Raw genomic sequence first — 69,420 nt, forward strand, 5'->3', positions numbered from 1 at the left:
CAGTCTGATCTCAGGTGCCAGGTAGCACTACTTGGAGGCTTGCTTTTCCCTCATCCCTGGAGGCTGAGCTCACTGGTGCAACTCTGGTTTGGATCCCCATCCTTCTGTTCCTATCTGTACAAGTTCCTAATGGTATTAGTTCCTATCTGTATTGGGATGGGCTTGGCTAGAAGCCTATCCACACCATTTGTCCTGGGCTGCAGGAGGTTAAATCTTCAGACACCATTGTGAACCAAGACAAAAACCCCAGGCTTTTTCCTTTGTCCTGAGTTCACCCATGTCCAATCTTGGCCAGAGGCTATGTCCTCTCTTGCCTAGTGAGAGCTGAAACTGAAGCCTTCTCTGAGTGCCAATCTTGTCCCAAACTCCCGCCAGTGCAAATTCCTTGCAGTCTGAAGGGGGTTAAGTTCTCACTTTGCTGGTGCAGTGTCTGGGTTCCGAGCTCAGAATTCTGCCTCTTATTAATGCTGCCTCCCCTACCTTCCTGTGTCTCAAACCTGCTTCTGAGTGAGGGGTTGAATTCCTCCCCAGCCCTCCTCACTGGCCACCACAGGGTGGGGAGTGTGTGACTCAAGTGTTTGGCTGGCTGTGTGGTCTCCTTCCTGGGTTTCACCTATGAAGTTGTCTCTGTTGCACTGCAGCTACTGTCTTGTCCAATGGGCTGCTCCAAGTGGAGAACTGTGCTGAGCTGAGGGCTGCTCAGTGTGTTGGGCTTGCTAAGGTGCAAGTCTGCACCAAAATTTTTTTTTTTTAATTTGTGAACATATTGTACAGAGGGGGTTACAATTACATGAGCAGGATAATGCATACATTTCTTACCAAGCATTGCAGCCTCCTCCTTTGTTTACCCTTCACCTCCCTTCCCAGCCTCCCCCTCCCCCCGACCCAATCCTTCCCCCCCTCCCCCCCACCGACATTGTAAAGCTCGTTTTTGACATGACAATTTGTACTTCTCATTGTTGCAACAGGTCCACCTGAATCCTTAAACGACTTGCACCAAATGTTGTTTAGACCTAAGTGGGGCTCTTCACTGAGCAGATGGCCATGCCGAGCCCTTATCTGCAGAGCTGATGCCTGGCAGGCTACAATGACCTGGTTAGGCGGACTTGTTGTTGACTTTCCTCCTCTTCCTGATTGGTGTTTCTTGATTGGCAAGAAGCTCTGACTGCTTTGTAACTAATTTTTGCAGGTCATTTTGTGTTCTAACAATATTTCTGATGATTTCTTACCTACCTGCAAGTATACACAATACATCCTATCTGCAAATTTTGCCTCTTCCTTTCACTTCTTTTTTGTGCTCTGTGTGCTCTGCTGTATTGGAATTCCAGTACCACCGTGAGTGGAAGTTCTAACAGGAACACAAGCTCCTTCTGTCCATGACCTTAGAGGAAAGTTATCAACTTTTCAACAGCTCTGGGCTTGTCAGACCTTTTGCTGGGTTGAGATAATTTCCTTCCATCTTAGCTTATTGAAAGTTTTCATTGTGAAAGATGCTGAATTTCATTACTTTTTGTCAAATTAATGATGAGTTTTCAATCACTATTGAATTGTGACTGACATACAAAAAGTTGTGGACAATGTGTGCAAGTTAATGAGGTTGGAAGTAGGTACTCATCTGCTTTCCAAACTTCTGAGAGGGAAAGTCTGCTATTCAGTGCATGGTGGGGAGAGATAGGCTTCTCCAGCCACCAGGTCCCCAGTGCTTGGGGGTGAAACATGGAAGACTGTGGGGTACACACTTTTTCCTCTGTCCTTGGGTCTTTGTGTTTTCATTCTATGAGATTGTCAGTCATTGTATTCAGATCCCCCTGACCTAATATGACTTCATGTTAATCAATTTCTCTACAGACCCTACTTCAAAATGAGGTCATATTCTGAGTTTCCAGAAAGACATGAGTTAGGAGAGGGTCTACTGTTCTACCTAATGATTCTGTTTCATGTTGTTTAAGAGAATTTATATTTTACAGATGGTGGATGCACTATGCTGTAGGATATACAAGGTAAATTCATCTGGTTAATATTACGTGGTTCTAACATACATGTCTACTATTTTTTCTGCTTGTTTTGTCAGTTTCAAGAGACATATAGCAAACATATTACTAGTCTGAATGCATGCCTTTCTTCGGTGTGCTTTTCCTTTACATATTTTAAACCTTTATTAGTTACAAATTTGAAATTTTACATGTTCCAAATGAATTCTCATTGTGAAATCTCTCTTCATAAATAAACCTCTAACTCTAAACTCTCCTGAGTCAAAATACTAACAGTTCAATTAGGTGTTTTTTGTTTTTAGAATTTTGATGGTGTAAATCTTTCAGACATTTTACTTTTATACTTCCTGAATTTTGTATAAAAATTGTTTCTTTTATACGTTGGTTAGGCTTTTACATCTGACATCACAAGGCTGGAAGTCTTGGTGGAAGTTGGTGGTGGTATGTTTTTCTGTTTTGTTTTGAGTCATTGTCTCACTATGCAGCTCAGGCTGGTCTTGTGATTTTGATCCTCTTGCCTCACCTTCCAGGGTTCTGGGATTACAGGTATGCACTACCATGTCTCATTCAACACTTTGCTATTATAGATTACTTTTACTTTATTTACTTGATTACAGTACCAACTTGAAAAGAATCCCAATAGTCAAAGATGGAACAATTTGGTTATAAATAAAAGCCAAAACTGTAATAGACTGAAACACAGAAAAAATATTTAGATCATTTAAAAATATACACAAAAGAAAATTGTATATAATGAGCCTCAAACACCTCTCACCCCCATGTCAATAGTAATCAACTTCATGATAAATACTATGTAATCTATTTTCCCCCTTTACTAAGAATGCAATCCTGTCTCAGTGCCAATTTACAAATAATGAGAGCAAGGTTTGAAGACATGAACATTTTTTTAATTATTAAGTGAATGAGGATGACAGTGAGATTGGGTCTCAAAATTCTGTCATCCTCCCTGGAGATCAAACATCTGGTTATCTGTCCTTTTTTTAATATGGAACACTTCACACATTGGTCCATCATCCTAGCATGGGGACCGTGCTAATCTCCAATTTTAGTGTATGGGACACGGAAGCAAGCACAACACGCCTGGTTTGTAAGAGACTGCTCAGGAGCTCAACTATGAGGTATGCCGTGGAATGCAAGCCCCAGAACCAGATGGCGGCCACAGCTGTGAATGTGAATGCCTCGGCCTCCAGAGTTCTGGGATCACAGGCATGAAATGCCACACTGAAAACAAGAGTATGTTTCATGGTGAATGTTCGCCGTCATCTCTCCATCACTAAACTGCTCTTTTTACCAGCCAGTTCTCATTCTCTGCAAGGATGTTGAGTACCCTTGAAAACATTCGTTGTTTCTTCTATTTTGTGGCCACACCAGTCCTTCTTAGTGGGTTTTGTATGCCTGCCCTTTACCCAGCCTAAGTCATGATTTTCCTGTCCCCACTAATTAACCTTACTTCTAAATTCTCTTTTATTCATATTCACCTATTTCCTTCCCATCCTGTTCTGTTGCAGTTTTTTCATGTTCTGACGTATGAAGAATTTAAAGAACATGTTTAAAGAAGCCAGATGATGATAGGTTTTCGTTGTTGTAGATAACAATACATGGAAATGCAGCTATAAAGTTAAGCTCCCACTTTACTGAGGTCAAAGCCCCGTCTGATGGAGATGGTAACTGGATGGTTCTGGGTCACTCATTTATTTTCTTTGGCCAAAGTTAATGTTAAGTTGGTTGGAAAATATTGAAATATTAAAGACTGCATATAAAAATATAGTTCCTAACTTTTCTGGAAGAAAAGGTAAATCAAGCATCACAGAGCTTAACTTCATGCATAGCATACCCTTAAGCTTAAAAGGTTTCTAATTCATGAACACTGTACAAACATTACAAATGAAGCAAAGATACTAGAAGAGACATGAAAGGGGCACTAGAGCACGAAAGAAAAACAAAGCTACAGGCCAGATATGGACTATGTGTGGAAAGACCCTGGCTGCCTGGGTCCTGGCTTCAGATAGATGACTGTGTGTGGAAAGACCCCGACTGCCTGGGTCCTTGCCTCAGGCTGAGCTTCTAGCAGAGATGATCTCACGGAGCACTTAGACCTAATCTTCTTTAACTGACGTAAGAATTAAAATCTATTAACGGTGGCATCACCCTGTGATATTTCCTATAGCCAAATGGGTTGGAACACAGCTGGCAATACAGAAATATATGAGCCATCGTCCTAGCCCCAGGTCATGAACTTGGACAGAAATAACATAAAGCCAGCTGTCTGTGTGACTTCTGGAATACTGAGAGGTAGAATTTTTGTAGGCTACAGAAATGCATGTAGAGGCAGAGCATATGCTTTGATTATATCCGAGCAATAGTGGGAAGAACCACTGGACTGCTTGCCAGAGGCCGGAGTGTCATGCACACTTGGCCCACGTGGGGTAGGTACACCCGACATTACCCTGAAGCCACTCCTCACCGCAGCCCAGGGAAAGCCCCAGGTGCAGCATGAATGACACTGTCATGCAGTTACATAAAGGCTCTGAGACACCCCTGGCCATGCAGACGTGGTGGGAAACAGCCCAGCACTAAGAGAGGTTGGGTAATGTGGGGGGCCAAGGCAATGGCATCTCCCCTTGGTGGGACCACTGCTTGCTTGTTTGATTCTTCTAAGCAGGAATTGCTTTAAACATTCAGGGCCAAAAGAGAATTTTACATGCTGGAAGAAACAACGAATGAACGAACAGAAGGGGAACTGAGGTCATCTGACCAGACAACCTACTGTACTGGGAACAAGGGTCTGCAGCTTCGGTGACCTGTGGGCAGTGGAACCCTGGGCAGAGGATGCCCTTGGCAGGGACCCCTGTGTGGTCCTCACACCAACTGGGCCAGGGTGGACCAGAAGACCTCTCTGCCCCCACCCTGTAGGCTGACTACCCTAATGAGCAGCCATGGCCTCGGGTCTCCTGACGGCCACTCTGGTGTCCTCAGGGAACACAGGCTTCCTGCCAATGCCCCTGGCGGGGAAGAGGATGAGCCAAGAGATTGGGCAGACAGTCAAGAAATTGAGAACTTGAATTCCCAGAGCTACACAGGTCCACAGCCTCCCTAATTGGCCACTAGACACCGCAAGTCCCAGCCCCAAGAAGTGTAGAGAATCCTCGGCAGCAGTGACCTTCAAGTGCCAGCGCCTGGCCCTGCCGCCTGCCGACAGGGACAGCAGAGGTGGGGTGCGGCACACATCGTCTCCTTCACCAGCATCCAGGACCCACATCTGTCCCAGACTCCTACCAGAAACACAGGTGCCACGTCTCCCTCCGCCCTCCCACCTGGCTCAGGAGTCCTCACAGACCACATCAGTCTCCAGCACACGCTGGAGACTGATCCGCGGGATGATGACCTGGGACAGCAGGCACTGCCTGTGTGACCTTGAGCAAGTCCTGACCACTACCTAGGAAAGGTAAGGTGACCATGTTACTCATCAGCACTGACAAGCGCAGGCCAGGTGCACAGGGGCAGCAGGGTGGGTGTGCGGCAAGCGCTCAGCGGGGCTGGGTGTACATGAAGCACTCAGGGCTTCTATCTCCTATCCTGATCAGGCCACGCCTCAGCCCAGGTCTTAGAAGGGAGTGCCTGTACCTCTACTCAGAACCTATCCTGGCGACCTGGTCAATCACAGCTGAGATTCTGAGCTCAACTCTGTAGTTTAAGCATGGGTGATATCCGTGCCCCTGGCCCACGCTGTCCACAGGAGAGCCGTGGGGAGCCATGCACAGTCACCACCATTCAGCTGCCCTCAGCAAGGAGCCTTCCTTGGCCCAGGGCCAGCACTTCAGTCCACTGGTGCATGAGGACACCCTCTGTCTTCAGCAAAGGGAGAGGTTCACGTTGTCCTCCTATAGGAGTCCAATTCTTGGTCTTGTGAAGGGGAATCCTGGGGTTGTCAAGAGGAATTGAGAGAGAATAAGCATAAAGCCATTCCTTCCAATCCTTGGAGCCGAGTGCAGTCTGCTGCTTGTGCATGGGGATGGAAGGCTCCTCCAGCCACCAAGGCCCAATGCATGAGGCTGAAATGCAGAGGGGTGCAAGAGGCCGCATCTGGGACCACCCAGCCCAAGGAACCCCCCCCTCCCCCGGCAATCTCCCAGCACACAGCCTCCACACCCCTCCTGGTATGCAGCAGTGACGGGGCAGTCCTGCTTGAGGCCCTGCTGTGTGTTGTGTGCCATGACAAAGACGAGGAAGAGAAAAATGTTCCCGTAACAGAGTGGCCAACTGTTTCTTCTTACAGTGGGAAACAGCAAGACCTTTTAAATCCTGAAACCTGGAATGATGAGGGTCGGGGCTGGCAATGAGAACAGAAGGAGGCACGCACACCTTCAGAACGTGCTGCACCCATCCTCCTGATGCTTAGGTAGAGCCAGGGTGGACATTAGCAGGGATCCCTGACATCCACATGGAAGCAGGGAGCTTGGAAAATTGAATGCCACCATAGGCCAGGCTGGAATCTGAATGAGACCAAGGGCGAGGATGGAGTTTCAGAAGCCAGGGGGAGCTCACAGCCCGCAGAGGATGAGGGCAGAAGCGCACCCCCTGCCAGGGAGGGCTGGCCTTGCTGTGTCCACCACAGAAATGACTTAATAACTAGATTCAGAATCTGGGAGTCAGGAAGTCAGCTGATTACTTACTGAATCTGGGGCTAGGACAAGTTTCAAGACGTGCAGAGGGAGACCATGCCATGGCACAGCTCAGGAGCACGCTCAGGTGGACACCAGGGTGTCAGAGCCAGGCATGGGACGCTGAAACACTGTCCCTCAGCCACTCGGAACACAGCCGTCTCCCGCACCCAGGGCCCGGCACGCACGCCCGAGTCAAGTGAATCTGAGGCAATGGCCCTTTGAGGCCAGGGTGAGCGCCCGGGAGAGCTGCGTAGCTGGCAGCTGTCGGTGGCGAGCAGCGTGTCACCAAAGGTTCCTGGCGTGCCTCCAGCCCATGACCGTGGGCCTGCGGCCCTCCCCTCCTGCCTCCCCTCCCCTCTCCAGCCGTCCCTGCCCAGCGCCATGCCAGCCCATGGGAATGGAAACCTCTCTGCAGCGCCCGTGTGGGCCTTCGTGCTGGAGGGCTTCCGGGGCGGGCTGGAGACCCAGGCCCTGCTCTTCGCCATCTTCCTGGCCCTGTACCTGGTGACCGTGCTGGGCAACCTCACCATGATCGTGCTCATCACCCTGGACGCCCGCCTGCACTCCCCCATGTACTTCTTCCTCAAGAACCTGTCCTTCCTCGACCTCTGCTACTCCTCCACCATCACCCCCAACGCCATCGCCAACTTCTTCTCCTCCTCCAAGGCCATCAGCTTCGCCGGCTGCGCCACGCAGCTCTTCTTTTTCTCACTCTTGGCAACTACAGAGGCTTTCCTCTTGGCTGTGATGGCCTATGACCGCTTCATGGCCATCTGCAGCCCCCTGCAGTACCCTGTGGCCATGGGCCCAGCCACCTGTGCCCGCCTGGTGCTGGGTACCTACTGTGCGGGCTGCCTCAACTCCATGGTGCAGACCAGCCTCACCTTCCGCCTGCCCTTCTGCAGGTCCAACCACATCGACCACTTCTTCTGCGATGTGCCGCCCCTGCTCCAGCTCTCCTGCGCCAGCACGGCGCTCAATGAGCTGCTTCTCTTCGGCCTCTGTGGCTTCATCATCGTGAGCACCACCTTAGCCGTCCTGGTCTCCTACGGCTACATCACGGTGACCATCCTCAGGATGCGCTCGGGCTCAAGTAGGCACAAGGTCTTCTCCACCTGCGGCTCCCACTTAACAGCCGTGTCCCTCTTCTACGGGACAGTGTTTGTCATGTACGCCCAGCCAGGGGCAGTGGCATCCATGGAGCAGGGCAAGGTGGTCTCCATCTTCTATACCCTGGTCATCCCGATGCTCAACCCGCTCATCTACAGCCTGCGGAACAGGGACGTGAAGGATGCCCTGCGGAGGCTGGGACAGAGGCACACAGCCTGATGGAGGAGGCTGGGACAGACACACGGCCTGATGAAGGGTAGCTGGTTAGGCGGTGCCCTGGGCTGGAGGAAAGGACTCTGTAGAAGGAATTGAAAAGTGAGAAGCTTCCAGCCTTCCCTGCCTGAAAATGAAATTCATTTCTCTAATCCTTCAGTCCTTATCCAAGGCATTTCACAGACAGGCATTTCCTAGTGTGAGATATAAGGATGCATGCTGCATCTACATCCAGTTCTAAAGCCTGGGAGAGAAAGGCCCCCAGTCATGCAAAAAGCTAGGCACAGCTCCCGCCACTGGTGTCATACCTCTTGGAAAATTCTGTGAATTTAGTTGAAGTATTTGTAATCTTGGTCAACTTGGCAGAAAAAGTTTATATCCCACTATCCCTCCACCCAGGTGTACAACCTTGCTATTCTGGTTTAAAGAGCCTCCCGCTTCCCTCTACCTCTTTCCACACAGCTTCTGAAGAGATGGTTACCAAATACATCTTTCAAGGCATCAGCGTAAATCAATGGTCTAGATTGTGGAGTTTAAAATAATACTTCATCCTTTTTTTCCATTTCTTGCAGTTCATTTCAGTAAATACTTCATACGGCCAGAGACCATGTGCCTTTGTGCTCCCCTGTAGGAATGTCCTCTTCTGGTCTCACCCTGGGCCAATGCCTAGGCTTGTATCATTTTTCATGTCCCCATGTATTTTAGGTCTAGCTTCGGCACATGTAATCCTGCATCCTTTCAGTTTCCACTGTGAGTGAGCAAGTTTCTGCCGGACACTTCTGACTGGGATCGCTCATCCTCTGTAGAATTCCAATAGTGTTCCTACGATGCGATGGCAATGTTAGTTGCCACGAAGGCTGTGAGCTCCTGCTGCTGTGCATCACTGTAAACAAACACCAGTCTGTTTTACACACTTCTGCCACATGGCAGCAAGTGCCCATGGGACTGCTACCCGCACTGTTCTCTCTACTGGCCAGTGAGCTTGGCTCTGCTCACAGACTCGGTGGTCGATTTAGGATATTCTTTTGGGGGAAGCAGGTATGGTTTGCTCAACCAGGTACATGTCTGACTCAAGGTATGCTTCATCCAGGGGCAAAATTCCTCTCTGGCTATGAACGTGTAAAACAAATAATCTGCTTCCTAAGCACAGTGGTTAGACAAGCACATGACAGGTGCTCTAGTTCCAAAAGAGAGGAACTGGAATGAAGGATGACAGAACCAAACAAATGGTGACACTTAGGACTTTCAGTGAGTTGTCTCGAGAATGATCAGTATTGGCTTCTGACTCACTTGATCTGGTATATTTTGCTGAGAATGCTTTTGAGATTCACTCACACTGATAACTTTATCAACAGCCTTCCCACTGCACAGCTCTATCCCCTTCCAGGGGTCAGGCCATCAGCCGTAGACACGGAAGGCCTGCAGAACCATGTACATGACTCTCAGACATGTATGCTTCCCACTGGTTGCCTGCAGCCCAGATGCCTATAGTGGTTATTTTGTATGACACTCAAATGATGTTAAAAATATCCAAATGACCCTTGATAGAGTCCCCACTCCTGTAAGACATTTACCTGTTGATAGACACCTGAATCCTTTTCAGTTCTGCTTTATACTATGGACTGAAATTAATATTACTATGTATGTATAAACCACTATGTAACATGTTTGCATTTTCTCTTCAATAAACTTCTGGGTCATATTTCAATGCATGTTCTCTAAGAACCTAGTGGATGCTTTTACAACATTCAGACTCAAAACCTTCGCCTGCCTAAGGTAGATGCCAGGTCTTACTCTTCTTCCTTGTTACAGTTGTGGGTTACAGCCTCACGTATCTTTTGGGTACATTGTCCATTATGTGTAGACTATTAGGAATCTTCTTTTTTAAGTCTTGTCAGCCCTGTGTATTGACAGTATCTCCTACCAGTCTGTGGTCTACAGAAAATCTCTAGACAGGCCAAAGTTTACAACACTTAACTGAGTGAAGGCTTAAGTGTACAGGGAAAGCCCTCAAAATGGACCAGCAGCCGCAGGCTCAGCATGGGAAACACAGCGAGAGAACATATGGCCAGACAATGGAAGTGAGGCACAGGCGGTCCGGATTCCCCTTGCTGGAATGAGTCTGGTCAGTTGCTGGCCTGTGACCAGCTGAACTCCACCTGCTATGACTGGCGCTGACAGCTGCACATCTACTGTGTCAGGCTTTTGGCTCAGTATCACTCACCCAGGCTGTAGTTAATTGCATAGGGGGAGGTGTGATGGCCACCCCAAATTTGGTTTGACGTCTTTTGGAAAACAGGTTTTAACTGATGGATTCTCATTTTTTTCCTTCACTATTTCTCCCTGACTTTTATGATTTGTTCACATTTCTCTTAATGTTATGTAGTCTTAAACCAATAACCTACTTCAAATAGGAGGAAAGGGTTAAGAATAAATGTACAGTTCCAGATAAATATTTAGTCCCAGTACCACACTTGGGGACACGACACTCTCTTTGTTGAAGTGTTCTGACAAAGTACAGGGTTTATTCCAGCTTTGGTGTGTTCCAGTGTGAGCTTGTCCTCGTGTATGAAAACACTGTATTCACTCCTCATGAGCAAACAGCTTCAAGTGGGATTTGAGGAGAAATGATCTGCAGGATGGAGATTTAGGGAGCTGTCACAAACCTTTTCTGAATGTCACTGGGCCACTTGAGAAGTTCCAGTAGAGCTCCACTTCCTTAAAAGCATCTGTTATCATTTCTCCACTTTAGAAACTAGCTGCTGAATTAATGTGGCATCTACCTGAGGATTTATACTTCTCTGAAGGGAAACACTGAGCATTGTGAAAGCCCTACTGGTAAACTGTATTCACACATGGAAAATACATTTGCCAACTTTGTCATGGGTGCTGCATGATTTCACTGCTGATTCATAGAGGTTGGGATATGGACACAGGCTCCTGTCAGCTGGACCTTTCTCAGGAGTGTGCTCCATCTGTGTGTGCTCCGAGCACTCCTTCCTCTATCAGTGTGCTCTGAGCACTTCTTCCTTTAATAAGCTGGGGCTTCTGCACATTTCCTCACAGCATTGAGTTTGAGTCTGCTCACCAGCATTTTGCTGGGCAGAATCTGTCACCATTTCTTGAGGTGTAGGTTTTACTGTCAAAGGCAGTTATGGCTCCTGGGTACAGGCACAGGGCAGATGGGCAAGGCCTGCTGTTACTCCCCTGCCAGGATGAGCAACGTCTCTCTTGCAGGGCTCGCTCAGAGTGAGCACACTGTGTTCTTCTTGGCATATTCTGCACAACGCGACAGGATGAATGCTGGGCTCAACACTGGCATGCAGGGAATGGTTACCAGCAAGACGCTAAATAAATAAAAACCTAACTGGCATCAACAGGAGACTAAATATATAAAAACCTAACTGCTCCAAATGTTATTTTTGCAGCAGGACTGGTGGTTTGGTTTGCCCACCTCAGCAGGAGTTCCGGCAGGTTCTTCCGACATGTACTTAACTGCACCATGCATATTTAGGGACACAGAGGGGAGCCTTCTAAACAACAGTATAAATTAAGTCTCAGCAAAATAAATATGAAATTAAAGTAAATAATAGCAAATCTAACCCAGGCAAGACCAGAACCCAGACCAGGCGGGCTAGCATGAGCCCCTTCCAAGCACCCACAATTAATTTCCACGTCATATAAATGCATCTCTTATTTGTCATGATGTGGGTAAATCCTTAGCTGAGCAGACATGTGTGGTGGGGGGGTCTAGCTGTGTGTGGCACCATCTCCATGAGAGCCTATTGTACCTGGTCTTCAGGAAAACCCTCTGTGTCCCAGCAAGAACCTGAGGCCTTCTCCAAGCTCAGAGTAAGAGCCAAGGGAAGAGGGTAAGACCCCAACATAGGGTAAGTCCCCATGTCTGGGCATCAGCCTCTACCAACACTCACTACTGCCCAGAACCTCCCTCCCCATCTCAGGAGGCCATCCACCCTGGGCCTGCTTCCTGCCTCCCTCAAGGCACAGTGCTCTGAGACTCCTTCTGCTCTCCCATGCGGCCACCTTGAGGCCTTCCCTCCCCCTGGGCCTGCCCCCCGCCCACGGGGCTCACCCCTCAGAGCTGTCACATGGCACCTCGCAGGCTATTAGCTTTCCCAACAGCGCTGTAAGTGTGACTTATGAAACAGTCACATGCACACACATGGTCAGACACAGTTGTGATCACAGCCTGTGGACTAGGGTGGAGGATTTCACATTCAAGCTAACCTGAGAGTGCACCTGAGAGACAGGTCTGTTCCATGTGCACATGAACAGGTGAAACGTCAGGCCACACACACCTTCCTGCCCAAGGCCAGAGCTCTACTTCACTGTCCAGGGGCTCAGGTCCCATGGAGGCTGCATTCATCCTCCGCTGCCTCTGGTTATGGAAAAGAATGCTGCAACAAGCACCACCCCATGGTGCTGTTACAGGAAGAGGCACAGTGCGGGAGAGGGGGTGGGGCGGCCCGCCCACACGTGCGCCCACAGCTGGGAGCTCGGGGGATGGCAAGGGTGAGGAGCCACACGTGTGCCCACAGCTGGGAGCTCGGGGGATGGGGCTGCCCGCCCACACGTGCGCCCACAGCTGGGAGCTCGGGGGATGGCAAGGGTGAGGAGCCACACGTGCGCCCACAGCTGGGAGCTCGGGGGATGGCAAGGGTGAGGAGCCACACGTGTGCCCACAGCTGGGAGCTCGGGGGATGGGGCTGCCCGCCCACATGTACACCCACAGCTGGGAGCTCGGGGGATGGCAAGGGTGAGGAGCCACAGGTGCGCCCACAGCTGGGAGCTCGGGGGATGGCCACGGGTACGGAGCCACACATGCGCCCACAGCTGGGAGCTCGGGGGATGGCCACGGGTGAGGAGCCACAGGTGCGCCCACAGCTGGGAGCTCCGGGGATGGCAAGGGTGAGGAGCCACAGGTGCGCCCACAGCTGGGAGCTCGGGGGATGGCAAGGGTGAGGAGCCACAGGTGCGCCCACAGCTGGGAGCTCGGGGGATGGCCACGGGTACGGAGCCACACGTGTGCCCACAGCTGGGAGCTCGGGGGATGGCAAGGGTGAGGAGCCACACGTGTGCCCACAGCTGGGAGCTCGGGGGATGGCAAGGGTGAGGAACCACACGTGTGCCCACAGCTGGGAGCTCGGGGGATGGCAAGGGTGAGGAACCACACGTGTGCCCACAGCTGGGAGCTCGGGGGATGGGGCTGCCCGCCCACATGTGCACCCACAGCTGGGAGCTCGGGGGATGGCAAGGGTGAGGAGCCACAGGTGCGCCCACAGCTGGGAGCTCGGGGGATGGCCACGGATACGGAGCCACACGTGCGCCCACAGCTGGGAGCTCGGGGGATGGCCACGGGTGAGGAGCCACACGTGTGCCCACAGCTGGGAGCTCCGGGGATGGCAAGGGTGAGGAACCACACGTGTGCCCATAGCTGGGAGCTCGGGGGATGGCCACGGGTACGGAGCCACACGTGGACCCACAGCTGGGAGCTCGGGGGATGGCAAGGGTGAGGAGCCACAGGTGCGCCCACAGCTGGGAGCTCGGGGGATGGCAAGGGTGAGGAGCCACAGGTGTGCCGATAGCTGGGAGCTCGGGGGATGGCCACAGGTACGGAGCCACACGTGCGCCCACAGCTGGGAGCTCGGGGGATGGCCACGGGTGAGGAGCCACACGTGTGCCCACAGCTGGGAGCTCCGGGGATGGCAAGGGTGAGGAACCACACGTGTGCCCATAGCTGGGAGCTCGAGGGATGGCCACGGGTACGGAGCCACAGGTGCGCCCACAGCTGGGAGCTCCGGGGATGGCAAGGTGAGGAGCCACACGTGTGCCCACAGCTGGGAGCTCGGGGGATGGCAAGGGTGAGGAGCCACAGGTGCGCCCACAGCTGGGAGCTCGGGGGATGGCAAGGGTGAGGAGCCACACGTGCGCCCACAGCTGGGAGCTCGGGGGATGGCAAGGGTGAGGAGCCACACGTGCGCCCACAGCTGGGAGCTCGGGGGATGGCAAGGGTGAGGAGCCACAGGTGCGCCCACAGCTGGGAGCTCGGGGGATGGCAAGGGTGAGGAGCCACAGGTGCGCCCACAGCTGGGAGCTCCGGGGATGGCCACGGGTGAGGAGCCACAGGTGCGCCCACAGCTGGGAGCTCAGGGGATGGCAAGGGTGAGGAGCCACAGGTGTGCCCACAGCTGGGAGCTCGGGGGATGGCCACGGGTGAGGAGCCACAGGTGCGCCCACAGCTGGGAGCTCGGGGGATGGCAAGGGTGAGGAGCCACAGGTGTGCCCACAGCTGGGAGCTCGGGGGATGGCCACGGGTGAGGAGCCACAGGTGCGCCCACAGCTGGGAGCTCGGGGGATGGCCACGGGTGAGGAGCCACAGGTGTGCCCACAGCTGGGAGCTCGGGGGATGGCAAGGGTGAGGAGCCACAGGTGCGCCCACAGCTGGGAGCTCGGGGGATGGCCACGGGTACGGAGCCACACGTGCGCCCACAGCTGGGAGCTCGGGGGATGGCCACGGGTACGGAGCCACATGTGTGCCCACAGCTGGGAGCTCGGGGGATGGCCACGGGTACGGAGCCACACATGCGCCCACAGCTGGGAGCTCGGGGGATGGCAAGGGTGAGGAGCCACAGGTGCGCCCACAGCTGGGAGCTCGGGGGATGGCCACGGGTACGGAGCCACACGTGCGCCCACAGCTGGGAGCTCGGGGGATGGCCACGGGTACAGAGCCACACGTGTGCCCACAGCTGGGAGCTCCGGGGATGGCAAGGGTGAGGAACCACACGTGTGCCCATAGCTGGGAGCTCCGGGGATGGCAAGGGTGAGGAACCACACGTGTGCCCACAGCTGGGAGCTCCGGGGATGGCAAGGGTGAGGAACCACACGTGTGCCCACAGCTGGGAGCTCCGGGGATGGCAAGGGTGAGGAACCACACGTGTGCCCACAGCTGGGAGCTCGGGGGATGGCAAGGGTGAGGAGCCACACGTGTGCCCATAGCTGGGAGCTCAGGGGATGGCAAGGGTGAGGAGCCACAGGTGCGCCCACAGCTGGGAGCTCGGGGGATGGCCACGGGTGAGGAGCCACAGGTGCGCCCACAGCTGGGAGCTCGGGGGATGGCCACGGGTACGGAGCCACACGTGTGCCCACAGCTGGGAGCTCGGGGGATGGCCACGGGTGAGGAGCCACAGGTGCGCCCACAGCTGGGAGCTCGGGGGATGGCCACGGGTACGGAGCCACACGTGTGCCCACAGCTGGGAGCTCGGGGGATGGCAAGGGTGAGGAGCCACAGGTGTGCCCATAGCTGGGAGCTCGGGGGATGGCCACGGGTACGGAGCCACACGTGCGCCCACAGCTGGGAGATCGGGGGATGGCCACGGGTATGGAGCCACACGTGTGCCCACAGCTGGGAGCTCCGGGGATGGCAAGGGTGAGGAACCACACGTGTGCCCATAGCTGGGAGCTCGGGGGATGGCCACGGGTACGGAGCCACACGTGCGCCCACAGCTGGGAGCTCGGGGGATGGCAAGGGTGAGGAGCCACAGGTGCGCCCACAGCTGGGAGCTCGGGGGATGGCCACGGGTACGGAGCCACACGTGTGCCCACAGCTGGGAGCTCTGGGGATGGCAAGGGTGAGGAACCACACGTGCGCCCACAGCTGGGAGCTCGGGGGATGGCAAGGGTGAGGAGCCACATGTGCACCCACAGCTGGGAGCTCAGGGGATGGCAAGGGTGAGGAGCCACACGTGCGCCCATAGCTGGGAGCTCGGGGGATGGCCACGGGTGAGGAGCCACACGTGCACCCACAGCTGGGAGCTCGGGGGATGGCAAGGGTGAGGAGCCACAGGTGCGCCCACAGCTGGGAGCTCGGGGGATGGCAAGGGTGAGGAGCCACAGGTGCGCCCACAGCTGGGAGCTCGGGGGATGGCAAGGTGAGGAGCCACAGGTGTGCCGATAGCTGGGAGCTCGGGGGATGGCAAGGTGAGGAGCCACAGGTGTGCCGATAGCTGGGAGCTCGGGGGATGGCCACAGGTACGGAGCCACACGTGCGCCCACAGCTGGGAGCTCGGGGGATGGCCACAGGTACGGAGCCACACGTGCGCCCACAGCTGGGAGCTCGGGGGATGGCCACAGGTACGGAGCCACACGTGCGCCCACAGCTGGGAGCTCGGGGGATGGCCACGGGTGAGGAGCCACACGTGCGCCCACAGCTGGGAGCTCCGGGGATGGCAAGGGTGAGGAACCACACGTGTGCCCATAGCTGGGAGCTCGAGGGATGGCCACGGGTGAGGAGCCACAGGTGCGCCCACAGCTGGGCGCTCCGGGGATGGCAAGGTGAGGAGCCACACGTGTGCCCACAGCTGGGAGCTCGGGGGATGGCAAGGGTGAGGAGCCACACGTGCGCCCACAGCTGGGAGCTCGAGGGATGGCAAGGTGAGGAGCCACACGTGCGCCCATAGCTGGGAGCTCGGGGGATGGCAAGGGTGAGGAGCCACAGGTGTGCCCACAGCTGGGAGCTCGGGGGATGGCAAGGGTGAGGAGCCACACGTGCGCCCACAGCTGGGAGCTCGGGGTATGGCCACGGGTACGGAGCCACACGTGCGCCCACAGCTGGGAGCTCGGGGGATTGCCACGGGTGAGGAGCCACAGGTGCGCCCACAGCTGGGAGCTCAGGGGATGGCAAGGGTGAGGAGCCACAGGTGCGCCCACAGCTGGGAGCTCCGGGGATGGCAAGGGTGAGGAGCCACAGGTGTGCCCACAGCTGGGAACTCGGGGGATGGCAAGGGTGAGGAACCACACGTGCGCCCATAGCTGGGAGCTCGGGGGATGGCAAGGGTGAGGAGCCACACGTGTGCCCACAGCTGGGAGCTCGGGGGATGGCAAGGGTGAGGAGCCACAGGTGCGCCCACAGCTGGGAGCTCCGGGGATGGCCACGGGTACGGAGCCACATGTGTGCCCACAGCTGGGAGCTCGGGGGATGGCAAGGGTGAGGAGCCACAGGTGTGCCCATAGCTGGGAGCTCGGGGGATGGCAAGGGTGAGGAGCCACAGGTGTGCCCATAGCTGGGAGCTCCGGGGATGGCAAGGGTGAGGAGCCACAGGTGCGCCCACAGCTGGGAGCTCGGGGGATGGCAAGGGTGAGGAGCCACAGGTGCACCCATAGCTGGGAGCTCGGGGGATGGCAAGGGTGAGGAGCCACAGGTGCGCCCACAGCTGGGAGCTCGGGGGATGGCAAGGGTGAGGAGCCACAGGTGCGCCCACAGCTGGGAGCTCGGGGGATGGCAAGGGTGAGGAGCCACAGGTGCGCCCATAGCTGGGAGCTCGGGGGATGGCAAGGGTGAGGAGCCACAGGTGTGCCCACAGCTGGGAACTCGGGAAATGGCAAGGGTGAGGAGCCACAGGTGCGCCCACGGCTTCTGAGCACTGCTCCCAGTCATCCCCACCTAGGACTGACTGCTGTGCCTCACCTTGCCCTGGCCAGCCCTGCTCCTGAATGCAGCTGGTTCCGAGAAGGCACTTGGGCACTGGTGGACACCTGGCACCCGCTCTGCAGTGGCTTTCTGTCCTCTGCAAGACTTAAGTATTGCCACAGTCCCTTGCTCATCACGTATGCTTTTATGCATCACTCCCCAAGTGATCCCAAACTAAGCACTGGGAAGCCTCATCGCTTGCCTTGGCTCAGCACAGAGTCGGAGCCTGGGGAGGGTATGATGGCAGTCAGGGGCTTGAAGCCTTTACTGCAGCCGAAACCTGAGGCCTGACAAGCTTCGACAGTCAGAAGGCAGCTCAGCTCTGGCCGGATGAGGCACAAAGGCACTGTTATTACAGCATGTTTTTCTTGGTAGTTCTCATTTGGGCTCTAGGCAACAATCACAGCAGAAGTTCTAAAATCAATAACGGCCCTTTCAAAAAACTTCTTTAAGACTACGATGGCTCAGCTTCTCTGCTCAGGAACACAGAGGCTTGTGTCCCCTCTCTAGTGGCTTCCTGTAACCCTGGTAAAAGCCCTCATTTCTTCTCACTCAAATGGTGGGTGCAAAGCCTGCACCACCCCAGCAGGGAGAAGACGAGGTAAAAGCAGGCGTTCAAGGACAGGGAAAGGAAGCACTTCCTTCAGAGGTCTGGACTATGTCTTTCCCAACACAGATTGAACCACTAAAGCCATTTGTATTCTCCAATCATTCCCCAAACCAAAAGGCTCCACATGAGACAGAACACCACATGTCACAGGAAATATTCTCCACACAAGCCATCACTCTCCCTGTGGGGAGGAGCAGGTTCTGCGGCTCCCTACCTTCTGTAGGAAAAACCCCTTCCACTCCAGGGATGGCCAGGTGGACCAGCTAGAGGGTGGGGCCTGACACACTCCCCAGGGGATACCAGCCCTGAGGCTGTGAAAGCACGAGTTGGCAGATGGGACACCAAGCTAAAGATACTTCCAGCTGCTGACAAACCGAGACGGCCAAAGGTGGACGTCCTGTGCCCTGGCATCCCAGAACCACGGGAGGTGCGAGGACTGTGTGATGGAGGAGAGAGGCGTCCTGGAGCCTGCTCACACACTGTGCAGGCGCGCACGCGCACACACACACACCTGCAGCCCACTCCCAAAGCTGCCCAGACCACAGACCTACAATTCTAAGGCCAGACAAGCCCTCTGGCCTCATAGCTCTGATGAGGAGGAATCTACCAGGCCCTCACTACGTACCCATCCATGGGCTTGCCCATTTTTACCCCTCTGGGATCACAGCTCTGGTGTGAAGCTCACCAGCCCTCAGCTGGGACCACTGTGCCACTGTCCATGGGCTTGCCCGTTTTCACCCAGACCATGACTTCCTGAGGGAGAACTGAGATCCAGAGCAAGGCCCCACAGCACCCTTGTTTACCAATGAGGAGCCAAGGCTTGGGCAGCTCCTGCTCAAAGGAAGTCACCTGTGAGAAGAAGCACAGCCTTACCCTGTTAACAGCCACCATCAACTACTGACCTGGGCTGAGAAGACATTTTTCAGTCACCATCCCATTCTTGGGCAGCTGTTAGGGAGGCTGGAGGAAAGCATGAGTCCCCCGCTCGGGGCAGCAAGTCTCTGCCCACACTGGGAGGGACAGGAAGGGACAGGACCCTGGGCTGGGTCTTCGGTGTTATGGCAGATGTCTGCTGACCCAGAGCGCACACTGCCAGTGTCCCCAGAGTGCTATGGAAAACAGTGGATAATATGCTGCTATGCCGACAGATGTGATTCTCAGGGTGCTGATGATTGTGCGCACATGTGCAGGCACACTCAGGGAGTGCAACTTCCACCCAGAAGTACAAGAATTAGAGTTACCCTACATGTGATGGCATTGCTTTCTTTTAATTGAGACAAGGACAAGCTGGTCCCGGGGGACATGACTGGCCTGTCCAAGTGGTCAGCTGATCAGCTCTTCCATCATTCTCGAGCGGTCTCTGAATCCACCTGACCCTGTCCTGAGTCCCCACGCCATGTGTCACAGGGCCGTGGCCGAGGCACAGCAGACAGTCTCACTGGACATCATCGTCATCAAAGAGGTCTTCAAAATCTGCATACACAAAATTACACGTTAGAAGGCACACAGGGGAAGTCGCTGCGGAAACTACTTCACAACAAGTTATGTGCTAGTGGAAAACATGCATCAGGGTTCCTGGGTGAAGAAGGAACCTCCCCAGAGCAGACCCTTGGCTTCACCCAACCAGGGCTCACAGGTGTCAGAGCAGTTCATGAAGCCACTGCTGTCTACACTGTTATGTATTTATTCATAAGCCAATTCTGAAGACAAGCACCCAGGGGTGTTGTAGGCACAGGGACACACGGGCACCTAGGCTCGCGCCTTAGATGTGGAAGCAACAGGGAGGTGGCAGAAGGATGGGACCAAAGATCAGCTCCCAAGGGAGCCGGGACCAGCACAGCTGGAAACTCAGCCGAGCCTCACTCCTGTCCTTCTGCTGGGCCAGCGGGCATGGGAGGTGCCATACTGGGCAACCATGCCATGGGAGCTGCCCCTCTGTTTACACCAACACACCTTCCCATTCAGGACTGGAAGAGAAAGAACCCACACAGCCCTGTGGCCCGGGCCTGTGTGCACTGAGGACATGCAGAAGCGTGTCCTCAGGCGGCAACACGGGGAGGGGGCTTCCTGCATGCAGCGTGCACTTCCAGAAGCAGAGCCCCAGCAGCAGCACAAAGCTGGCCATGCAGAGATGCTGCTCATCATCTCACTGTGAGGGGCTGCTGCTCGAGTTCCTCCTGCCTCCTCTCACCGTCCCCTGCCCAACCCCGCTCCCCAGTGAACCTCTTCACACCTGGACCTGGATCTCCTCCAGAGACGCCTCCTGTGAGGCACCCGCCCACCTGCTCTCCCATTACCATCCTGTTCCTGACTGCCACACTGCCTGCACCCTCCACTACGTTGAAAAACAGGAAAGAAGACAGTGAGGGATGGTTAGGGCTAGAACCCACTACCCACTAGGTCACAGCCCCCAAAGCCCACTAGTTTGGCCAAACAAAAGTTCCTGGAAAGCCCTGAAGACACTCATGAGGCCTCTCCTGGGGACGGGCTTCCTGAGCACTGGGGACAGTCTGTGGGCAGACTGAGCTCAGTGGGCAGACGGGCAAGAGCAGGGACAGAGGACTTCTGCATCCTTCACTATCCAGCAGGGCTCACAGGAGAATCGTGCTGACTGGTAGTGTGGCTACGTGCTCACTGGACAGGTCGGCCGGGTCTCGGGGCTCTGTTAGGTGCTCACTGGACAGGTCGGCCGGATCTCGGGGCTCTGTTAGGTGCTCACTGGACAGGTCAGGCTGGGTCTCAGGGCTCCCTGATAGGTGCTCACTGGACAGTTTAGGCTGGGTCTCGGGGCTCCCTGCTAGATGCTCACTGGACAGGTCAGGCTGGGTCTCGGGACTCCCTGCTAGATGCTCACTGGACAAGTCAGGCTGGGTCTCAGAGCTCCCTGCTAGATGCTCACTGGATAGGTCAGGCTGGGTCTCGGGGCTGCTAGATGCTCACTGGACAGGTCAGGCTGGGTCTCGGGACTCCCTGCTACATGCTCACTGGACAGGTCAGGCTGGGTCTCGGGGCTGCTAGATGCTCACTGGACAGGTCAGGCTGAGTCTCAGGACTCCCTGCTAGGTGCTCACTGGACAGGTCAGGCTGGGTCTCGGGGCCCTGCTAGATGCTCAGTGGACAAGTCGGCCGGGTCTCGGGGCTGCTAGATGCTCACTGGACAGGTCAGGCTGGGTCTCAGGACTCACTGCTAGGTGCTCACTGGACAGGTCAGGCTGGGTCTCAGGACTCCCTGCTAGGTGATCACTGGACAGGTCAGGCTGGGTCTCGGGACTCCCTGCTAGGTGCTCACTGGACAGGTCAGGCTGGGTCTCAGGGCTCCCTGCTAGATGCTCACTGGACAGGTCAGGCTGGGTCTTGGGGCTGCTAGATGCTCACTGGACAGGTCAGGCTGGGTCTCAGGACTCCCTGCTAGGTGATCACTGGACAGGTCAGGCTGGGTCTCGGGGCTCTGCTAGATGCTCACTGGACAGGTCAGGCTGGGTCTTGGGGCTGCTAGATGCTCACTGGACAGGTCAGGCTGGGTCTCAGGACTCCCTGCTAGGTGCTCACTGGACAGGTCAGGATGGGTCTCAGGGCTCCCTGCTAGGTGCTCACTGGACAGGTCAGGCTGGGTCTCGGGACTCCCTGCTAGGTGCTCACTGGACAGGTCAGGCTGGGTCTCGGGACCCCTCTCATCACAGTGACCCGACTGTCTCTAGAAACCATGTGCAGGAACATGGAGCACGGCTGATCTCTGTAGTCTATGGGCTGGCAAAGGGCAAGTGTGGCTCTGAAGAAGCCCATCAACATGGTTGAGCCAATGGGGCCCGTTAAGGTAGCTCCCAACATGCCCTGTAAGTGGTGGTCTCAAAAAGGCGCCTTGGGGAAACAGCCAGTGCCCTAAACCAGATTCCCTTAGACAGAACTCAGAAAAAGGGTCACTCAGTGCGAGCAGGGTCACACCCAGTTCTGACAGCAGCTGGGAGCAGCCAGGATGTTTCTGTCAGATCCCCAGAGAAGATGGAGACCTAGTTATTTGGCAGCTAGCTTTTCCACTTGGACAACAGTGTGCCAGACAAATCAGCCTGGGCTCAGGACTTCAGGGTTCTTGGTAAATTAGAAACCAACGTTTTGCAGGTGGAAGTCATTAGTAAAGGAAGCTCTTTCTAGAGAAAACATCCACACAATTATAAAAGGAAGAAAACAGAGAGAAACACTCGCTACCAACACAATTTAAAAAGGAAGAAAACAGAGAGAAACACTCTCTTCTGAGCAGGAAGCCTGTGTTACCTTCCCACTTGTTGAAACCCTACATGAGTTAGTCACTGAAGATACAAGCCTTCAGAAATCCGGAAAGCAGAAGAATATCATTAACCTATCTAGAAACTTCAGACAGAGAGTTTTCTCAATGTAACCTTCAAATACAAAATGGCAGTGCACCCTACAACCTGACTTCAGAGTCGGGGAAGGGCTGAGGCATGATTGGTACTCTGCAAAGGCCGTTGAGGGCACAGGAATCCAGGTCAGTGAGTGAGTGAGTGCGGGCTGTGGGCCGCGGGCTGGCAAAGGACAGGGACAACCAGAAGCGCGTGGGGAGGAGAGCACCAGACGAGCTACTTGCTCAGGAGGCTAACTCAAGTACTCGCGTCAGCCACTGGGGGGCGAGATGGGGGCAACTGCATGCTGTTTTCCTCCTGAAAATATGTGCTCACCACCTGTACTAACCAATGAGTTCACTGCAGGCACGGCTCCGGGCTGGGAGGACAGCCCAGGGCCAGGCCTTCCCTGTCCCCTGATCCAAATTATTCATGTCACAAAGCTGTCCCGTTGCATTAACTTGCAGAGGAAACTCTCAGGCTCAGCCTGGCCTGAGTCCCCGCCCCCTTACCATTGAAGAAGTCTGCGTGCACTGCCTTTTCATTGGCCGCCAAGTCCATCAGGAGCCCGGTGCTGCCCCCAGCCTAGGGAAGGAAAGGCAAGGTTATGCCAGCAGGGCTCTTCCTTCCAAGAGCAGGTGGAAGCTCATCACAGCATCCACCACCTTGATGGAACAGGAAGCCAGTGACAGGAAAAGTGCTCGGTCGGGAATCAAAGAAGTGAGCATGAAGGAGGAACTCAAACAAACTCTTTTTAAGGTCGCTTGAGGTCTGGAGTTGCTTGATTCTCTCGTGCTTTTTAAAAAGAAACCCGTCATTGCCCTAATGTCACGCTCTGCTAGAAGTCTCCAGTCCCCTCCTGGACATCACCACAGAGGCTGAAAGCAACACCGCATGGAGCTGGGTGTCTGGACCTCTCCATGCTCTCTTGGGAGGGGAGGGGGTGCCCTGAGGGACCTGACACTGGCACAACTCTACACCAAAGGTAAAACCAGGCCACATCACAAGCAGGGTGACCTGAGGCACTCACGACTTTGTGCATTCTTTAGTCACCAGAGACAGTGCAGTCGAGGCTCTGGTGGCGGCTGGACGGACAGCGGGCTCTGTGGCTCCAAGGCTGCCCAGCCCCCCTCACTGGGTCTCCAGCTCTGCTGTGCTCCCTTTCCTGGCTGCCCCCTGCTCAGTTCCCACAGAGAGCCACGCAGGTTCTGCTCATATTGTGGATTGTGTCTCCTGGCTTCCACCTTCAAGTCTCCAATCTCCCTTTTCTACAACCTCCCACAATCCAGCCCCTAAGCCCTCAGGGGGAAACCAGGGTTTCCCTCTCAGCACCAGACTCCAGGGGACCCCCTCTCACCCGCTGGGGGGCCTTACAACAGGGCTGTGAAGCCTGGGTTCACTACAAGGGCCTCGGGAGTGAGGTCGGAGCCTACCAGGTTAGATCACTCCATGGCTGGACTCGTCTCTCAATCCTGTGGAACCTGAACAAGCACTCGGGGCTTCCTCAAGGCACCAGCACCGCCTTCAGCGTTTGGCTGCAGGGGAGCTCTCCTGCGACGCGCTGGGCCTCCCAAAGCCCCGAGACACGGGTACAGGACACCCCCAGCTTTGTTACACTTGGTGTGTGCAACCTGCCTCTCCGCCTACCAAGAGGTGCGGCAACTCTGTACCCTAAGCTGTGAAAAGGCCCCCAAAGAGCCAGGCAGACAGACTCTCCCAGCTGGACTCAGGTGTCTTCATGATGGCCCATGAGTCCTTCTGTGCCGGCACACGACCTGTACTACAGACAGCAACTGCCAGACCCTCCTTCTTCCTTCTGGGAACCTTGCTCCGGGATGGGGTGGGGGCAGGGCGCCCGAGCAGAACTGTGGGCTTCGGGGGTGCCAGCTGACTCCCTGCGACTCCCGGAGGGCAGAGGCGGCCGGCCCTAGAGCCGGTGGAAGGGGAGGAGGGGCGCGCGGGGGACGAGGGGCACAGGGGAGGAGGGGGGCACGGGGGAGGAGGGGAGCACGGGGGAGGAGGGGGGCACGGGGGAGGAGGGGGGCGCGAGGGAGGAGGGGGGCCCGGGGGAGGAGGGGGCACGGGGGAGGAGGGGGGCACGGGGGAGGAGGAGGGGCACGGGGGAGGAGGGGGGCGCGGGGGAGGAGGCACGGGGAAGGAGGGGGTGCGGGGGAGGAGGGGACAGAGGGGAGGGGACAGAGGGGAGGGGAGGGAGGGGAGGGAGAAGTCCGGCGGAGGGGAGGGGAGGGAGGAGCCCGGCGGAGGGGAGGGAGGGGACGGAGGGGAGGGAGGAGTCCGGCGGAGGGGAGGAGAGGGAGGAGTCCGGCGGAGGAGAGGGGAGGGGAGGGAGGTGTCCGGCGGAGGGGAGGGAGGAGTCCGGCGGAGGGGAGGGAGGAGTCTGGAGAGGAGGGGAGGGAGGAGTCCGGAGGGGAGGGGAGGGGAGGGGAGGGAGGAGTCCGGAGGGGAGGGGAGGGGAGGGAGGAGTCCGGCGGAGGGGAGGGGAGGGAGGAGTCCGGCGGAGGGGAGGGGAGGGAGGAGTCCGGAGAGGAGGGGAGGGAGGAGTCCGGCGGAGGGGAGGGGAGGGAGGAGTCCGGAGAGGAGGGGAGGGGAGGGAGGACTCCGGCGGAGGGGAGGGAGGAGTCCGGAGAGGAGGGGAGGGAGGAGTCCGGTGGAGGGGAGGGGAGGGGAGGGAGGAGTCCGGCGGAGGGGAGGGGAGGGAGGAGTCCGGAGAGGAGGGGAGGGGAGGGAGGAGTCCGGAGAGGAGGGGAGGGGAGGGAGGAGTCCGGCGGAGGGGAGGGGAGGGAGGAGTCCGGCGGAGGGGAGGGGAGGGAGGAGTCCGGAGAGGAGGGGAGGGGAGGGAGGAGTCCGGAGAGGAGGGGAGGGGAGGGAGGAGTCCGGCGGGGAGGGGAGGGGAGGGAGGAGCCCGGCGGAGGGGAGGGGAGGGAGGAGTCTGGAGGGGAGGGAGGAGTCCGGCGGAGGGGAGGGGAGGGAGGAGTCCGGAGGGGAGGGGAGGGGAGGGAGGAGTCTGGAGGAGAGGGGAGGGGAGGGAGGAGTCTGGAGGGGAGGGAGGAGTCCGGCGGAGGGGAGGGGAGGGAGGAGTCCGGCGGAGGGGAGGGGAGGGAGGAGTCCGGAGGGGAGGGGAGGGGAGGGAGGAGCCCGGCGGAGGGGAGGGAGGGGAGGGAGGAGTCCGGCGGAGGGGAGGGAGGGGAGGGAGGAGTCCGGAGGGGAGGGGAGGGGAGGGAGGAGTCCGGAGGAGGAGAGGGGAGGGAGGAGTCCGGCGGAGGGGAGGGGAGGGAGGAGTCTGGAGGGGAGGGAGGAGTCCGGCGGAGGGGAGGGGAGGGAGGAGTCCGGAGGGGAGGGGAGGGGAGGGAGGAGTCTGGAGGGGAGGGAGGAGTCCGGCGGAGGGGAGGGAGGGGAGGGAGGGGAGGGAGGAGTCCGGCGGAGGGGAGGGAGGGGAGGGAGGAGTCCGGCGGGGAGGGGAGGGGAGGGAGGAGCCCGGCGGAGGGGAGGGAGGGGAGGGAGGAGTCCGGCGGAGGGGAGGGAGGGGAGGGAGGAGTCCGGAGGGGAGGGGAGGGGAGGGAGGAGTCCGGAGGGGAGGGGAGGGGAGGGAGGAGTCCGGAGGAGGGGAGGGGAGGGAGGAGTCTGGAGGGGAGGGGAGGGGAGGGAGGAGTCTGGAGGGGAGGGGAGGGAGGGGAGGGAGGGGAGGGAGGAGTCCGGCGGAGGGGAGGGGAGGGAGGAGTCCGGCGGAGGGGAGGGAGGGGAGGGAGGGGAGGGAGGGGAGGGAGGAGTCCGGCGGAGGGGAGGGAGGGGAGGGAGGAGTCCGGCGGGGAGGGGAGGGGAGGGAGGAGCCCGGCGGAGGGGAGGGAGGGGAGGGAGGAGTCCGGAGGGAAGGGGAGGGGAGGGAGGAGTCCGGAGGGGAGGGGAGGGGAGGGAGGAGTCCGGAGGAGGGGAGGGGAGGGAGGAGTCTGGAGGGGAGGGGAGGGGAGGGAGGAGTCTGGAGGGGAGGGGAGGGGAGGGAGGAGTCTGGAGGGGAGGGGAGGGGAGGGAGGAGTCTGGAGGGGAGGGAGGAGTCCGGCGGAGGGGAGGGAGGGGAGGGAGGGGAGGGAGGAGTCCGGCGGAGGGGACGGAGGGGAGGGGAGGGAGGAGCCCGGCGGAGGGGAGGGAGGAGTCCGGCGGAGGGGAGGGGAGGGGAGGGGAGGGAGGAGTCCGGCGGAGGGGAGGGGAGGGGAGGGGAGGGAGGAGTCCGGCGGAGGGGAGGGGAGGGAGGAGTCCGAGGGGAGGGGAGGGAGGGGGACGGAGGGGAGGGGAGGGAGGAGCCCGGCGGAGGGGAGGGGAGGGGAGGGGAGGGAGGGGAGGGGAGGGGAGGGAGGAGTCCGGCGGAGGGGAGGGAGGGGAGGGGAGGGGAGGGAGGAGTCCGGCGGAGGGGAGGGGAGGGAGGAGTCCGAGGGGAGGGGAGGGAGGGGGACGGAGGGGAGGGGAGGGAGGAGTCCGGAGGAGGGGAGGGGAGGGAGGAGTCTGGAGGGGAGGGGAGGGGAGGGAGGAGTCCGGAGGAGGGGAGGGGAGGGAGGAGTCTGGAGGGGAGGGGAGGGGAGGGAGGAGTCTGGAGGGGAGGGAGGAGTCCGGCGGAGGGGAGAGAGGAGTCCGGCGGAGGGGAGGGAGGAGTCCGGCGGAGGGGAGGGAGGGGAGGGAGGGGAGGGAGGAGTCCGGAGGAGGGGAGGGGAGGGAGGGGGACGGAGGGGAGGGGAGGGAGGAGTCCGGCGGAGGGGAGGGGAGGGAGGGGGACGGAGGGGAGGGGAGGGAGGAGCCCGGCGGAGGGGAGGGGAGGGAGGGGGACGGAGGGGAGGGGAGGGAGGAGCCCGGCGGAGGGGAGGGAGGGGGACGGAGGGGAGGGAGGAGTCCGGAGGAGGGGAGGGGAGGGAGGGGGACGGAGGGGAGGGGAGGGAGGAGCCCGGCGCAGCCCCGCCCCGCCCGCCGCCCCGGGGAGCCGAGGCGCGCCCCTGCCCACGGGCCCGGCCGCACGGCGGGGCTCCCGGCTCCGCCCCCGCTCCCGCGCGCCGGCCGCCCGCCCCACCTCGTCCAGGTCCACGTAGGGCCCGGCGCCCTCAGGGAACATCTCGTCCACGGCGGGTTTCATCTCGGGTCCGCGACGCAGCTCTCACTTCCGGCCTGCTGCGTGCACTTCCGGCGCACGCGCCCGTCACGTCTAGACGCTGGAGGACCGCGACTCGATGGTGACGCCCTAGTTTCCCTCCCCCGCCCCCTCCCGCCTGCCGCCCTCGTCGGGCGCCTGCGCATCGGCGCCGTAGAGCCCGCTCCCCCCCATCCCCCTCCCGCCGCGTGCGCGATCACGGGCGCCGGGGCGCGGGTTCAGGGTCTGGACACCCTCGCGCGAGGCCCGCGCTGGAAAGGCGGCTCGGCCGCGAGAGGGAACCACAGACCGCGGACCGAGCCCGGAGCGGCGGGACGGGGCGGGGCGACAGGGCGCGGCTTGCACGGGGCGGGGCTGCGCACGGGGCGGGGCTGCGCACGGGGCGGGGCTGCGCACGGGGCGGGGCTGCGCACGGGGCGGGGCTGCGCACGGGGCGGGGCTGCGCACGGGGCGGGGCTGCGCACGGGGCGGGGCTTGCACGGGGCGGGGCTTGCACGGGGCGGGGCGACAGGGCAACACTGTGCTAGGGACAAGGCGGGGCGCTGGGCGGGGCTTGCACGGGGCGGGGCTTGCACGGGGCGGGGCTTGCGCGGGGCGGGGCTTGCGCGGGGCGGGGCTTGCGCGGGGCGGGGCTGTGCGCGGGGCGGGGCTTGCACGCGCCCCCTCCAAATTCACACCTGAGATCCGGAACTGGGCAAAACTCGGTGGTTTTGCCATTTTTTAAAAAGAATGTGAATGAGAAAAAACAGGGTAGAGAAGTAAAGGGGAAAGGCGGCCCGGGGAGGGCGGAGAAGGGCCAGGAGGGAGGCCGAGGGGCCAGGGGAGGCCGGGGGAAGCCGGAGAGGCCTGGGAGGCAGGGGGAAGCCGGAGAGGCCAGGGGAGGCATGGGGAAGCCTGGGGAGGCCAGGGAAGGCTGAGGGAAGCCTGGGGAAGCCGGGGGAACCCGGGGAGGCCGGGGGAAGCCGGGGAGGCCGGGGGAGGCCGGGGGAAGCCGGGGAGGCAGGGAGAAGCTGGGGAGGCCGAGGGAAGCCTGGGGAGGCCAGGGGAGGCCGGGGGAAGCCTGGGGAGGCCTGGGAGGCCGGGAGAGGCCAAGGGAAGCCTGGCGAGGCCGGGGGAAGCCGGGGAGGACTGGGAGGCCGGGGGAGGCCGGGGGAGGCCGAGGGAAACCTGGGGAGGCCGGGGGAAGCCTGGGGAGGCCGGGGGAAGCCTGGGGAGGCCGGGGGAAGCCGGGGAGGCCGGGGGAAGCCGGGGAGGCCAGAGGAAGCCGGGGGAGGCCGAGGGAAGCCTGGGGAGGCCGGGGGAAGCCAGGGAGGCCGGGGGAGGCCCAGGGGAGGCCAGGGGAGGCCCAGGGAGGCCGGGAGAGGCCAGGGAGTCCCAGGGAGGCCACGGGAAGCCTGGGAGGTCAGAGGCGCTTGGACCAGCCTGGGACAGTCTCCGTGTGAGCAGAGCACCCGTGCACGGTCTGATTGTTCCCGCAGCGATCAGCGGCCTGGTCCTGCACCCCAGTCAGGTGATGCCGCTCACTGACCCCGGGAGGCCGGGACAGTGAGGACCTCCTTAGTCATGTCCACCCGCCACCCGAGACTCCCTGACTGTCAGTACCCCCCCCCCCGGTACTAAACCAGACTAAAAAGGCCCTGAGCAGAGCTGCGTGCAGACCCCCGCATGTCATCACGTGACCCTGAGCAGAGCTGCGTGCAGACCCCCGCACGTCATCACGTGACCCTGAGCAGTGCTGCGTGCAGACCCCGCGCGTCCCTCACCATGGCCTTGGAGCAGTCACGGTGCAGCCTCTGGCATGGCATCACAGCCCCTGGATTGGCCCCCAGAAGTGGGCACTGGATCGGGCATCCGGTTGGGTCTGTGGTCTTCATGGGCACGGCTCTCCGCTTTCTCCTAGACACCTTACTAAGCCCTGTACAAGGCACCCCAGGTCTATCGGAGCTCAGCTAATCTTTTCCTTCCATAGTTCTTCCTGTGTCTGTGGCTTCCTTCTTCCAGACAGAGACAAAAGACCTAGTCTGAGCATTCGCATTCTCTAGTGTCATTGGGTATTGAACCCTGCCTTTTGCAGCAGTGGACTTGTAACTGTGATGGAGCTGAATAGCCTTCCTTCTCATTTCTCATCCCAAATTGGAGGGCTTGGGAATTGGGCTGCTGGCCGGGAGGGGGGGCGGGGGGGGGGGGAGGTGCAGAGAGATGGGCTGGAGCCAGGATGAGAGGAAGAGGAGCCCAAGCCTGCCCGTCAGGATGGACAGTGCACCATAGCAGAGAGATAAGCCATCGCTGCTCACCATGCCAGCGTGCCGCCGTGAGACGCAGGGAGGGGCCGTGGCCAGCCCCTCCGCAGCCCTGGGCTGGCACTACAGCCAGCCTGCTCCCGCCTTGCACACCTTCCTGTGCACACCGCCTGCAGAGGTGGAGCCTGGGATGCATCCGCACGGCCTGCCCATCTGTCCACTCCCTCAGGACTTCCCGGGGCAGCAGCCCCCTTCTTCCCACAGCCCCCAGGACGGGCACCTTCCCCCCAAAGCCCACACAGATGGCCAGCTGACGTCCTCACTTCCTGTGGTTTGGGAAACATGGACCTAGCGCTAACCCAGAGCGGCTGCTGTCTGGCTGAGTGGCCTGGCGAGGGACGGAGTGGGCTGGGCCTATTGCCTTCACACTGTGGCCCTTTTGGTGCTGCTGCCTCAGTTTCCTCACCTGCACTCCAACCTGGGCATAGCCCCTGAGTCATCGCGAGAAGTAGATCATGAGGTGACACAGGGGAGGGGTTGTTCACAACTCCCACGGATGGACATCATGCACATTTATTAACGGGTATCCAGTGGTGACGGGATTAAAGCCACACGACTTTGCGCACGGTAAAGGAGAGGTGAGAAGCGGCTCTTTATTGAAAGAAGCCCTCACTGTCGTTGTCTTCAGTCGGGCGCTTGCTGGGTGGAGCTACTGTGTCTTGTTAACCAGGCCCGGGGAGGGGGCACGCAGGTGCCAGGCTGGACCCTGCTCAGTCCTCCCGGTAGGGAACATTGAAGCCCAGGGTGCTCCCCAGGGGGAAGTGGGCAAAGAAGGTGCGCGCCAAGCCCTCCAGCTGCGGGTAGGCACCCACGGTCTGAAAGTACTGCACGTAGTTCCAGAAGTCAGAGGTGGAGAAAGGCCAGTACGGCATGGCCGGGGGCTGTGCGTAGGGATCTGAAAGACACAAGACGCCTCAGAGGCCACCCCACTCAGCTCCCCCACAGAACACCCCCATGGAGTCGGGCAGGAAGAAGGTGGCGCTGAGCAGCACTGTGGCGCAGAGCCTGGGAGATCCTGAGTGTCTCTGCCGGCCCGGGCAGTGAGAAGGAGGAGGGGGAGGGGGAGGAAGAGGAGGAGGGGGAGGGGGAGGAGGAGGAAGAAGAGGAGGAGGGGGGAGGGGGGAGGAGGAGGACGGGGAGGGGGGAGGAGGAGGACGGGGAGGGGGAGGAGGATGAAGGGGAATGGAAGGAGAGGAGCCCTGCCTGACTCAGAGGCCGCAGTGCTGAGCAGAGGCAGGTGTGCGGGGAGGGGAGTCTGGGCAGCGTCCTGATGGGGTTTCAGAGAGCAAAGAACGCTGGATAATTCTAAGCTGTGCTGAAGGCTTGTGGGTAGACCCCAGGGTTTGAGCCCAAGTCTGGGCAGGAGCTAGTCAAAATGAGGTTCAACCACCTGACACGGGAAGCAGGGCTCAGGGCTGACCTGCCCTGGCGTGCGAGGCCCCAGCCCCGCCACACGGATTGCTCCCACCGGTAGGGGACGCTTGTCCTCTGGTCTCAGCAGAACCCAGACTCCCGTAACTGAAGCACACAGACTCCACCCCCACTACCTGCACTGATCGATCAATTGATTGCCTACCTGCTGTCTCCTGCACAGGCTTGGCCCCTGCAGAGGAAGAACACAGCCATTACCCCGGGAAGGCCCTGCAGGACGGGATGGGCAGGGAGGCACCGGGAGGCTGTTGGGAGTCCCCACTCTGAGTCCTGTCCTCTTACCTGTGAGCGTGGCCAGCAGGAAGCAGAGGGCCAGGCCCCGCACCACCCAGGCCCGCATCGTCCCCAGACACAGACCAGGGATGCACTCAGTACACCTGTAGCAGGAGAAACACAGAAGATAAGCTCCCCCTTCTCCACCAGCTCCCGGAACATGAGACCCCCCCCTCCACCAGCACCCAGCTGCTTCTGCAGCCCACCTCTCCACCAGCACCCAGCTGCTTCTGCAGCCCACCTCTCCACCAGCACCCAGCTGCTTCTGCAGCCCCTCTGAGCACCCTTGGGAGCACTCACGTTTTTATAGCCCTCCCACTTTCAGCAGTTAAAACCATTGCTCTGAGCTGAGTTCTGAGCTGAGCTGCCCATGTTGGTTGACTGCACTTCACGTTGACCTGAAATGGTGCCCGCGCCCAGCCCCCCGCCAGCCCATCCACCAAGGCTGGGCCTGCTCTCCGCACGGTACCTTGCTGCGTCCACCGCCTCGGCCGTGCAGCCTGTGCGCTCACCACCAGCTCCGTCTCCTCTTTATACGAGCGCCAGGGACAGGGAAGGAAATGCCACCAGCTTGAACCGTCAACCTGAATATTTCATCGGCAGCCAGAGGACTGTGGGCCTCTGTCCTTTCGGGCTGGCAGGCGCAGACTCGTGAGCATCTGGTCCAGAGATCAAACCGAGAGAAAAACATCTCTCTGTGGGCCATTTTTTAATTTTTCAGGATGGAATTCAGCATCTGTCCTTGAAACAGACCCAGTTTCCCTGGCACAAGGGAGGCGTGCTGACTTGGGGCCAGCTGAGAGGCCCAGTACCGTGAGAAGGGACCCGCGACCTGAGAGCAGACCCAGCAGGACAGGCCGGCAGGTGTCCCCAGTCAGAGCCCACACCAGGACCCCTGTGAGCTAAAGCACAGGCAGGAAGCATGGGCCACGTGTCCAGACCGGAGCAGTCCAGTGTGCACAAGGCCCTACGCCTCTCATTGGAAGGGGTGGTCCAGCCCTGGGGCAGCAGCAGTCAGCTACAAGGGCCTTTGTATCCGGCATCAGATCGTACCACGACTGCGCTGACCACAACAACGCGTATGCCCGCCTGTCTTTCTGGGCAAATGCAGCCCCAGGGCCCTGCCCAGGGGCCTCCTCCCAACTGAGCCCACCCAAGCCCAGGACGGGCCTGCTGACCTCCTCACGCCCCCAGACCTCTCCAAGGACGCGGGGAGCCTCCTCACCCATGTGTTCTGGGGTTCTGTGGCTCAAGGTCCCCAGTTTCCTAACTGCCATTGTGCGTGCCCCCCCTCCCCAAATGACTAACGGTACATTCTCTCCCAAAAAATGAGCCGGGTGCCAGGGACTCATACCTGTTATCCTACTCAGGAGGTGGAGATCTGGGGCCGCAGTCCAAAGTCAGCCTGGGCAAGCAAGTCCAGGAGACTCTTAAATTAAGTACCAAAAAAGCCAGAAGTGAGGTTGTGGCTAAAGTGGTAGAACACGAGTCTTGAGCACAAAAGCTCAAGGGAGGTGCCCAGGCTCTGAGTTCAAGTCCCAGGACTGGTACCTGCCCTCCCTCCCCCCCCAAGAAAAAAAGCCCTAAGTAGCCAAAGAGACCTGGAAAGATCACACAATCAGTTTGTGTCATGATGTTGTCACCCAGCAGGTCAGACTTCAGGTTCCGTTGTCAGAAACCTGAACCCCAAGGCTACAGGAAGTGTGCATGGGGGCTTCCGGCCCACCCCAAGGCCCTGACTCACTGGGAGGATGCCCCAGACTCCCCTCAGTTGTGCTCATAGCTACTATTCATACAGCATCAGAACTCAGGGGAATCACAAAGGAAAGGGCCGGGCCCAGCCCAGAGGGAGCACGGCCTTTGAGCTGTCAGCCCAGGCTTCCAAGGGGCCTCCAGAGGGCGCTGGCTGCTGTCCACCCCCTGCTGACCACGTGTCTGGCCGAGAGGGTGCGGAGAGACAGCTGCAACGCTAGAAATACATGACAGAGGATGACAGCTGGGATGGCTTTAGGAACATTTTCCCAACACAGGGTTATAAATAGGCGCGTCGCAGGGCAGTGAGCAGGGCGGGCCGAGGTGGAATGGTGGCCGGGGGCATGCTTTCCCTTTTTCTGCGTGTATGCGTTTTCTTTCTAACTTCCATGTGTGTAAGGAAAGGAGCCTTGCCCACACCACCAGCTGTTTCTCATCACTCTGGCCTCCCGTGTGGGATCCACTGTCCCGTCCTGCACCCCGCGCCCACAGCACACCGTCCTGAGCCTGGACGCCAGTGGGCGGGGCCTTCCCCGGCCCCCACCGGAGGGGAAGCACCTGGGGGCTCTCTTCTCCCGATGCCTGTTTTCGGCTGTCCCCTGAGAACACCCTTGAAGCGGGGCTGCACGCGGTGGTGTGGGGCGTCCCAGAGCAGGGTCTCAGGTCTGTAACAGGAGCGAGAGACCAAGTTCCAACTCAAAGGGGGCTGGGGCTCCCAGAGGACCTGCAAAGATCCCTGCGGGCTCCTCCCCCTCAGAGCTGGGACTCCAGGCCTGGGCAGCTGGGGGTGGTGGGGAGGCACAGATCGGATTCCACGTTTATAATGTGTTTCCAGGTGAACGAAGCTGAGTCGGGAGGGAATGTGTGTGCATTTCTAGCGCGGATGTGTTCTGGGACTCTCTGGGATCCTTTACATAACCAGGGGACCTGGTTCTAAGATCATGGGCCTGGGTGCACCAGTGCTGCGAGGCCGGAGCCCTGAGATGGGTCTGAGGGCCGGGCCTCCAGCCCAGCGTCTCTGCCCGGGACTCACCAAGGCCCCTAAAGGCCTCAGCTCCAGGCATGAGCAACGCGTGGTCTTGCCAGACCAGGTGGCACTCACACAGCAGTGTTGGCAGGGAAGTCTCTGGCGCCCCCTGCCAGTCGACCTGGAAAGCTGGGTTTGACTGTGGTGGTCCCCAAGTCCCCAGGCCTGTGCCCCACCCTGCTCTGTTCTCCGGGAGAGTGCATCCCGGACACCCAGCACCCGTGGGCTGTCCCAACACAAGCACTCATGCGTGCTCATGCTCAAAGCCCCGAGGCCACGGGACCTCCTGTGTTCTCCCCCTCCTCTGGCCCCTGGCTTCCGTATGCTGGAATGGAGGCTGGACGCTCCTCCCTGGGCCCCCAGCTTTGGTGAGGACTGCTGCCCAGGGTCTCTCCTGCTGGAATGTGGCTCCTGCCCCCACCTCAGCCCCTCCCAGCCAGCATCTCCTCCTCCTTCAGGCTCCCTGAATCTCCCACTGGTCACTCTGCCTCCTCCTGCCTGCCTGGGAACCTGGCAGCGGCAGCGTGTCTGAATGTTCAGCTCCTGGCTTGATTGGCGGAGCCGAGAAGGCTGCTGACTGGACACACAGTTGGTCAAAGCAGTGGGCTGTGCGCATCATCCAACTGCGCGGTGTTGGGCCTAGGGGCCCCACAGTGGGCCACTCTGCTCTCCCTGCAAGCCACAGGCCTGCTCCCACTCCACCCCCGCCAGCCACCATGCTCCACTCCCTCCTCACTCTCTAGACACAGCTTCTGCAAAGGCAGCTCGGCCAAGGGAAGGGGCTTCTCAGGGGGAAGCTCTTGAAACAGAGGTGCTCACAAAGGGGGCTTCTAATGCTGCCGTGTCTGTTTCCAACCCCCAGATTCTCTTGTACTGACTATTTTAATGGAAGCCTGCCGGCGAATATCAGGAAAGGTGAGGGACATTGGATAAAAGCTGAGCCGACTTTTGGAAAGGCCCCCAGGAGAGATCACTGCCACGGATGCGGTATCTGGTCTGCTGCCGGTGGGCTCCAGGGGGTGCTGTGCCCATAGGAGCCTACACCTGGGCTGCTGGGCCTCAGTGCCCTGGCCACAGGCCGGCTGCTTTCAGATCTGAGCTAAGATACTTATGTGGAGAATGGCCCCACGACGCCCACACTGGCAGCCTGCATCCCTGGCACCCCAGCCCCAAGTGTTTTCTGGGAACATTCTCTGAGATGCCTGGCCCTGAACCGTGATGAGACAGAAATGGGGTTCAATTCACAGGCCAGGCAGCCAGGGGTGGCCTGGCCTTACTGGGTGGGAGGAAAGAGACAAAGAGATCTGAGGGGGAGGGGTGTCAAGTGATGGACGGTCTAGAACACGAGGGGGGGGTCAAGTGATGGACGGTCTAGAACACGGCACCCACCTCCATCCTCCTCCTCCCAAGGTATCCAGAACCTCCTCAGGCCACACGTGGGCACTGTGGCAGCAAGTCCCATGTGCGTCTCAGGCCACACGTGGGTACTGTGGCAGCGAGTCCCATGTGCGTGGGGTGTGCAGTGTGGAATGAAGCGGATGGCTGAGTCCCAGGGACTCAGCTTGGGAAGTCCGGGGCGCACCCGCACCCTGGCAGGACACTGTCTGGAAGGTTTCTCCGAGGTTCTTCCTGGTCAGCTTCTCCTGCTGACCGGCCCCCTCCACCCTGGACCCTGCCAGAGGCCTGGGGCCCTGAGCAGAAAGCAGCCGGGGTGGTCAGGAACGTGAGAAAACCTCGACTCTCCTCGCCCAGGAGCACACAGGAGGAAACCTAACCCAGCCTTTCTGTGGGCTCCTTTAAACCCAAAAGCTTGCTCTCCGTGTTCCTGAAAACACAGGGAACGGTGAAATGTGGAAAAGGGTGTGTGCATGTGCATAGATGTGTGTCCATGTGTGAGCATTCATGCATGCCTGTGTGACTGTGTGTGTGTGAGGATGTATGCATGTCTGTCTGTCTGTGTGTGTGCATGAGTTTATGAGCATGCATGCATGCCTGTGTGTCCATGTATGTGTGTTTGAGCATGTTTGCATGCCTGTGTGTCCATATGTGTGTGAGTATATGTGAGCATGCCTGTGTGTCTATGAGTGTGCATGAGTGTGTGAGCATGTTTGCATGCCTGTGTGTCCGTGTGTGTGTGAGCATGCATGCATGCCTGTGTGTGAGTATGCGAGCATGCGTGCATGCCTGTGTGTCCATGTGTATGTGAGTGTGGAAGCATGCATGTGTGTGTCCATGTGTGTGTGTGTGAGCATGTTTGCATGCCTGTGTGTCCATGTGTGTGAGTATATGTGAGCATGCATGCATGCCTGTGCATCCATGTGTGTGTGGGAGCATGCATGCATACCTGTGTGTCCATGTGTGTGTGAGTGTGTGAGCATGTTTGTATGCCTGTGTGTCTGTGTGTGTGAGTATATGTGAGCATGCATGCATGCCTGTGTGTCCATGTGTGTGTGAGCATGCATGCATGTCTGTGTGCATGAGTGTGTGAGCATGTTTGCATACCTGCATGTCCATGTGTGTGTAAGCATGTTTGCATGCCTGCATGTCCATGTGTGTGTAAGCATGTTTGCATGCCTGCGTGTCCATGTGTGTGTGAGCATGTATGCATGCCTGTGTGTCCATGTGTGTGTGAGTATATGTGGGCATGTATGCATGCCTGTGTGTCCATGTGTGTGTGAGTATATGTGGGCATGTATGCATGCCTGTGTGTCCATGTGTGTATGAGTATATGAGCATGCATGCATGCCTGTGTGTCTATGTGTGTGTGTGAGCATGTTTGCATGCCTATTGTCCATGTGTGTGTGAGTGTGTGAGCATGTATGCATGCCTGTGCATCTGTGTGTGAGTGTGAGCATGCATGCATGCGTGTCCATGTGTGTGCATGAGTGGGTGAGCATGCATGCATGCCTGTGTGTGTGTGCATGAGTGTGTATGTTTGCATGCCTGTGTGTCCATGTGTGTGTGAGTATATGTGAGCATGCATGCATGCCTGTGTGTCATGTGTGTGTGTGAGCATGCATGCATGCATGTATACATGTGTGTGCATGAGTTGTGAGCATGCATGCATGCCTGTGTGTCCGTGTGTGTGTGTGTGAGTGTGTGAGCATGTATGCATGCCTGTGTCTCTGTGTGTGTGAGTGTGTGAGCAGGCATGCCTGCATGTGTGTCCATGTGTGTGTGTGTGTGAGCATGCATGCATGCCTGTGTGTCCATGTGTGTGTGAGTATGCATGCATGCCTGTGTGTCCATGTGTGTGAGAGAGTGTGTGAGCATGTATGCATGCCTGTGTGTCCATGTGTGTGTGAGTATATGTGAGCATGCATGCATGCCTGTGTGTCCATGTGTGTTAGTATGTATGCATGTGTGTGCATGTGTGTGCGTGAGTGTGAGCATGTTTGCATGCCTGTGTGTCCGTGTGTGTATATGTGAGCATGCATGCATGCCTGTGTATCCATGCGTGTGTGTGTGTGAGAGTGTGTGAGCATGTATGCATGCCTGTGTGTCCATGTGTATGTGTGAACATTCATGCATGCCTGTGTGTCCATGTGTATGTGTGAGCATGTATGCATGCCTGTGTGTCCATGTGTGTGTGAGCATGTGTACATGCCTGTGTATGCATGTGTGTGAGCATGCATGCATGCCTGTGCATCCGTGTGTGTGTGAGTGTGTGTGTGTGAGCATGCATGCATGCCTGTGTGTCCATGTGTATGTGAGCATGTATGCATGTGTGTGTGAGCATATGTGCATGCCTGTGTGTCTGTGTGTGTATAAGTGTGTATTGCACGTGTATGCATGTGTGTGTGTGTGTTTTGGTCAGGCTGGTCAGTGCCTGGGTTCCCCTTGAACCTCTGCAGGTGGGCTGTGGAGCCAGGACCGGCTGGAAGGGTCATGGGAAGCAGCAAGACCCTGGGGTGGGCATGGTGGGTGAGAGGCGTTATGCTCAGAGCTCCACCAGAGCTGGGCAAAGCTGGGCAGTCCTGCTGTCTGCCTGAAGGACAGCAGCGATTGGTCCATGGGGCAATGGTGAGTCAGGATCTCGAGTGTACAGCTGGACTCTCCCGTGCACCCCTGGCCCCTGCCTGCATCACGGCATGGACCTGGCACCGCCCAGTTATCTCCTGGGAGAAGGACTTCTTTGAAGGAGAAGGTCATACAGGTGCAGACACATCCACGGTGGGGTGGTTGTGAGAGGACGCTGGGCTGAGCACGCACCGCCCCTCCTTCCTCCTCCCTTCGGGGCCAGGGCCAGGCCCTCCTTGCCAAGGCCTTCCCAGGTTGAGATGCTCGGGTTCTGAGACAGAGTTCAGAATGGGGATCCAGGCACATTAACCAGAAGAGGGCAGCACTGGGCAGGCTCTGCGTGCGGCCCTCTGTGTGCCCACCGGGTGTGGGGCCCTGTCTGCGGCAGGACGGGAGTGGAGTGGTTGGACTGAGTGGCTGCCTTGTGCACTGGGGCAGAGGAAGGGTGGAGGACAAATCCCGGCCTGGGACCCCTGGTGACGGGGGTAACAGAGCAATGCCCACCTTGGGCCCAGGGCCATCGGAGATGCCAGCAAAACATCCTCCTGAGGTTGGGAGTGGGGCCTGGCCAGCTGCAGCCCCCAGAGGATGGACAGGAATCTCAAGGCCCGAACCTCAACTGTGCCAGGCCGGGGAGGGCGGGGGCTGACCCGCGGCTTTTGCCGGCTTGTGCCGGGAGCTAGAGCCAGCCATCAGCTCCCCACAGACCCCGTGCTCCTCCCCCCTCCAGTTTTTGGCTCTCCTGTCCTAGATGCAATGGAAAGAGGGAGATGAAAGAGCAGGTCTCCTGGCTCACTTCTGGCTGGCTGTCCTAGATTCCAGAGCTGTTGATTCATCCAAGAAGCAGGCATTAAGAGCCCAGAGCCCATGGCGTGAGAAATCAGGAGACTCATGCTGGGCCCGGGCCTAGCTAAGCCAAGAACCGCATCTCCAAATTAAAGGCTGGAGGGGCCTTTGAAGCATGTGCTAAATCGGTCTCGGCGGACAGCAGCAGGCTGCCTCCAACCCACAGCCTTGAAAGCTGAGCCCATCTCCGGGTCTGCTCCCAGGAGGGGTGTCAGCCGCCATCCCGTGAGCCGGCCAAGCCATGTGTGCATATTGCACACAGAGACATCTTTTTAAAGTGAGAGAAAGGAAGTCCACCTGTCTTCCCGTCCCTCCGCAAGCCCACTCTGAGTTCACCGCAGTGCTGTGGCCTGGCTGGACCGGCCCCTCCCGGGTCCTCCCAGGCTGCAGAGATCCACTCAGCTGCATACACAGGCTCAGGCCCAGGCCACAGGCTGGCCAGGGCAGCATTTTCCCACGGATACGCTGATACACTGATATGTTCCCGGCAGTACATTCTGGACTTCTGCCAGGTCAATATATTAGCTTCTCTCCTTTTCTCCAGCAGTGGTGATAGATTCATACAGGTTCCAGCCACTAGGCACCGTGGATCTGTGGCGGGAGGGGGGCCTCAGAGGAGGGGGCTGTTCTCTGCTCAACAGTTGAGCAGCATCTCTGATCTCTGGCCTTCCCTCAGGGACGTCCTCACAGCTCCCCCCCTCCTGCCCCCCCTCCCCGCACCTCCAGCAGTGTGTGGTCCTCTCTCAGTCCGCACACCTGGGACGCCTCGAAGGTCTGGAGGTGCATCATGAGCTCCATCGGGGGGAGGAGGCCCACCACGGCCCTGACCGGAAGCCTCTCGTCCTGTGGGAACCCGCACCAGAACCCGCTCGGAACGCCCGGAAAGCCCAGCAGCGCCTCACAGTCACAAGGTTTGGTGAAGATTTCAAGACAAAACCAAAGTCTCCAACAAGACCACACCTTAGCATTGTAAGGAAAACCAGCTGAGCGGGCTCTGCCGCTCCCCAGCAAGTCCTGCACGGGCGGGCAGCGGGCACCCGGCCACCGCACAGGCCACCGTAAGTGCGGACGGGTGGATGGGTTTGAGAGGGCTGCGATGGCTTCTGACAGAGCTAAGCCAGCAGCAGATGACCAGAATGGACCGTGCTTCCACAAGCAGGGCCACCCCCCCCATGCTGACCCAAAATGCCGGCTGGCCACCCACACTGACCCACCATGCTGGCTGGCCACCCCCCACACTGACCCACCACGCCGGCTGGCCACCCCCCCACGCTGACCCATTATGCCAGCTGGCCACCCCCCTATGCTGACCCACCACGCTGGCTGGCCACCCCCCTATGCTGACCCACCACGCTGGCTGGCCACCCCCCAAGCTGACCCATTATGCCAGCTGGCCACCCCCCACGCTGACCCACCATGCCGGCTGGCCACCCCCCCCACACTGACCCACTACGCCGGCTGGCCACCCCCCATGCTGACCCACCACACCGGCTGGCCACCCATGCTGACCCACCAAGCCGGCTGGCCACCCCCCCACGCTGACCCATTATGCCGGCTGGCCACCCCCCCACGCTGACCCACCACGCCGGCTGGCCACCCCCCCCCACACTGACCCACTACGCCGGCTGGCCACCCCCCATGCTGACCCACCACGTCGGCTGGCCACCCATGCTGACCCACCAAGCCGGCTGGCCACCCCCCCACACTGACCCATTATGCCGGCTGGCCACCCCCCCACGCTGACCCACCACGCCGGCTGGCCATCCCCCCCATGCTGACCCACTATACCGGCTGGCCATCATGCTGGCTGGCAACCCCCCACGCTGACCCACCACACTGGTTGGCCACCCCCCCACACGCTGACCCACCACTCTGGCTGGCCACCCCCCCACGCTGACCCACCACGCCGGCTGGCCACCACGCCGCTGGCCACTCCCCCACGCTGACCCACCACACTGGCTGGCCACCACACCGCTGGCCACCCCTCCACGCTGACCCACCATGCCGGCTGGCCAGCCCCCCCACGCTGACCCACCATCGGTTGGCCAGCCCCCTACACTGACCCACCACACTGGCTGGACACCGGCTGGACACCCTCCACGCTGACCCACCACGCCAGCTGGCCTGGGGTGGTGACTTGTGGGGCTGGCCCTGAGACCACCTCACATTACAAAGCTGTCTTCAGCTCCTGGTACTGGAAGTACCGGAGTGGGAGGCAGGGCTGGGGGCGGGGGGGCAGAGTGCTCTGGACAGTGTCTCCAGGGACACTGTGGTCTTCAGGCGTGGTCCAGCAACGGCAGCCTGGGACCCTCAGCCAGCCTGGTTCTCTCTTGTCCTCATCCCTTTCTCCAGGGACAGCCACAGGCCTGTGTGCAGTGCAGGGAGCTGCAGAGCCCCTGGAAGAATCCTCCTGTCCCAAGTTCAGGGACAACGTCCAGAGGCCCTAGATCCAGCCTGGGCCTCGGGGTGGTGAGCACCAGATGGCGGATGGGTCTGCAGACCATGCCTGAACACGGTTCTGACCTGCCCTGCATGGTGGGAGGTTTGTGGCTGGCAGGGAGGCGGTCCCTGCACACCAAGCCACCCAGGCACCGTGCAGGCCTCCAGGCCAGGAGCTGGCCACGGTGGCCCGTGGCAGCAGGGCCCCTCCGCACCTGGCTCTGCGCTTCCCGTTAGCACAAGGACCCTCCTGGTCCTTCCCCCTCCCTGACATGGTGAACTCCAGGCTCCTGCCTAGAGGCGTTTCCTGCAGGATTCCAATATGGCTTCCCAAGTGGACAGCCCACCAGGGAAAATGGCCACAGGGGCAGTTTGAGGCGTGACTGGTCTCTGTTATGTCCTGCAGCCCGCTGTGACAGTCTTGCTTTCATACACAGAGGCACCAGTCCGCGCACTGTCTTCCTCCCTCCGCACTGCTCCCTGAGCAGCTCCTCCGAATGCCCCGCTGAGAGCTGGGGTGAGATGGGAGGAGGGGGAGGAGGAAGCCCGCTGGGGGAGGGTGGGGAGGCGGGCCATGGGGAGGCCTCCTCCAGAATGCAGACCCCGGCGGTAACCTGGAGCTGATGCGGAGGCTGCTGGAGGAAGTTGGGCCAGGGGTTTAGTGAGTACAGCTATGGTCACAGAGTCACTGCCCTGTACTGCCCGAAGGACGCCGGATCCTCTCAGGGAGGAGCTGGGCCCAGTAGGAGACTCTAGAGCAGCTTCCTGTGCCATGGATTCATGGCGTCCTTGGGCTACACAGACATTCTGAGGGTCTCAGCAAACTTCTTGACTTGGGTTCAGATGGCAGCGACCTATCAACCTTTCTTAGCTGACTCCGTGGCTCCTGTGGAGGAGAAACCCCGAGGTCAGGGTTCTTCTGACCGCCACATCTCAGCCTTCTGCTGCTGGCCAGCTCCAGGGTGGGCCCACCGGGTGGGCCCACCCCGGGCCGAGCACCAGGAGCAGAGGGTCCGGTCCTGCCGGCATGAGGGCAGCGGACAGCGCAGCATGGTGACACGGGACCGGCCAGCTGGGGACAGGACAGGCCTCATTATCCGAAGATTCCCACCAGTGCCCCAGACAGGATGCAGAGGACTTCAAGTTGCCCCCAAAGCGCATGGTTCAGAGGCAGACCCGGCCCCCGCGGGCCTCCCCTGTCCCAGGCTACCCCAACCCAGCTACCCTTAGACAATGGTATGCAACTGCCCCCGTACTGGGCCCGCTCGGGGCAGTGGAGGAGATTGAGGTCTGCGCTGCACTGGGCCCGCTCGGGGCAGTGGAGGAGATTGAGGTCTGCGCTGCACTGGGCCCGCTCGGGGCAGTGGAGGAGATTGAGGTCTGCGCTGCACTGGGCCCGCTCGGGGCAGTGGAGGAGATTGAGGTCTGCGCTGCACTGGGCCCGCTCGGGGCAGTGGAGGAGATTGAGGTCTGCGCTGCACTGGGCCCGCTCGGGGCAGTGGAGGAGATTGAGGTCTGCGCTGCACTGGGCCCGCTCGGGGCAGTGGAGGAGATTGAGGTCTGCGCTGCACTGGGCCCGCTCGGGGCAGTGGAGGAGATTGAGGTCAGTGGCACTGCTCTACCAGGTGCCAGGAACCCCGACAAACGCTGTCAGGGCCTGGGGCCAAGGGAGGGCAGGAAGCGAGCAGTCCAAGGTGGGAGCCCTGTAAAGGATGCCACCGGCCTGCTCTGCCGGCGGCACAGCCACTGCAGCCTGGGCTGACGGTGACCAGAGGCCAGAGATCAGTGACAAAGCCCACAGGTACTTACCAACAAAAGGCATCCCGTCTCCCAGCATGCACTCCTGCTTCACCCCCTCACGACTTTGCGCCTCCCCAAACTGTGTCACCAGCCAGGAAAGCCAGCGGCCAGTGGGAGCCTGCTACCCAGTGGCCCCAGGTCCCCTAGGCCGTTCCCAGATGCAGGAACCCAGGCCCGGGCCAGTAAGCAGGCCTGGCAGAGACCGAACAAGAGCAGCTGCCCGCAGGCTCTCCACACAGGGTCCAGGTATCTGGCCCAGGCCAGACTTCACTGACCACAGATTTCTCAAAACAACGAGGTCAGTCTTTGTAGGAAACCAGGGCTGGGAGCTGGCTGTCCAGTTGTGCCCGATTGCCTTAACTTCCATTTGTCCCTGGGGTAACAAAGCCCACCAACCCTTGGCTTCTGTGAGGTGATGATGTGCTGTGAGCTCTCCCTCCAAGCACCTGCTGTGCGCTGGGACAGCGGCCATCGCTTCAACTCTCCCAGCACCCCGTGCGGCAGGCACTGCTGTCCCGTGTGCAACTCCCAGAGGAACACTCTGCCTCAGGGTCCCCCCAAAACAGCCTGGCCAGCCCCTCTCCCCCTGAGACCATTCTACCTGTCAGGACTCCCCCAAGGAGCTGTGAGGCCGAGGCAGCAGCTCAGGGCACACAGCCTACTGGACAGGACCCAGCTGCAGCCCAGCTGTGGCCCTCAGGCCCTGGTCTGGCCTGTCTCCCGGGCAGGTCCCCGGCAGGCCAGCAGGCTCTTGGGCGAGACTCTTGTCAGTCCTGGGAGGTTTCTGCGTGGCTGCATGGGAGAGGGGTGGTGGGCTGGTCTCTGGCACAGCTGGGTGCAGTGGAAGCCGACCCTAATGGACTGGCCGAGTGACCGCTGGCTGGCCTGCATGCACGTGGCAGGGTTAGGGGGGACAGCTTGTGGTCTGGGATGTGGACCCCCTCACCGAGAAACACCCCAGCCTCCTCCATGGGTCAGCGGGTGGCATGGGTGGGGAGCTAACCTGCCCTCTCAGGGAGGTTTACCTGCACCCAGGTAAGCACCCAGCGCCCTCGCGGCTCCTGTCTTGGAGTGAGCATCTCAGAGATGCACGGCAGCAGGGCCCGGGGACCATCGAGGCCCTAGCAAATGCGCGGACAGGGACGGGGCGGAAAACTCCCACTGCAGCTGGCCGGGGCTGGCCGGGTCTCCTGGGGCTGTAAAGTCAGAGCAAGTTCCCTCCCTCCTTCGCTCCTCCTCCTGACCGAACAGAAATGCCAGGAACTGGGTACAAACAGGAGAAGTTGGACCCTCGGTCGGCTGGGCGGTGCTCCCTGCCCTCGGACAGAGCCTCACCCCTGCCTTTCCTCTTGTGTGGCCAAGGGCCTTGGTGCCCTCATCCCCTCCTATGCTGCCAGCTCGTCTCTGGGACAGCGTTTCAGTACGGAAGTGGGAGAAGCTCAGATTCCCGGGGAGTCCTGCTGCCCGGTTCTGCTCCTTCCAACGTCCCCTTCCCTGCCCAACCAGACCCAGCACCACCACCCATGCTCTACCTCCGCCCCTCCGGCACAGCTGTGACCGGCTCCCGCGTGGCTCAGCATGGCACAGAGCTCCGTGTGCCTGCTCTCCCCAGCTCCGCCGCTCCCAGAGACACTGCGATGAGACCGGCAGCCTGGGGCTCACAGGCCCTGCCTCGGCGCTCCTGTGGCCCTGCGGCCTGGCACGGCCGGACCTGTCCTTCCTGAGCACCGTCCGGTTGATGAGGCGAGGCAGAGCATCCTGAAGATGGACAGCTCCGCCAGCCACAGGCCCTGAGCTGGCAAACTCTGGGACTCACCACGGGGCCTCGGGAGGGGACTGCCGGGAGGAGTCCCTGCACGACTCTCTGCCTCTGCCTGGCAGTGAGACCAGCCCCGAAGGACACGGCCTTGTAACGAGGCTGTGGCTGAGGCCGGGGACTCAGGGGCAAGGACACATTCCCCTGAGGGATTTGATCTTGGCCAGCAGGCCGGGAGGGGGCTGCACCTCTGAGAGGTCACCCCTGGGGGTCTGCCGTCCAGCGTGCTTGCTAACAGTTGTCCTTTGCTTTAAAGTACACTGGCCACGTAACAAGTTACATGGTGTCCCTGGAGCCATTGGCGTGTGGAATTTAGATGAGATGGACAGATGAAAGGCTGGAACTTAGACCGCTGTGTCCCTGCCCAGCCCTTCCTTTGTGCAGGTGGACACCCATCCCTCCACAGGTCCTCCACACAGGTGGACGATGACCCTCTGTGGGTCCCCGTGCGGGTGCACCCCTGTCCTTCCACTGGTCCTGAGAGGTCATCTGCACAGGCCATCACGAGATCATTGCCTGGTGGCCAGGCCAGGCAGGTGGACGCTTCACCAGGAGGCTGAGCATCTTCCTTCTGCTCTGAGTGGAGGAGGAGTGGGTGTGGAGATCCTGGTTTGCTTTGGTCTCGAGTGGAAAGCAGTGGGAATGCGAGTACAGGCTGCTGATTAAGTGGAGATCTGTCTGACCACTGAATCACGTCAACACGGTTCAATGCACTCCAGTGTCTGTTTTTCAAGGCTAATGGGAAAGTTGTTCATAGAACTAAGTTCTATAAGCAGTTGTTAATATTTACGTCATCTGAATTCCAGTTCAAAGGCTGAGAGCCCGCCAGCGATGAGCTTTGGCTGTGGAACTGGCTTTGTTCATGCTTCCCTGAATCACATCACATTGAAGTATTCCCCCATGCTCCTTGTGGACTGCAAAAAGGAAGTTATTCGATTGTATTGTGCATTAAATGGTAAGTCCTTTTTTGTTGTTTGGCAAGAGGTGCCTGCTGGGGGCTTCGTCCTGTGCGATGCCCGCGGGCTGCGGGCTCCTCTCCACGCAGGCTTCCGGGAGAGCACCCCACACAGCTCGTGGGGCCAGCATTCCCCTTCACCAGAACGGACACGTGGTAAAGCCCCGCTGTCAACCCTTGCCCACCCCCGCTGATCAGAGCCCAGAATACGAAAAACCGCAGCTCAGCGTGCCCAGGTCGGCTCTGTCCCACACTCAAAGCCTCTCTGAAACCAGCCGATGGAGAAAAGACCCCACAACCAAACCGTATGATTATGACACTGATAACTCATTTGCTAGAACCTGGTGTTCATTCCTAAAACTCCAGTGAGCAAGGAAATACAACTTAATAAACGCATGTGCGTTTAGCACCACAGTGCTAACAGACTTCATGGAGAAAGCATGCATGCCGGACGCACCGATGCCCTCTGCACCAACCTCACGCCGGAGACCACTCGGCAGAGAAAATCCACACGGAGCAGCGAAGGCTCGGTGGCCACATCCCGACTTCGGTCTGCAGACAATCTTACCGTGAGGACAAGCCGGCAGATAGTCACTGAAACAGACAGTTAAATCTAGCCAGACACGGAGGGGGGGGGGGGGGGCAGGGGTAGACCCTGTATGCACACTCGCAGCCTCCGTCCACTGCACACTCGCAGCCTCACTCGATGCACACTCAGTCCACTGCACACTCGCAGCCTCGCTCGATGCACACTCGCAGCCTTGCTCGATGCACACTCCACTGCACACTCGCAGCCTCGCTCGATGCACACTCCACTGCACACTCGCAGCCTCGCTCGATGCACACTCCACTGCACACTCGCAGCCTTGCTCGATGCACACTCCATCCACTGCACACTCGCAGCCTCACTCGATGCACACTCCACTGCACACTCGCAGCCTCGCTTGATGCTCACTCCACTGCACACTCGCAGCCTTGCTCGATGCACACTCCACTGCACACTCACAGCCTCACTCGATGCACACTCCGTCCACTGCACACTCGCAGCCTCGCTCGATGCACACTCCACTGCACACTCGCAGCCTCACTCGATGCACACTCCATCCACTGCACACTCACAGCCTCGCTCGATGCACACTCCACTGCACACTCACAGCCTCGCTCGATGCACACTCCACTGCACACTCGCAGCCTCGCTCGATGCTCACTCCACTGCACACTCGCAGCCTTGCTCGATGCACACTCCATCCACTGCACACTCGCAGCCTCGCTCGATGCACACTCCGTCCACTGCACACTCGCAGCCTCGCTCGATGCACACTCCATCCACTGCACACTCGCAGCCTCGCTCGATGCACACTCCGTCCACTCCACACTCACCTGTCCACCCACTCATTCACTCGCTCACTTGTTCACTCCGCCACAGATTCACTCATTCACTAACTCACCCACTTGCTCTCATTCACTCATTCCCGCACAACTCATTTACACATTAACACACTCAATCACTTTTTCAATCTCTCACATGTCCCCTCCTTCAGAGCAGGTTCTGACGTGGGGTCGACCTGGGCATGCTGAGCTGCGGTTTTTCGTATTCTGGGCTCTGATCAGCGGGGGTGGGCAAGCGTTGACAGCGGGGCTTTACCACGTGTCCGTTCTGGTGAAGGGGAACGCTGGCCCCACGAGCTGCGTGGGGTGCTCCCCTCACACTTTCAGTCGGAGAGCAGCTCTTTCTCCCGGTGAATTTGGTTAGATCCACCCGTGACTGCCTCTGGGGTCTGAGCTTCATTGGCAGAAACACTTGCAACGGCAAATTCTGTTTGTGTAATGGCGGTGTGGCCATTGGGCCCTTGTTTTTTCCGTGAGTGAGCTTTGGTTACTTTACAGAAGCTGTTCATTTCATCTGAGGCGTCTGGTTTGTCACCGTCACGTTCTCGGTGCCCGCCCCATGTCACCTGGACTGTCTGTGCCATGTGTCACCCGTCAGCTCTGTGTCCCCAGCCCGGGCCTTTGCACCCCTCGCCTGTTGCCTGACAGGTCCAACCACAGATTAATCACTTTCTACTCTAAGAACTAGCTTTAGATTTCACGCACTTTTTTCATCAAGTTTTTCTCTCTTCTCTTTCTGATTTCTACCTCTACCTTTAGTTTAACCTTCCTTCTACTACATTGGGTTGGTTCCATTGTTGGTTTGAACCTTTTGTTTTTCCTTTCCTGCTAGAGCGCCGCTTTAGCCGTGCCACTTCTGTTAGGGCACACATCTTGCATTGTGCAAGTCGTTTTAGATGTTAGCCTTGCTTCGTGGTCCCGCATGGGCTGTGCACACTCACTGGGAAGAACACTCACCTGTGACTGCGGGGTGCAGAGTTCTTCACATGGAGTCAACGGGAGTGTTTTGATAGCAGCATTCAAGATGTCTATGTCTTTCTGACTTTTGCTTACTGATTTTTTTAAACTACTGAGAAGGGAGTACTGAAACGCATGTCCACGTGTCCATGTTGTCCATCTTTGTACACCTGCTGTCTGTCTCCATCGGAAATCGTTTTTCTTCCGGCAATCGTGTCACATTTTGTGATTCCGCCAGCAGTGTCAAGGGTGCTCCTCCCTCCCTCCTCCCTTGACTGCTAGGCCGCACAAGGCAGGCGTGTGTTGTCTGTACACATTATGTTTTTCACTGTGTTCTTCCGTAGTCCTCTTTTCTGTGGGTCCCCGGTGGTGAGATCTGCGCGTGCCAAGTCCCAGCCCCTGAAGATGGCGGAGGCCCCGGACGCTGGGTCGCCGGGCTCGTGGGGAGCATTTCCAGCGGGGCAGCGGGGCTTGAGCAGGTGGCGGGGAAGCCGTCCACCTCTGTGTGACGATAGAACGGGGAGAGGAGAGGTGAGGAGACATGTTCTGAGAGATGAGACCGCAGCTGTTCCGGAATGACAGCGAGCAGCCCCCCGGACAGGCGGTCACTCCGGGGAAGCCTGCATTTCAGACCAGCCTTGTCCTTTCAGCTTCTCATGCTCTCCATGAAAACCTTCCAGAGGGAATGCTGAAAGGGCAGGACGTCTCTGTTCTCTCTCTGTTCCCTTGGAATGGCTCCCAGGAGAGCCCGATCCCTCAGGGAACGCATCTGCTACGCTCTGCAGCCCACACAGCCAGCCCAGGCAGGTGCGAGACGCAGAGCCCCAGATAGGACAAGCCCGGGCATCTCCTTCGCTGGGTATCTGCTCTGACGGGGCCAGAGGTGCTGCTGTAGGAGAACACTGGAGAGATGGCCTGGCCTGTCTCTAAGGTCTTTGGCTGCATTTATACTGAGGGCGAGTCGGGCAGGTCACCAAGACATTCCAACACTGGAGTCCCAGGCTGCCGGCCACATGGTTTCCATACTGCACAGTCCAGCCCCCAGCTGCAAGGTGTGGGCCCAGGGACGGGCACAGCAAATGCCACCTGCACCCCAGCAGGAGCCCCAGAGCACTCTCCATCCGGGACAGGTGGGTGTCACCTTGGTGGCACAGACCCCAGCCCTGAATGGCCCAGGGCTGAACTGCTGACCACGTGGCGGGAAGCCCAGACAGATTTATGGGAAGTTATTTCCACCAGCGAGAACCACACAAAGAGTGAATCCATTAAATATTGACTGGAAAAACAAAACAGATTGCAGGCAGATTTACATTGATCCTCGGTTCTCTCTGAACACCCTCATGTCTCCATCATGTCTGCGAAGCCAAATGCAGCCTGCTCGGGGAGGGATCCCTGCACACTGGACCCGTGCAGCTCGCCCATTCTGCCCGGCCCTGGGTAGAATCCACCCCATGCCCTGCCCGTGGGGCTGTGACCTGTGGCACCTATGCACTGTAAAGCAACTCCCTTCTGAAGAGTAGAACAGGGATGGCCTGGTCACAACGGACTGAAGGTCTGTCTTTGGTGGTGGTTGTTGGTTGGGGCTTGAACTCTGGGCTTGGGCACTGTCCCTCAGCTCATCAGCTCAAGGCAAGTGCTCTACCACTTTGAGCTGCAGCACCACTTCTGGTTTTCAGGTGGTTGATTGGAGATAAGAGTTTCATGGACTTTCCTGCTGGCCTCAAACCATGATCCTCAGATCTCAGCCTCCTGAGTAGCTGGGATTACAGACGTGAGCCACCGGTGCCTGGCTGGAGGTTCTATCTTGATGGTCTCCCGAAGCATTCTTGCTTCCTGCATCTGTTTTCCCTCTCTCCAGCCCTGTCCTGCTCTCCGTTCCTTCCCCACCTCTGTAGTAGTATTGCACTAGGACTGTAGTAGTGCTGTAATCGAACTGCAGTAGCACTCTAGTAGAACTGTAGCAGCTCTGCCCCACAGCCGGGACACGTGAACACCCGAGCTGGGTGATGGGGAGAGGCTCAGGACTGGACTGTCCAATACGCTCTTAATTGACTTAGCCACGAACCATGCCTGAGCCCAGCCCTGGCTGAGCTGCGTCAGGGCACAGCTCAGCTGTGTGAAATCCTCACGTGACCTGGGAGGACAGGGGAGCAGCTGAGCAGTAGACCCCAGGCACCGCCACGGCTCTCTGCCAGAGCAGGACCTAGAGGGCCACACTGGTGTCATAGAATGTTCTGGAATGTGACAGCCCTGGGCCTAGCATCCCCACACAGCCACCACCAGGGGCTGAAGCCCTCACCACAGGGAGCGCAGCCCAGCCCTCCCGCTCATGCGGGATAGGACATGCAGGCTCTGGGAAATGAAGAAAGTGAGGCTTTTTCTTCTTCCTGGCTCCGCAGAGGCGTGTGAGGTCTTGCTCTGTGTTCAAAGAGCTTAGGAGTTTGGGTGGGGGGAAGCCACAGCACCTCTGCCTGCCTCCTCCTGCCCAGCAGCTGCCTGCCTCCCAGCCTGCCCGCCCGGCCCTGCCTGGGGAAACAGACCAGGATGAGGGCCACCGCTGTGGTGGGCGGCGGCTTGAGGCTACAGAGCCGCCCTCTGTCCAGGAGGGCTGTGCACGCAGGCTCCCGGCTGGCCCTGCCCTGGCTGGCCCTGCCCGCTGCCTGATCCCTACCACGGTTTTGCAGATTAAGTCTCCCTGAACTTGGGATTTGTGAACTGCTCTTTAAAATGACACAGCAGGCATTCCCCCAGGGAGGTCACCAGACCAAAGAGAAAATGGCAGTGTGTCAGGGCGCGGCCCCCTCCAGGGTGACCCTCCCCTCGGTGTGCCTTAAAGCACCTGTAACTCCCTCTGCTTCTGGTTGGGAAACCCAGAGCCTTTGTCTGTGTCTTCCTTGTTTATCAATGTACTGTTGATGTGTGTGGGGTTGAGTAATGGCCTTGAGCAGAGGCCCTCTGAGCCTGCCAGGTGGACATGGGCAGTCCGCTCAGAACTTCCTGTGTGGACGTTCCCTGAGCCTCGTCCCAGCTGATGCTGAGTGCTGGGGGCCAAGGGAAGCAGAGGAGGATCTCCCGACCCCGCGCGCCCAGCCTCATAAGATGCTGTACGGAGACCGGGGGCCGGGTGGGCACCCAGCGTGGGGACCTGCAGAACGTGAGATCTTTGTCATCCAGGCACATGGCACACGTGGCCGCCCTACCTGGGGCTCTGCCGAGTGGCTGTGCTCCAGGTGGGCGTGGGCCCCACCACAAAGCCCAGTCACTGGTCGCCCTTGAGAACACAGTGCTTGCAGGAGAAAGGAAAAATTGGATAGGGGGTAGAGAGAGGAGATGTGAGAACTATGCCAAAGAATCTTATTAATCACACCACATAGTCCCATTAACTACATCAAAAGTAAATTGGCAATAACTAGCCCAGATATCTTCAATTCAACGCCTTTCCCCATTTCCCACTAACAGTCAATGTTCTCATAATTAACACAAAGATTCCTTCTCCACCAATGCTCTTAATTAGTAGAAGGACCCCTCTCTTTGTCTGTTCCCAGCTCTCTGTTTTGCCTCACACCCCCACCTCTCTCACTTACCTGTAAAAGTGAGCTGAGTGAGTTTCTTCCTCATCTCCAGGTGAACTGGAGACCCCAGAACAGGAAAGCACAGACTCTGAACTGTGAAGAAGATGAGGTACACACTGCCCCCCACCACTGGGGGCCGCAGCAGAGATGTCAGTGAGGGCACCCTGGGGCACACCTTCAATCTGGAGCAGACCCACCATGTGGCCTACACATGGGGGAGCCTGTCCCCTGCACCAGGAGCTAGAAGGGCCCCTGCTCTCTGCTGCTTTGGTGGCAGACCCCATCTCCGGCTGCTAGAGCAGCAGAGAGCAGTGGGCCCGAGCCTTGGCCACCATCTCACTGGGCTCTGGGGCAAGGTCTGAGGATCCCACCTCACAGCAGAGGCTGCTGGGAGCCTCTCTCCTCCACACCTCTGGACCGGCCTCCTGCCTCCCCACCCTTCACCCATAGCTACCTCCAGGGCCCAGTGCACAGTGACAGGTTCCATGTCCACCTACATTTATAGAAGCTTTACAGAAAATCCATAAGATCAAAGAGACACATACGCTTCTCCCAGGTCTCAATAGATCAGATAGATTATAAACATGTCAAAATTTAGTGGAAGAACACAATAAAACCAATGAGAATCAGGCATCTTGTATTAGGTGTGTATGCTACATACAGAAAATACACTTTTTTAATTACTCAGGAAGTACTTGCAAGCATAGACCTTCCACTGGACAAGCCATGCTTGTATACCTTTATCATTCACCACCAGTATATAATAATGGTCTGTTTATAAGGTGTCGGGCATAATAGATGGTGTGAGCACAGAATGTGGCATGCCCACTATACACCTATCTCAAAGCCAACATCTAGAGAGCTATGCTACAGCAGGTGTAGACTGGAGGTTTGCACTTGCTAGGTCACTCAGGCCTCACACAAGTGGATGAACCACTTCATCCTGCAGCTGGCATCACACACTGCTAAAATCTGTCAACTGCACTGTACAGAAGAAAAGCCACAGGCTTTTCATATGAACATCTTTGACAAAGCCTGAGGAAATACAATGCACTGCTATGGTGAAAGCAAAGTCTCTGCATGAGTCAGCCAAAGAAAGCAAGGACGGTTCGACCCTGAGGAATCTATTAAGTCTGTAGAATAAGAGCCAAAAAGAGAAAACTAGGGAATGGCAGAAGCAGCAGCACTTCACACAATGGTGAGAAGCTGGCCGTGAACCAAATGCCCATCAAGAGGGGAATGGATAAATAAATGATAGACTGTCCTCAGGATGGCCTGTTATCCAGCCATCAAGAGGATTGACTAGCTCCACGTGTGCAGCACGTGAAGAATCTCAGCATTAATTATTGAGGGAAAATAGAAAGCATAAGGGTAGCATACGCATACTGATACATAAATACATGAGACATAAATATGGATGAGGCTTTATGTATTTATACATAAACATGATGCATAATTTATATGTAAATTATATATGTATGATTTGTGAACAATCGATATATACCATGAGATGTAATTCACATCCATAATTTATAGGTAGGAATGTATGTTTATCTCGTGTATTTTCCAGCTCAACAGCCTGGGGATGCAGCCAGTCATGACTACCTCAAGCTCCTATCCCCAGACGGCAAGCTGCTCCTTCCCTCCCAAGGTCCCAGGCTGTCTTGGGGTGCTGCGGATTAGGTACTCATCATCAGGGTTCATGGCTGCCAGGCAGGACTTCTCTCTCCCTCTGGCCCAGGAGCATCTCTCCCCTTCTCAGCCAGCAGGCAGTTCTGTGATCTCATCGCCCAGCCCAGAGCTGCCTTGCTGAAGAACCCATCCAGGGCCAACCTTCTTCTGCTCACCTCACCTGAATAGGCAGCCCACACCCTTCTCCGTGGCTGGCACAGGTACATTGAACTTTGAAGCCCGAGCCTGACCCTTCCCGGGCCTGGAGGTAGAGAGAAGCGTCATCTGTGGCTTGACCTGCACCTGTCATCCTTCAATGAATGGGACCTGCGATGCATTCTGGGCCTAGTGCCATACCAGCATTGATGCACCTGTGCAGGGCTGCTGGCTCAGTACTTACTTCTGACCGCAGGAAAGCCCCCTTTCCTTATTCAGAGGCTTATGTTCCTGTCCCCAGAACGTGTCAATGCAGTCACTGTGAAGATTGTTCCACCCTAAGGTGGGGTCCTCCTGAGACCCCACCCCAGAATTGGGAAGCTTTCTCCCAGCTAGCAGTCAGGTCCTGGCCCGGGGAAGGATGGGGACCCTTTATATTGCCAAGGTCCATTTGGACATTTATAACATTATCTGCAGGCCACACATAGTTATCAACTTAAAAATTAGCCTAAAACAGCTGGATATAGTGGCTCACGCCTGTAATATTAGCTACTCAGGAGGCTGAGATCTGAGGGTTGCAGTTGAAAGCCAGCTCGGGCAGGAAAGGCCAAGAGACTCTTATCTCCAATTAATCACCTAAAAACTGAAAGTGGAGCTGTGGTTCACGTGGTAGAGCACCAGTCTTGAGCAGAAAAGCTCAGGGATAGCACCCAGGCCCTGAGTTCAAGACGCATGACCCACCAAAAAAATTATCCTACTACATTTGGTCTCATATTTAATGAATTAATACCCAGTGTGACAGCCGGCACAGTTTCTCTTCTGTGAATCATGAGTTAACTCCACAGTGGTACGTTTGGGCGAATGGCTTGCAGTGAAGAATTAAGCTGTTCCCCCACCTCCTGACGTACCTCTCAAGGCAGGTCTCCTGGCCACCCCGGGCAGTGGAGGGTGTTGAACCTAGCACCCAGCTCTCTCTCTGGCTCCCTGAATGACCTCGTGTTACTGGGCAGCAAGCACATCCGCTGGACAGCGTTGCAGAGGAGTCTGGCTCCGTTCCTCTACTTTTCACATCTTTGAATCTGTCACTAAACCCTTGGATTTGTTTCATACCCAGCAGCATATTCAGGCATCATAGAAGGCTTTTCCCCTCCAGGCTGGGGAAAGGCACCCTGTGCGAGTCCTTTCTGATTGTACTGTCCACAGCCCTCATTTACTTCAGACGATTTCGCATCTGAAACCAGGTAGTGGAGAAGCTGTCTGAACCTAGGCTTGGCGTCCTGCTCTGACTGACGCTCAGAGCTGTCCATGTGAAGACAAGATCGCACCACGTGCTTGCCAAGTTCCCGGCTGTTTCCCCTTCTCTCCGTGCCTGCCTGACTTCATCCTTCCGTTTATGGGCTCCTGAGCCTCCTTCCTGTGTCTCAGCCACCGCACTTCCCCGTGATAGACAAGATCATCATACTCAGAGGCAAGATCGCCCAGGAACTGCTCCGAGGGGAAGCTGTTCAACCCTCCACTTTCGACAAAACACACACAGGACACCACTGCTGACTTCCCACAATGACTGAAGGTATAGAGGGACACATTAAGTCACTTGAATCAAGACTGGGATAATTCAGCTCTCCCTTCCTTCCTTCCTTCCTTCCTTCCTTCCTTCCTTCCTTCCTTCCTTCCTTCCATCCTTTCTTTCTTTCTTTCTTTCTTTCTTTCTTTCTTTCTTTCTTTCTTTCTTTCTTTCTTTCTTTCTTTCTTTCTTTCTTTCTTCTTTGTTGGTCATGGGGCCTGAACTCTGGGTCTGGGCACTGTCCCTTCAGCTCTTCAGCTCAAGGCGAGCACTCTACCACTTGATCCACAAGTGGTTTTCTGGTGGTCAATGGGAGATAAGAGTCTCACAGACTTTCCTTCCTGGGCTGGCTTTGAACCATGATCCTCAGATCTCAGCCTCCTGAGTAGCTAGGATAATAGGTGTGAGCCACCGGCGCCTGGCCTCAGCTCTTTCTTGACAAATGCAGGGGACATTTCTGATGAGCCAACCACGGCTGCAACCCCATCTATAACGAAGCCACTCAACTCTTCAGATAGGTCAAGCTTTTCCATTGGTAAAACGCATCTCCCAACCCAGTCTTTGCCTGTTGCAGGGCAGGCCTTTCTTCTGGTGACAGCAGAGCCCCTCACACACTGAACTCTGCAGTTACTCCACCCGTGAAGACTGCCAGCCGGCTGAACGCGTTTCTATGTCTTATCTCTTCAGGAGCCAGAAGGAAAAATGAGCAATTCCCCCTAGAATCCTCCAGTGTTTTCTCAATATGTCATTAAGTCAGTAATCTGACCAGAGACGGGTCTCTGAGACAAACCAACACGGAAACAGCCATAGCAGCCACCCGCTCTCACGCAAGCTCCTCCTCGCTTCTTCTCGATCAGCTGTCCCCCACAGAACTCACCTGAAGAACGTTACCTTCAGAAAGGGATGAGCGGCGATGGCTTTCTTCGATTACGAACTTGCTGGAAAGCATCCGCTTTCTCCCGCCTCTCTGCGTTCACATTCGCTGCGCATCTCCACGCCGGGCGCCTGGCCTTGACCTCCGCAGAACGCATCCGCTTTCTCCCGCCTCTCTGCGTTCACATTTGCTGCGCATCTCCATGCCGGGCGCCCGGCCTTGGCCTCCGCAGAACAGAATCCCTTGCTGTTTCTCACGGCAGGATGTGTGCTCTGCGTCATCTTCTCTTTGCCACGTCACCATAGCTGCCTTGTGTCCATGCCCCAGTGCTGGATTGTTTTGCTTGGGTCAATGCCCTAATCCTGGAACATATTCAGCATGGTATCACCAGCTCTTGAGGTTTGCTCTGTGTGCTGTCCTTTCCTGTCTTTGTCTGAGACTCAGCTTTTGTGAGGATTGTTTGTGGATGTGGGGATGAAGGCTGAACTGGAGCTCTCCTCGGTATTGACAAGCCAACAACATCACAGCCAATCACATGGGGCAAGGTCGCACCACCGCAAGGAAACACTATTACAACACCTCTATCCCTGTCTGCCCGGCCCTGACTGTCCCCAGAACAGGTGAATGGGCCACGGGCAGCAGCACAGGTCACAGGTGGACAGGCCACGGGCAGCAGCACAGATCACAGGTGACAGGCCATGGAAAGCACAGATCACAGGTGGACAGGCCATGGGCAGCAGCACAGATCACAGGTGGACAGGCTTCAGGCAGCACAGGTTACAGGAGACAGACCACGGGCAGCAGCACAGATTGTAGGTAGATGGGCCACAAGAAGCAGTGTGGATTACAGGTGGATGGACCACAGGCAGCGGAACAGAATACTGACCACTTGGTACTAACTTATTATGTTGCTTTGCAGACAGCTCCTAGACGTTCTGATTTTCTAGTCCTGCTGCGGCTGTCTTGGCAGGGCTGGACCAAATGAGTGTGCCAATCTATACTTCCCGCATGCCGGAAGGTCCCACTCCAGTCCCGATTGTAAGGGAATCCCAGAGCTCGGCCGGGGTACGGCTCGGTGGCCCATGGGTTCCACAGTCTAGAGACTGATATGTAGAGAACACACAGAGCCACGCAGCGGCTTGCCCAACGGGGGCCCCAGGGCGGCAGGGCACAGCTGGAAAGCCTGGCCAAATGCCCCACGGCAGGCGGCTGGCCTCACCTTGTTTCCCACGCAGTCTCCTCCCAGCGCGCCCCCTGGGCCCGTGCGTGTGTTGCTAAGTTCTAGCTGAGAGCGTGTCCTAAAGGTCTGCATAGGCCACTTTTGCCCTCCAGGCCCCTGGCTTCCCTGCAGGGCGGCGGCTTTCTGGAGCTGACCCCAGCCTCACCAGCCGTGAACTCTTTCTCCCTGGGCATTTGCTCAGCAGCAGGAGGCAAGGGAGGATGCATGGCCCCCTGACTCCAAAGAGAAGAGGGGGGGCTGCAGGACATTGCACCCCACTGACAGAGCCTGGGAGTCACATGGAGGAGCCAGGGGTCTGGAGAGGAGAAGCCGAGAGGGTAAGCCCTGACCAGGAGGGGCAGCCTGAGAATCTGCAAGCTTCAACATGCCACTTAAGATGGTGCTTATTAATATGCACAATAAAACTCAAGTCCTGTAGCAGCCCCTCACCCACCCATCCTCCCAGAAGTGAGTGACCCCGCCCTGAGTGTGGCTGCTTTCCAGCTGAGTGGCTTCCTGACAGCACTAGGCTATGGATGATTCCCCGGAACAAGAGCCTGTCTGACGTCCAGCCGTCCTCTGACAGACATCCAGCCGTCCCTGTTCAACACGTGGGCAGTGGCAATGCTCAGAGGTGGCTCTGGAGCCCGGGGCTGGGCCTGCGCTTTCAGTCAGCCCCCGTCCACAGGGTGGCCTTCCCTGCCCATCCTCACCTCCACGGTGACAAGATGACAGTGTAGGACAAGGCAGAGAAGAGGGAGATTCTGCACCCATCCCTCTAGGCACTGAGGCACCAAGAAGGGGCTGAGCCCAGCTTCTGAGTGAGGTGAGGGTGTGCAACCAGTACCCACTGTATGTTCCCAGTGCAACCAGTTCCTTCCCCCTGTACCAAATGCCACCATGTCCCACTGTACATAATGCAACCATCTCCCACTGTACAGAATGGCACCATTTCCCACTGCCCTGTACAGAATGCCACCGTTTCCCACTGTACAGAATGCAACCATTTCCCACTGCCCTGTACAGAATGCCACCATTTCCCACTGTACAGAATGCAACCATCTCCCACTGTACAGAATGCCACCATTTCCCACTGTACAGAATGCAACCATTTCCCACTGTACAGAATGCCACTGTTTCCCACTGTACAGAATGCAACCATTTCCCACTGTACAGAATGCAACCATTTCCCACTGTACAGAATGCCACTGTTTCCCACTGTACGGAATGCCACCGTTTCCCACTGTACAGAATGCAACCATTTCCCACTGCCCTGTACAGAATGCCACCGTTTCCCACTGTACAGAACGCAACCATTTCCCACTGTACAGAATGTCACCGTTTCCCACGGTCCTATACAAGTATAACCGGTTTCCACCATCTGCACAAAATGCAACCAGTTCCCACCGCCTGTACCCAGTGCAACCCGTTCCCACCACCTGTACCCAGTGCAACCCGTTCCCACTGCCTGTACCCAGTGCAACTGGTTCCCACTGCCCTGTACAGAGTGCATCCAGTTCCCACCGCCTGTACCCAGTACAACTGGTTCCCACCGCCTATACCCAGTGTAATCGGTTCCCACTGCCCTGTACCCAGTGCATCCTGTTCCCACCGCCTGTACCCAGTGCAACCGGTTCCCACCATCTGTACAGAGTGCAACCAGTTCCCATTGCCTGTACCCAGTGCAACCGGTTCTTACCACCACGCACTGAGTGCGACCCGCTCCCACCCCCACTACTGCAGCCTGCCTCTGACTCGTTCCTTGAAGAGATGTGCCTCTTGCTCTGTGGGCGGTTTCTGTGACAGGCTAACTCACAGTCCCCACCCACCCACAGACCCCAAGGGGCTGAGTGACAGCTGTGTCTGTGCCCTGCCCTCCAGTGACAGCTGGGAAGGTTCTCCTGGGAGGCGGAAGCTTTTCTGAGGAGCCGCAGAGGCAGACACGCTCAGCAGGCACCTCCCTCCCCCCACACAGGGCCTGCCAGGGCCGGCTGGCCCAGACCATGCATCCCCAGGGCTGACGTGGCTCTGAGGCTCTTGTTTCCAGGGCACGTGGGGGGCTGGTGAGGGGATGAGGGGCTTGGAGGGGTCTCTTGGAGCTTGGCTGCAGGGGCAGCCCGGCCGGCCTTTGAGAAGGCCGTAGACCAGCTTCGCAGGCTACAAGAACTGTGAGCCGAACCACTGAGGCAGCCTAGCCCATCAGTCACACCACGGTGAGCAGCTTTGAAAATCACAGCAGGAGCACGGTCCGCGCCCCTCTGCACCCAACCCCCAGCTTAATGCTGACCCACCTGTCCCCCCAGAAGGTGTGCCAGTCCCTGCTATGAACAGTGAGAGTCACAGGGAGAGCGACCGTCAGGGCCCGGTCCCAGCCTGGCCCTGGGCTTCCCATCTCTCTTGAGTCTGTGAGTGTGCACCTCGCCTTGTGCCTCTGGGCTTGCTTCCCAGGAGACAACTCAGCTCAGCCCAAGTCCGCTGCCTGAGCAGCAGCCCTGGCCCTGGTATAAGGGCCAGCATCAGCCCTGTGGTCAGGAACAGCGTCATTCCCGTGTGAAGGCCCGGGGTCAGGCCCTTGTCCCATTTGGAGCAGGGCCTTCTCGGGGAAAGTCCCCTAACCCATGGCTCACTGGAAGCAAAGACGGGGGAGCCATGGAGTGTCTGCCCCGTCTCCCGGAAAACTCTAGATCTAAACCAACGTGTCCAGCTTCATGGCCTCTCCCCCGTAGCCAGAGCCCCCCGCTCCCATCCAGGCTCATGGCCTCCGCACTGCAGTCAGACCCGGACCCACGCCCATGCCTCACAGCCTCCTCTCCATGGTCAGCTCAGCTCCAGTCCTCCAATCCCCAGCGTTGTCTCTACATCTCTATTGTTTGGAGAAGGGTCTCATTTCAGAACTAATTCGGCCCCAGGAGGCTCCAGGGTCACCTGCTGTCTCCACTGGACAGATGCCCTGGGAACGGAGGCAGATGAGAGGTGTCTGGGCTACAGGTCAAAGGGCCAGTGGCCTCCTCACCCCCAAGGGAGAGGGGCAGGGAAGGGGCCGTGAGGTCGCTGTCTACCGAATCTCTGCTGTGGCTTTAGTGCAGACAGAATTTCACACCTTGTAAACATAGGGGAGGCGCTTTGCTGCCAGGCTCGATTGTGTGACTGAGGAGGGGAGGGGGCTCTCTCTGTCTCCTCAGAGTCCTCCAGCAACTGGCCAGCCCACCCAGGGGGAGGAAGCTGCGCTAGGCTCTGCCTGCTGTGCCTGAGCCCTCCACTCCTGCAGGTGGAGTTCTGTGGGTGGGCTAAGGCCAAGGAGCGGCAGCCCTTGATGTGTCCATTCTCTGACAGGCACGGAAAAGAGCCAGGAGAGATCAGTGTCTGCTTCCTGGGAGGTGGCTGGAGGTGGCAGGCATGACGCACAGGAGGTAATGACCCGTGTCACCATGTGGCGTACTGACAGATGGCAGAGAGGGAGTTGGACTCTAAGTGTCAGATCGTTCCTCTGTGTAGAGAACATTGAGACGGGGAGTGTGGAGGTACAAGCCTCCAAGCCAGACTTCAGCCCTCTCATCCTCTAGCCCCTCCAGGTTCCCTGAGCCACTCGGCTCCCCAGCACCCACACTCTTGGAGCCACGGGCACCGTCTTCTGCTTCCCAGATTTGCCAGGGCTACCTGCTTCTTACCGTGGATCTGCTGCACTTTGATTGGATTGTTGTTCATCTTCCTGAGATTTACAGTGTTGGAAGTCACGCTCCAGCTACCTGGCAGGGGTCTTGGGCCTGGAAGGCCAGGGCTCCACCAGCCCTTTTCACCCATGGTCAAAACCACAAGTACCCCTGAAAGATGGTGTAGGAGAGCTTTTACTGGAGCCTTACATTTCAGTACAAGATGGGCGGTGGTCTCCCTGACTAACCTGAGGAAACGGAGACCCAGCCTGCTTGTGTGGTCAGCAAAGGGCCACAGCATGCTTGTTCAGTTTGTAGTCCATCAGCCACAAGTTTGTGCTCAGCCGTCAGTCCACCAATCATAGGTGCACAGCCTCCAGTGCAGCAATGACAGGCTTTGTGCTCAGCCTCTAGTCCACCAATCATAGGTGCACAGCCTCCAGTCCACCAATGACAGGCTTTGTGCTCAGCCTCTAGCCCACCAATCACAGGTGTACAACCTCCAGTCCACCAATCACAAGCCTTGTGCTCAGAGTCTAGTTCACCTAGAAAAAAGCCATGTCACCCCAGATCCAAACCTGACTTTCCCACACAGATCAGCCTGGGAAGCCAGGTGCCTGTCTGTGGGGATTCTCCATCTCAGAACATGGGGCTCCATCGGTGGCCTTCTCAGTTCTACCTTGGAGACCGCAGAGCAGAGGCTGTTGAAAGTCACATCTGGGCACTGGGGTGAGGATGGGCAGCCACTGAGCAGGAAGCTGAGCTTCTGGTTGTTACGGCTTCTGGGGAAGGAATCTAGCAGGGCAACAGCAAGGATCAGCCTTTGAGGGAGTTAGTGGCTAACATGGACAGTGCATCCAAGGTCAGCTCAGTGGCAGACTGTGGAGTTTAGACCTCGTGAGCACAGGGTGCAGTGTCAGAGGACACCATGGCCAGGATCCCGGGGGCAGGATGAAGGAGGGCAGAGGAGGGAGCGCCCCAGGAGAGGACACAGGTGGGGGGAGGTGGAGGGCCCCAGGAGGAGGACACAGGTGGGGGGAGGGGGAGGGCCCCAGGGGGAGGACGAAGGTGGGGGAGGAGGGAGCGCCCCAGGAGAGGACACAGGCGGGGGGAGGGGGAGGGCCCCAGGAGGAGGACGAAGGTGGGGGAGGAGGGAGGAAGAGGGGAAGGAAAGGGGGACCCCCAGGAGAAGGAAGGAGGTAGAAGAGGGTGGAGGAGGGTAGAAGAGAGGAGAGAAGGGGAAGTGCCACGCTGACGCCAGTGGAGTCTGCTTAGCATGGGAAACCATCTATCAGACCAAGATAGGGGCTTCAGAGACCTATCTCTGAGTTTTGGGACTTCACTGAAGTCTACCTCAGAGAAAGGGGCTTTACAGAAACCTATCTCCAAGTTTTGGGACTTCACTGAAGTCTACCTCGGAGAATAGGGCTTCTAAGAGGCCTACTCCTGGAAAAAGGCTGGCAAGCCCCTGGGAAAGATGTGTTTCTGCCTTTCTTTTCCTCATTGTATAAGAGTGCCTATTAATCTTTTACTGTTTCTGCTGTTCATTGTATTTACTCATTGTCAACGTTCCCTTATTCAAAGCTCTTTCTTAAGAGTGTTGACGACTCCAATATCTGATGAGTGTCTTAAAAAATATGACTAACTCACCAGAGTTAAGTGCTAACCTAAAACCCCTCTTATGGAGGCTAGTAGACAAGTCATAAGTAAATATTGGGGGTTTCACAAAGTCACTTCAGCAAAAGGAATTGTTTGTAAGAAATTTACAAGAAGCTGTAGGCGCGGCTAGAACAGAAGGAATGTATGGCACTTGCTGAGATAACTACTTAGGAGAAAGAACTTCCTGGTACTCTCATTTACTGAGACTTGCTAGATCTAGGCCTCCGTGACCTTACTATTAAAGAAGGAACAGGAAAAATCTTATGGGATAATTAAGGCCTCTATAGAAATAAGGTAATGGTTAGTTGGTGACAAACGTCGAAACCCATTATATTTCTTAGAGATAAGCCGGAAACAAGTGCCTTTCAGGCGACCATCTGGTGACCACCTAAGAATGAAGCCCTGCAGCAAGATTGTGTAACCTTTTGCCCTTTCAGGTGACCAGCTGGTGACCATCCAAGAACGAAGCCTTGCAGCAAGATTGTGTAACCTTTTGCCCCTTTCTTATGAAGACTTCTGTTATAAAAGTTTGTTATCCTCTGCATTAAATCGCACTCAGCACTCAGCATCCACTCCTAATGTGTGTGAGTTGTCTGTTTGCCATCTCCCCATCCTATTCCAGGTTCCTCCCCTAGGTATCCTCCGTCGTCCCGACAGAACCCGGTCTGCGGCAGGGAAGGACTGGGTACAGGGAGGAGGGAAGAAGAGGATGGGGGGGACTCCAGGAAGAAGACGGAGGTGTGTGGAGGAGGGTAGAGGTGGGTGGACGTGGTGGAGCAGTCCGGAGCGAGCAGAGGCACCAGGCTTTCAGCATAAAGGTGGCCATAGAAGATAAAATACTAAGTGAGGCCTAGGTTTCTTTTTTTGTTTGTCAGTAGTGGGGTCTGAACTCTGGGCCTGGGTGCTGTCCCTGAGCTCTTCAGCTCAAGGCGAGCACTCTACCACTTGAGCCACAGCGCCACTTCCAGCTTTTTTTGCTTATGTGGTACTGAGGAATCGAACCCAGGGCTTCATGTATGCAAGGCAAGCACTCTACCTTCCCAGCCCAGATTTGTTCATTTTACTATGCAATCATAAAAACCTAGCAGCCTAGAAAAGTACAGATCCAAATGTAGCCAGCCTATGTGTGTGTGGCTGAGCTCAATGTGGATGAATGTGCTGTTGTGTTAGTCACAGATCTCCTGGCACCAAAGGGATGCCAGCACAGACCCAACTTAAGTCATTACACACAGCACACACCACTCCCTGCCCCACCCCGGGCACCTGTGGGCATGTCCAGCCACATGTGGAATTCCTTGATCCGCTTCCCCAATTCTCCCCCTTCTGTGGACTGTGGACCCTGGCAGTAATTGGGGCAGTATGGAAGCTCAGCCCCCTGGGGGTAGCTTATACACTACTGTGGATAAGTGGAGCTAAATGCTTTATCCCCAGGTGGCAGCTAAATAGTTCAAAGTTGGTCTTCTTTGTGAGCAAATTCACATGTTTAACATGTTAGCAATTTTTCTCAGAAAAATGCCTTAAAATAAAACACCCTGAAACTTATTTTAAAAAATAATCAACACACTTTATCACACAGACAAACCAGCTCCATTTGTAAAACATATAATAAAACCCCAAGAATTAGATCAGCACTACACTCATATGCTAATAAAAAGAGCAATAAAGGTGCAGTTCACAGTCCAGGGAACTGAGTGGCAGGTATGCAGGTCCTTGAATACATCAAGGAGGCAGCAGCTCCCTGTAGGCCAAGGGAGCACAAGCAATCCCAGCTCCTGCAGGAGAGACCAGCAGAGAGCAGATCAATGCCAGAGACCAAGGGACAGACCAACAGAAAGCAGATCAACACCAAAGACCAAGGGACAGAGCAGCAGAGCAGAAGCAATCCCATAGACTGAGGGTCAGAGCAGTGGAGAGTGGATCAAGCCCAGAGACCAAGGGACAGACCAGCAGAGAGCGGATCAAGCCCAGGGACTGCATGGCAGATCAGTTTAGACCTTCCCCTCACATCAAACCACAAAAGTCTACACAGGAACTGCTGAACCAGAGGCAAAGAAAAGCTGAGCAGGGTAGATTTCCACATGTAAGATGGCACAGGCAGGGAAGGAATGATTGACACACTGAACTCTGCTAGCCATGCACCAGAATGGACAGGACCTGTAAATGGGAGCAAATAACTGCTAGATGAAACCAGGAATTGAGATTAAAAACATTTAAAAGATTTATCGAACCAGGCACTGGGAGCTCACACCTGTAATCTTAGCTACTCAGGAGGCTGAGATCTGAGGATTGAGATTTGAAGCTAGCCTGGAAAGAAAAATCTATGAGACTCATTTCTAATTAACCACCAAAACTCTAGATATGGAGCTGTGACTCAAGTGGTAGAGCGCTAGCCTTGAACACCAAGTCTCAGGATCAAACCAAGGCCCTGAGTTCAAAGCCCAGGACTGGTACACCCCCCCCACCACCACATACACACAAGATTTATTAGAAAGTAATAATCTCAATCTCCTTGTAAACCAAACACCTAGTTTTATAAAAGACATACCTTTCTTCTTTGAAAAACACCCAAAGAAAACATCCATGGAGCAGTACTCTATCAGGGTCTTGGAGTATAAGAGGCAGGTGCATTTAGAGAGAATATCACAGGGGCCAGCCAGGCCAGGCAGAAAAGTCTGAGGGACTTGATCTCAATAGAAGAAGCTGAGCATAATGTCACACACCTGCCATCATAGCTACAACAGGAACCTAAAAGTGAGACCCTGTCTCTAAAATAGCTGATACCAAAACCCACACACACCTAGTACCAAACAAAACCAGTGCTGGAGGGGTTGCTCAGGGGTAGAACACCTGCTTAGCAAGTTCAAGGCTCAGACCTCAAGCTCCAGAACCATGAACGTTTCAATGTTTCATTGTTATTATAAAGGGATGCACAGAGTGCACATTTTCATAAGTGAGGAAAGGAGTACATTTCTTTTTGGACAATGTCACCCCTTCCCTCACAGCCTCAGATTTTCCCTCCGGTCCCCCCCACAAGTTGTATAGTGTCCAGTGAGTTTCACGGCTGCGTTTGTTTATCCTTTGTCCTTCTATATCTGTGCCTCTCCTAACCATCCCAAAGACATATAAATGAACAAACAGAACACAAAGAAAACAAAAACAGTGAAAAGCACAAAACTTCTTGTTTCCATTTTCTGAGTTAATTTGGATAAATACTGTTTTGTATGATCGGATGAACGTAGGCATTGTGCCTTTCTCCTAAGTGTATCCTCCTTTGGTTTTAATGTGCGAATGCCTTAGTTCTGTATAATTTACCATATCCCAGTGTATTTTAGATCCAGCTTCCCACTATGAGAAGAAACACATGCCATTAGTCTCTCTGAGCTTGACTTACGTCAGTTCATAGGGTTTGTTCTAGGTCCATCCATTTCCCTGCAAATGACATAACATTATTCTTTCTAATGGCTGTGTAAAAGTCCATTGTGTCTAGCCACCCATTTTTGGATCCACTCATCTGTGGTAGGGCATCTGGGCTGTCTCCATAACTTGCCTGTTGTGAATACTGCGGCAATGAACATGGATGTGCAGGTGTCTCCATATCCTGGCTCATGATGCTCAGGGTAGACGCCCAGGAGTGGTATGACTGGCTATGTTTAGTTTTTTGAGGACCTCCAGCCTGCTGTTCAGGGTGGTTGTGCCAGTGCCTATTCCCACCAGCAGTGTGACCGGGTTCCTTTTCCCCACACCCCTGCCAACCCTTGCTGTTTGACTTCACATGGTTGGTCAATCTAACTGAGATGAGATGGAATCTCAGAGTTGTTTTGATTTGCATTTCCTGTATGGCCAGAGATGATGAGCATTTCCTCCTACGTGTCTTTGCCATTCTTACCTCTTCTTCTGAGAAGTCTCTCTTAGCTCCTTTGCCCATTTAGCGATTGGTTTAAAGCTTTAGGAGGGGTTAATTTCTTGAGCTCCTTGTATATTTTGGACATTAGGCCTGTGCTCTTCCAGTTGCTGGCTATCTTTCTAGTTTAGTAACTATGTCCTTTGCTGTGCAGAACCTTTTCATTTTGATATAATCCCATTTGTCAAGTCTCTTCTATCTGCTCTGCCTCTGAGACTCTTCAAAAAGTATCTGCACATGCCTATGAGTTTCAATGTTTCTCCTACTCCTTTTTGCAACAATTTCAGTTCCAGGTCTGGCGTTGAGATATTTGATCCACTTTGAATTGCTATCAACACATGGTGACAAATAGGGGTCCACTTTTAGTTTTCTGCATATGGATACCCAGGTTTCCCAACACCAATTATTGAAGAAGCTGTCTTAGTCCTGCTGTGTATCTTTGCTCCCTTTTCAAATGTCAGATAACTCTAAGTATATGGTTTTATTGCCAGGTCTTCTAGCTGGCACCATTGATCTTTGAGTCTATTTTTGTGCCAATACCAAGGTGTTTTGTTATTATAGCTCTATAGTAGTGCTGATAACATCAGCACTGTTTTTTTTATTTTGTCTAGAATGGCTATAGTTATTTGAGATCTTTTGTTCTATATTAATTTTTTGATTGTTTTCTATTTCTTGGTAAAGAACATCATTGGAATTTTGATGCGGATTTCATTAACATTTTTGCATTACGGCCATTTTCACAATATTGATTCTACCTATCCATGATCATGGAAGGTCTTTCCATTTCCTGATATCATCTTTGGTTTCTTTCTTCAAATTTTTATAGTTTTTGCTGTACAGGTCTTTTGTTTCTTTGGTTAGGTTTATTCCCAGATTTTTTTGAAGTCATTGCAAATTGAGTTGTTTTTCTGATATTCTTCTCTGCTTGCACATTGTTGGTAACAGAAAGGGATACTGGTTTTTTAAATTAATTCTGTACCCTGCTACTTTGCCCAAATTATTGATCAGCTCTAGAAGCTTTGGGATGGGGTCTTTTGGGTCCTTTAGATATAATGTAAATAGGAATAGTTTGACTTCTTCTTTCCCTGTATGGATCCCTTTTATATCTTCTTCTTGCTTATTGCTCAGCTAGGAATTCCAGAACTATTTTGAACAAGAGTGGAGACAATAGACATCCTTGCCTTGTTCCTGATCTTAAAAGAAATGGTTTTCTAGTTCACCATTCAGTATAATGTTATTTGTGTCTGTTACATATAGCATTCATTATTTTGAGGGATGTTCCTTCTATTCCTAGCTTCTCCAGAGCTTTTAACATGAATGGATGTTGGATTTCGTTAAAGGCGTTTTCTGCATCTTTGAGATGATCGTGTGGTTCTTGTCTTTGGCTCTGTCAATGTGATGTATTACATTTATTCCTATATGTATGTTAAGCCAGCCTTGCATCTCTGGGAAAAAAAACCCAGTTGATCATAATCTATGACTTTCTTTTGATTAGTTGCTGCACTTTTGTCTCTTGACTTGTTTAAATTAAATATGATTCAAAAGGAGAGTGCACAAATGCATCACAGATGACAATAGGAAAAAATAAGAGCATGTGGTGACCCCAGAATGCTCTCCATGACCACTAAGGTGACGTTTCTGAAGACAGCTTAGTGATAAGATTCTGATAACATCATTGTTGAAGGGAAAGCAGAGGGATGGTACCTGGACAAAGTCAAGGGACCCCCACCCCTTCCACCGCTGAGGGACAGGGGCTCCAAGGTGCGGTGCACAGGAAGGCGGAAGGCCCAGGGCCTGGGCCGTCTCTGTCCTACATTATAGAGACATTGATTTTAGCTTCCAAAAGCAATGGCATAAAACACCAATAACTGAGCCCACTGCAGAGTGAGGAGGGTTGTGCGGGGCTGTCAGTCTGCTGTGATTGGCAGGCCTGATCTGCACTCTGGCTCAGCCTGGAGAGTTCAGTGGACGAGAGCCCAGTGGGGAGGCCGAGGGCCAAGGCCCGTCAAGGCCCAGCCCCGCCTCCACCCCACCAGGCTCCTGGTTTCTAGGGAGAGACTTCCTGAGGGGCCCAGGCCCCGTCTCTGGGCTGCAAGTCGTGGAGAGCGGTTCCAAGCCAGAGCGAACGACTGGCAGCCCTTCCCCCTGAACGGACTTGCGCCTAGAAAGGCTGGGGCCAGTTCTGCCCCATGGTCCCTCCGTGGCTGACCCTGACCTTCGGGGCACTCCTGGGTTCCAGGCTCCCCTTCTCCTCCTAGGTGGAGGGATGCCGACACTGGGCCACACAGCCCCATCAAGCAGGGCCTCCTAACACCAGGTGGCGCTGGAGCCCAAGAAAGACTCAAGGTGCACCCCAAACTAATGTGTGCCGGAAACCTACCGCCTACCCTGCAGTTTACTGCAGAGCCTGTACCCCAACTGGCCTGGGGCTGGGGAGCCCCTAGCCCCTTCCGTATCTTGCAAGGAGAAGCAGCATGGCCCCCCAGACGGAGCCCTCACTCCCCAGGGGTGACACCAGGGAGACCTCTCTTGGGAAAAGGAAGGCCTCT

General features: G+C 56.9%; 3 protein-coding genes across 3 annotated transcripts; 1 reads left to right on the forward strand and 2 right to left on the reverse strand.

Moving 5' to 3' along the window:
- The first annotated feature begins 7,057 nt into the window (after positions 1-7,057).
- LOC122115667 (olfactory receptor 12-like) lies at positions 7,058-8,005 on the forward strand. Its single transcript, XM_042689069.1, has one exon. The coding sequence runs from the start codon at positions 7,058-7,060 to the stop codon at positions 8,003-8,005; it is 948 nt and encodes a 315-aa protein (XP_042545003.1).
- Positions 8,006-19,345: 11,340 nt separating this feature from the next.
- On the reverse strand, positions 19,346-27,676 carry Cops9 (COP9 signalosome subunit 9). Its single transcript, XM_042689066.1, has 3 exons — positions 27,523-27,676; positions 22,964-23,036; positions 19,346-19,569 (listed from the first exon to the last, which is right to left on the reverse strand). The coding sequence occupies exons 1-3, from the start codon at positions 27,583-27,585 to the stop codon at positions 19,532-19,534; spliced, it is 174 nt and encodes a 57-aa protein (XP_042545000.1). The 5' UTR covers positions 27,586-27,676; the 3' UTR covers positions 19,346-19,531.
- A 2,934-nt stretch (positions 27,677-30,610) lies between these two features.
- Otos (otospiralin) lies at positions 30,611-31,671 on the reverse strand. Its single transcript, XM_042689049.1, has 3 exons — positions 31,614-31,671; positions 31,477-31,503; positions 30,611-30,795 (listed from the first exon to the last, which is right to left on the reverse strand). Exons 1-3 carry the CDS (start codon positions 31,669-31,671, stop codon positions 30,611-30,613), a joined length of 270 nt encoding a protein of 89 aa, XP_042544983.1.
- Positions 31,672-69,420: the final 37,749 nt, after the last annotated feature.

Source organism: Dipodomys spectabilis, unplaced genomic scaffold (genome assembly GCF_019054845.1).
Source record: "Dipodomys spectabilis isolate Male_0828 unplaced genomic scaffold, ASM1905484v1 ptg000124l, whole genome shotgun sequence".
Classification (NCBI taxonomy): Eukaryota; Metazoa; Chordata; class Mammalia; order Rodentia; family Heteromyidae; genus Dipodomys; species Dipodomys spectabilis.

What these genes read in the sequence shown, in the direction of transcription:
- LOC122115667 (XM_042689069.1), top strand. Translation starts at nt 7,058, where the DNA reads ATGCCAGCCCATGGGAATGGAAACCTCTCTGCAGCGCCCGTGTGGGCC.
- Cops9 (XM_042689066.1), bottom strand. Translation starts at nt 27,585, where the DNA reads ATGAAACCCGCCGTGGACGAGATGTTCCCTGAGGGCGCCGGGCCCTAC. An exon ending in CCTACGTGGACCTGGACGAG is followed by an intron (nt 23,037 to 27,522) that starts GTGGGGCGGGCG and finishes TTCCTTCCCTAG; the next exon opens with GCTGGGGGCAGCACCGGGCT. An exon ending in GCACGCAGACTTCTTCAATG is followed by an intron (nt 19,570 to 22,963) that starts GTAAGGGGGCGG and finishes TTGTGTATGCAG; the next exon opens with ATTTTGAAGACCTCTTTGAT.
- Otos (XM_042689049.1), bottom strand. Translation starts at nt 31,671, where the DNA reads ATGCGGGCCTGGGTGGTGCGGGGCCTGGCCCTCTGCTTCCTGCTGGCC. An exon ending in CCTGCTGGCCACGCTCACAG is followed by an intron (nt 31,504 to 31,613) that starts GTAAGAGGACAG and finishes CTTCCTCTGCAG; the next exon opens with GGGCCAAGCCTGTGCAGGAG. An exon ending in GCCTGTGCAGGAGACAGCAG is followed by an intron (nt 30,796 to 31,476) that starts GTAGGCAATCAA and finishes TGTGTCTTTCAG; the next exon opens with ATCCCTACGCACAGCCCCCG.